At 49.8% G+C, this 60,948-nt stretch overlaps 2 protein-coding genes across 9 annotated transcripts in view; one reads left to right on the top strand and one right to left on the bottom strand.

The window, feature by feature from the left end:
• The first annotated feature begins 9,507 nt into the window (after positions 1-9,507).
• STK25 (serine/threonine kinase 25) lies at positions 9,508-29,690 on the top strand. Of its 3 annotated transcripts, none has more exons than XM_071812339.1 (12): positions 9,508-9,667; positions 10,419-10,545; positions 17,144-17,374; positions 18,508-18,564; positions 19,679-19,787; positions 21,008-21,165; positions 21,422-21,607; positions 21,824-21,969; positions 22,836-22,950; positions 23,240-23,311; positions 26,637-26,773; positions 27,631-29,690. In XM_071812339.1, the coding sequence occupies exons 2-12, from the start codon at positions 10,495-10,497 to the stop codon at positions 27,668-27,670; spliced, it is 1,302 nt and encodes a 433-aa protein (XP_071668440.1). In that variant the 5' UTR covers positions 9,508-9,667; positions 10,419-10,494; the 3' UTR covers positions 27,671-29,690. The 3 variants fall into 3 exon arrangements, with proteins under 3 accessions (XP_071668440.1, XP_065700854.1, XP_065700853.1); XM_065844782.2 differs by having other exon boundaries at positions 9,508-9,671; XM_065844781.2 differs by having other exon boundaries at positions 9,661-9,799.
• Positions 29,691-33,627: 3,937 nt separating this feature from the next.
• The window catches only part of FARP2 (FERM, ARH/RhoGEF and pleckstrin domain protein 2), an 80,266-nt gene continuing 52,945 nt past the window's right edge, over positions 33,628-60,948 (bottom strand). For 2 of the 6 annotated variants that reach the window (XM_071812334.1, XM_065844099.2), the window contains exons 14-27: positions 57,809-57,987; positions 50,494-50,583; positions 49,135-49,268; positions 48,420-48,501; positions 47,002-47,239; positions 45,417-45,547; positions 44,564-44,632; positions 44,077-44,166; positions 43,330-43,412; positions 41,661-41,779; positions 40,831-40,994; positions 37,447-37,554; positions 36,369-36,520; positions 33,628-35,290 (exon numbers count right to left, since the gene is read on the bottom strand). In XM_071812334.1, the coding sequence (XP_071668435.1) occupies positions 35,200-35,290; positions 36,369-36,520; positions 37,447-37,554; positions 40,831-40,994; positions 41,661-41,779; positions 43,330-43,412; positions 44,077-44,166; positions 44,564-44,632; positions 45,417-45,547; positions 47,002-47,239; positions 48,420-48,501; positions 49,135-49,268; positions 50,494-50,583; positions 57,809-57,987 (1,730 nt within the window). In that variant the 3' untranslated portion in view covers positions 33,628-35,199. Of the gene's footprint in view, positions 35,291-36,368; positions 36,521-37,446; positions 37,555-39,093; positions 39,234-40,830; positions 40,995-41,660; positions 41,780-43,329; positions 43,413-44,076; positions 44,167-44,563; positions 44,633-45,416; positions 45,548-47,001; positions 47,240-48,419; positions 48,502-49,134; positions 49,269-50,493; positions 50,584-57,808; positions 57,988-60,948 lie in introns of those variants that run through there. The other 4 variants (XM_071812335.1, XM_071812336.1, XM_071812337.1 and 1 more) reach the window with 4 other exon arrangements.

Here is a 60,948-nt window from a genome sequence, read left to right as displayed (position 1 = left end):
GCTCGGCAGCATTTGCGAGCTCTGACATATCAATCTGCTGCTTCGAGACACGCGCTGAGGCACAGACACGTCCTCCACAGGCAAGCAGATCGCTGGATCTGGCAGCCACACATCAGCAAGCCCTCAGCACGCTCCAGTGGATTTCAACTCCAATTTTGCATGTCCAGAATGCAGCCCTACTTTTAACTAAACCCTTCCTGACTTTCAGTCTCAGCCTCTAGGGCTGGGCAGGGCAGCAGCTGTGCTTTAAAACACAAACAAGCAAGCAAAGGATCTGTTTTTTCAAGCTGACAGACGAGGAGGGCAGGCTGAGGTCTGTAGTCCGCACAGATCAAATTCGGAGCGCGTGGTTCCTTCAAGTGCGGTTGATTATACCATGCAGCGTTTCGGCCATTAGGATGCACGGTTCCACCCCCACTGCCAGCAAAACACTTCTGCATACACAACCCACCCCTGGACTTTGTGGAACTCCATGTTGACAAAAATTTTCTTCAGGACTGCTTTGGTTAACAAGATTTACCCTCTTACTTGGGGCTGTTTTCTTCAGCACAAGGTCAGCTAAAGCAACCTTCACCTCCAGCTGCTCATACCCATTCCCAAATTGTCCTTCCTAATTGCACTGCCATAATGTTGTGTTTGCTGGCACTGCAGACTGGTTCGGGGAGCTGGCTGGTTATTTCTCATCCGGATGCAATAAACCTTCCATCCAAAGCACATCTGCAGGCAGAGTTGTATTAGTACAACCAAGGCAGCTACAAACAGAAGGAAACAATTTCAGCTTTGCCATCGAATGGCCATGAAACTATAGCATTATTTTGGCATATAAAAATGCAGCTGTGGTGATCTGGAGCTTCCTAGCACACTGCAGGAGACGGAAATGCTGACAGAAGGTAATCAACAGGTCTTTCTGCGGGAGCGAGTGCTCAGCACACCTGTGTTTCCCAGCACTGTGAAGATGACCGCTTACTTCCAGGGCTTGTGGTGGGAGAGACCAGCTAAGAGAGGTTCCAGCAGGAGCCAGGAAGCTCTTCACCTCTTGCCCAACCTGCACATCTCCCGCGCGTCAGACGCCAGCACTGCACATCAGCGGGACACCTGCCAACATCTGGCCAGGTGTTAAAAGCCACCCCCAAAGATGCTCAGGGTAGACCCACTTCAAAGTGATTCAAGTCAATTTTAATTGTACGTAAGAATCAGCAAGCTGGAAATCTTGTTTGAGGTCACTGATTTTAATCTGGGTTTATGTTTGCTAAGAGAGGGCGAGTCTCAGACTTGCAGGAATTAAAACCTGTTTTTATTTGCATCTGAACACAGCTCAATGCTACGTTTTCTTTCTCAGCTATAAAGGAGGAACGTGATGTGTATTTAAACAATTCTACAGCTGATACAACTCACAAATCCAGGTCTCTGGATGGCAGCACAGCTTCCAGTGTCAGCTGCTCCTCCCAGTTTGGTGTCACCAGCAAACCTGCTGACAGTCACTCTATTCCCTCATCTAAATCATTGATGAATATATTGAATAATACAGCCCCAGTACTGACCCCTGAGAGACCGCACTGGATCCAGGCCTCAACTGGACTCTGCCCATTGACCACGACTCTGGCTTCTTTCCTAACTCCGCATCCACCCATTTACAAAGGCTTCCGGACAAATATGAGCAAAGAGAAGTCTTTCCTCAATGAAACAGGGATTGCTAGTTTTCCCTTCCACAGGGTGTCTCGGATGCACAGTATGGGAGTTCTTTTCTCTGAAGTACCTACATCCTAGCTACTGGTTTTATTTACTGTTATATTTTAGTTTAATGGCATGAAAAACATGTATTGATAAAAAAAATAAAATCCATCAGCAAGGGAGTAACAGCAGCTCAGAAGGAGGAGCTCGGTGCTCATTTTGAATTGCTGAGCAATTTGGAAACACAACTGTGACCACACTGTGGTTTGAGCAGAATTGTAGCTGAGTACTCCTGTTCCTGGTTTGGACATGGGGGAGAAGGCAGATGTTTGGCCAACCTGCAGAGGCAACAGGCAGATAACTAGAACACACTTCTTTCCTCCAGCAGTTCTAAATAGTGCCTTCTGTTTCTCCTAATTTTCCTGGGTGGATAATTCCAGCTGGATTCAACCACATTTAGTGGTTCCAGCTTAAAAGCAGGTAGGTGACAGAAGCATAACGTCATGCTCTCTGTTCCAGCAGAGCTTTTTGTTCTCTGTTTCAAGGAGCATTTATTCTAATTTCCATAGACACCTCCTGGTTCCAGACAGGACTCTCTCCTGAAGTGTGCAGGGAGTGCCAGGCCCATCCTCAGATCACCTACCCTTTGTCACTCAGTTAAGCAGGAGCCCACGCACCCATCTGCCTACAAGCTCCAGGGCACTCAGAAGACACCAGCAGGAAAGCAAAAATCTCTCCAAGAATGACATTGGGCACATCCATTCCTGCCTCAGCAAAGCACAGAGCCCAGGGCTCAACTTCGTCAACCATCCCCTACCGCTAGAGAAGAAGAACAGGTACTCCATGCTGTTGGCTTGAAAGAACCCTAGGTTAATTTAGGGGTTAGTCACTGTGGGAAGCAAAGGGATGCTGAGACGGGAGAGTCAGCTGCACTCTGAGCTTTGCAGCTGCAAGCATCACTGTTGCTTGTTCCACTTTGCCAGCAGAATTGGGAGATAAAGGCTTTTTCTAAGACAGCCTTAAGAGCCAGCAGAACTGCCCCACGCAATTGATATCGCAAGGTCTGTAGCAATAGTCAGACTGCAGGAACAAGAGCACTTCGGCTTTAACAGGCTGCTGTGGTCTCCAGGGATCTCCTGCTATTGTGGATTTCTACAGTACCAGCTCAGCTGGGTCTATCTTGTGAGGGTGTGGAGTCCTCTTTGAATCCCCTCTTGCATTCCTACAAAGAGCAAGGTTTAAGGCCCAGAGCAGTACATTAATGCCAAAACAAAGCTTATCACTTCATGCTTATCAGTAGCTGTGATGCGCCCAGGTAGAGCAGAACTAAGCAGCCCTAGCCTCTCACCAAAGGGAAGAGCAGATTAGATTTAGAGCACTCTTTGCTACTGCTTTGCTAAATGCAGGTAAGATACTTGATGTTGCAATTCCAAACTTTGACCAAAAAGAAAGGTGAGCAGGGAGAACATCCACATTTTAAACTGTCAGTGTAGGTTGCAAGTTCAAGCAGAGACTGTTTGGCATGAGCTCAAGTAGTATCTGGTATAGAGAAGCTCAGTGGCCAAGTCCAGTCCGGCAAAGAGGAAAACAGCAGGTGAATGCCAACTCTTGCTTCTCTCTGTACAAGTGTGTTCTTTCCATGGGCCTGAAAGCTCCACTTTGCACTGGGCAAAAGCATGTACCTTGGGAAAACCACAAATTCAAAAGGACCTTCTCATCAGGAAGATAACTTGCCTTCTGTTATCCTAGTGTTCATGTTTAACTGCATAGCACAGCAGTAGCACTTTTCCACAAATCTGATCTCCAGAGGTACAATACAGAAAACTACTTCAGCCTCTCGGTGTACTAATGGAGCTAGAAATATCTCCTCTGTGGACAAGCACTGCAGTGTTGAGAGAGTTATTCTGCTGCACTTCTCACAGTAAAGTTTAACCCATGTAACTTCAGGAGAGCACTTACCCCAGCACAGTCTCGGAGGCTCACCGCTGCGCTCAGAGAGCACGGTCACTGCTCAGGGCTCGCCAGACTCAAGGTGCAAATAACATCCCCAAATGACTCCACGGAGCGGTAGAGAAGCAGCTGAGATGCCAGAGCCGATGTCATTCAGCCACCACACAATCCAGTCCATTCGCAGCTGTTTCCATCATTGTCACCCTCTGTGAGACACACTTTACTCTCTGCTGGTTTACCCTCCCTGTGCGTGAATTGCTCTTATTGTACCCGGGGTGGACTGAAACTGAACCAGACTTGGGCCACGCAGCAGGAAACCTGGGCGTCCCTGGGTAGCGATGCGGCCACTGCCCCTGCTCCCCATCTTCCCCTTCGCAAGCGAGTGACGTGTGGTTTAAAGCTGAGCAAACAGCGTGGGGGGACTGGCTTGGAGCGCTGCTTCACGCTCCAGCACGACCCACGCAGGAAAGAGCAGCACCAGAGCAAGGGGGATTTGGCAGGAGTGGGAGCTGCCGTGTGTCGCCTTCTGCGAGGAGCCTGGGGTTGCAATGCACTGTTGCCACCTGCTGACACCAACAAAAGAGCGGCCCAGGTTTGCTTTTAAAACCGCTTAGCAGAAAAGCTCTCAGCATGGTCTGTGCAGAGGATGGAAAGCCCTGAGCTGCTCCAGCCCCAGGACTTGGACAACAGCACCAGGCTCGTGTCCTTGCCCCAAGGTCAGAGCAGCTCCTGCACAGCCCAGGGAGCGCAGCACACCTCACAGCCTAGAAAGGAGATCCTTTGAGGCAAACACATACACACTCAAATCAAAACAACTTTTCTAGATATTTAAGTCCTAGAACAGTTTGCTTCACCTAGAAGACTTAGAAGAGAGAATAAGAAACAAGTTGTTCATCAAACTTGGAGGGTTCCAAATGACATGACTCAGAAGTTCTCAGATCCTGCCTTAACTTCCTAATGGGCTTCTTTTGAATAGCGTGGATAAATAAAGTATAGTCAACTGGCTTCAATTTTTAGACAGTCATGCTATCCAAAAGTTAGAGCCACCAGACTTTTAAAAACGCACACACTGCTCTATTTTCTTACCTCATTCTGTTTATATTTTGGAACAAAAGCAGCAAGATATTGAGCCACAGCACACAAGTGAAACTGAGCTTCAGAGAGGTAGCACTTAGCACAACCATACTTCTCCCTTACACAGACTAATAATTCAAAAGCTATTTCTAGACTAATGAGTAAATATGATCTGTCAAAATTCCTTAAATTCCAACTCATGTAGCTGGATTAACATATAGTTGAGTTGCAGCCTCAATTCGGCTTTACCATAATTTTTAAAACTTCAGTAAGACTAGAACAGATAACAGAACTATGCAAGTAGCAGCATTTATGAGATAAAGCCATGAGAAATTAGGCTGTGTAATCTGAACCCACAAGGAGTTCCCAATATTTCCATTCACACCATGCCGCTCTGTGACAGCGGTCCTGCAGCAAGTTTCTCAGGAGGTACTGAACAGTGTAAATCTGGGTGTGCTGAGTAATTCATAAAGAAAAATCTGAAGCAACCACGAACAGACACTCCCTTGGAAGAGTTCCATAAGCCAGAGCAGGTAAAATGTAGAGCAATAGCTCCTGAGGTCCTCTCCTCACGGTTTGTTTTGGCCATGAACAGCTACAGCCCCTGGCAAGCCTGCAGATCCTGTCTATGGACCAGCATTCTGGGCTCCGGATCACCCTCCTTAAGATCTTTTATCACACTTTTGAACACATATCTCCCAGGTAAGTCCACCACAGGTGGGGATAAAGTAATATAGCTGCAGCACTTTTACCTTCAGGCGAGGAAGTGACTTTGAGCCGTCTCACTGAAGAGTTTCTTGTTCTCAAAAGCAGCGGGAGAGCAGGTGGCACTGGGCTCAACACTGCCTGGCAAAACGTCAAAGCTGTGTCACTTTGGTGGAACATTTAAGAACACAACAGTCAAAGTTTCTTTAACAACTCTTCACCTTCTCCTACGGACTTCGTGGAAATACAGCCAGGTGTCTCGGCTTATTGAGCTGTATATGTCTCTGCTAAGATTTCTCTTCCATGAGAGAATTACATGTGTTATCTCAAGCAGCGTTCGTGCCACACTGCTAGCAGAATATGACAATTCTATGATATAATTACTTTTAGCCCATCTCCGACAAAGGCTCCTGTTGTGCAGAGAAGAACAGAGCAGGTTCCACTGCCAGGCGGTGCTCGACTGGGGAACGGGGACCGCAGCACCACTTCTCTTTAAGCAGCTTTCAGAATCGAGGTGAGGTTCGGAGAGGGCGCACGGTGGAGCTGAGCAGAAGGCTTGTTTAAGTACTACTTCTTTTTTGTCACCAGTTTTAATCTGTTTTTCATTCTTTAGGTTTATACTTCTGCTTTAACAGAAAAAAAAATAAACAAACTAGAAAAGGGAGAAGAAAAAAATCAACTAAATCAGCTTATCCACTTTAAAATAATAATTAATAATTTATTTCTTTTGTGAGGAGAAACCCCAACAACATAGACAGCTGCCTTTGGTTTTTGGCTTTATTTCCCCACAGCCTCCACAGCTGGGCAGCCATACAGCACACACAGCTAACACACACCTACACGGGTACATATGCGACTCTTCCCTGCTCAGTTTTCAGCCAGTTTTAATATGTGTGTGAAAAGGAGCAGGAACTCCCAAAACGTGCAGTTCCTACAATTTTGGGAAGCAAAAGGTAAGAACTTACTAACCCTGCTATGGAGGAAAAGACTAACAGCAGTGTTGGGACGGGCACAGCAGAAGAGGAGGGCGGCGCAATGTGACCAGCTTGCGGCTCAAGCCGCCCTGCGGCACCCAGCGCAGCTGGAGTCAGGAAAGCTTCAACCCTGAACAGCAAGCGACAGACACTTTGTAGGCCTGGGAACTCCAGCGTGTTGTTAATTCTTTGCTGCATTCCTCCAAATGAAATATTTCCTCTTTTGCACTTGCTTCGCTGGCTCTTTTTAAACATAGGTCTGAAGGCAGGGGCTGGGTTTCTTTCTTTGGAAGTGCAGCTGTTAGCACAAGAAGCTTCTGGATGCTGAAGCAACACATAGATATATACATATACACAACTTGTATGATGATAGTTCTGTAACCACAATGGCTAATGTTAAAAGAGAAAGAGGGCTCAACTACTAGAAATACAGCACTAACTGAATATGAGGAGCAGGGAGCATAAGAAGACACTTCCATTTTCTTCTCCTGGATTTTGGGAATCAAATGGAGGTGGTGATGGACACAAATATGCCACGGCAGGCACAGAGAAGCCAGGGAAATCTGCTTCTCCATGGTCAGCAATTTGGTTTTCCACTCTTCTGAGCACACTAGGATTACTAAATCCTCTCCTCACACACGAAAGTCACAGAAATAGCTGCCTTATGCCAGAGCAATCATCCCCAGCCCTATATATATGTATATATATACACATATATACAACTTGTCCAAACCAAATTGACCAGGTACTGACCTGTATGTGGCTTCTTGTAGGTGGTGACCAGAGGACAATTCCCACACAACTGTTCCTGCCCATCCGTGGACCCTGTTGTTATGAGGTAGGTGGCCTACAGGTCCCACATGAGGGGGGGGACACCAGCCTACACTTGAATCCTACCCCCCTCAGTCTCCTGTGCTTCTGGGCCAGCTCTAAAACAGCTGGTCAGCTTTTGCAATTTCTTTTAAGATGGGCCTCCAATGCTAATCCCACATGCTAATCGCCCTTATTAAAGACTTACATAAATTAAGCTGACAAAACAAGTTAATTGCTGCTCCTCCCTGCAGTTGTTAGTAGCTCCATACAATTATCCTGACACTGCACAACCAACCCTAAAATCTATGAGTGAGTTTAGCGAGGCAGCTTTTTGGAGTGTGGTCAGACTTGGCACATTAATTAACATAAATATTTTTTGTGAGACTTTTGCCTTATGCCAAGAATGAAATTACATCATTCAATTAATGAGAGTTGGGCTGTCAGGGTGGAACTATTCCCGGGTAACAAACACAGGGACTCATGACGTCCCCGCTCCGAGGTGGCTTGTATGGTGCCAAGAGGGAAGCGCTCACCCCTCGGCCCCTGCTGGAGCAGAACTCCCTTCTCCTGCCTTTTCCCCTTCACAAGGAAGCTTCGATTCCTCCGTGTGCTCCAGGACCTCCTAAGTCGAGCTGTGGTGTTGGAGTAGGGATGTTTATGAGCCGCATCTGTGGGGCTGGAAGACTGGTCGTGCAGGTATAACCCCAAAACTCAAGCAATCCAGGGATCCAACAGGTAAGACCTTTGTTGAAAACCTTCCAGCCGAGATACAGTTAATTTAAACACTAAGATATTATCTCATTACGGGGGTATTTGATACCAGTCTCTGACTGATGTTTTCACTCAAGTACCAGATGGTTTGGTGGGGGCAGAGAACCAGGGGCTGCTGCTGCGGCCCAGCCCTCTCAGGGCTCTTCCTCTTGGCACAGCCCTTCACAGAAGCAGCACAAATTCATCACCAGAAGCAGCAGCTGATGAAGAACAATTTGTGTTGGGCAGCCACACCGGAGCTGGGTAAAAAGTTGTGTTGGTTTTGTCGGCTGTGGGGAAGAAATGTCAAGCCTAGCGTTAAAGCTGACCGGCAACTGGGCTGCTGAGAATTACTTTTTGTTGTTTAAAATGTGAATTGGTCACTGACATTTAACGCGGAGAACAAAATTAATGTGGAGAACAAACCAACCCTGCAGAGCCCACCCTGGTGAAATGGAGAAATAAACTTAACAGCAGAGCCAATTACACTGTTAAGCATCATTCTTTATTTTATCAGCGCTGGGGATCATCGTCTATAAGTTCTCCAAACATCAGATGCTCTTGCGTTGCTTACGTTCACATAATTATTACATGTGTGTTACAATTTTTGAAAATTTTGATGTATATTGATACTAAGAAACAATTTATTATGTTAGTTATAATTGTTGCATTTCTTACTTACATCTATTATTAGTTAAATATGAACTAAAAACTCTGCTTCAAACTGGAACACAGGAGGTTCCACTTAAAGATGAGAAGAAACTTGTTTGGGGTGAGGGTGGCAGAGCCTGGCCCAGGCTGCCCAGGGAGGTTGTGGAGTCTCCTTCTGTGCAGACATTCAAACCCGCCTGGACACCTTCCTGTGGAACCTCAGCTGGGTGTTCCTGCTCCATGGGGGGATTGCACTGGATGAGCTTTCCAGGTCCCTTCCAGCCTCTGGGATTCTGTGATGCTAAACAACGTGTCACTTAATCTTCTGTCTCCCTCTTGTCGTGTGGAAGGATCTAAAACTTGAGAAATATCCCCTCGTTTTGCAGGTGGTCGGGAAGCATTGATCACGTCGGTTGGTTAATGACGGGTATGTGTTTTGCAACTTTTATCACAGTGCACATTAACTGGGCAGCTTCTCTTCAGTGTGACCGTGCCGCTGAGGGGCTCCCGGCTCCTCACGGGGACAGCGGGCGAGATCGGAGCCACCACCGCGCCGGGCTGAGGCCGGGGCGGCCCGGGCACACTGCGGGCCGGCTGGGGCGGCCCGGGTGAGACGCGGCCTGAGGGGCCCGTGCTGGCGGGCGGGCCCGCAGGACTCGGTGGCCCCGCCCGCGCCGCGGGGGCCGCTGGGACGGGTAGTGCCTGCCGCCCGCGCCGGAGGACTCCTCGTCCCAGCGGCCACCGCGCGGGCGCCGCGCCCTCCCCTCCCGCCGCGTCCTGTCCCGCCGCCTGCTGGGCCCTGTAGTCCGCAGGGGCAGCCCCGCCGCCCGCCGGCATTGCGCGGGAACTACAGCTCCCGGCAGGCAGCGCGGCGCGGCTTCTCCCGGCCCGCGTCCCCCTCCGCGCCGTGTTGTTGCGCCCGGCCCGGCGCGGTCCGGCCCTCCCCACCCCGCTCCCGGCGCTCCCATCCCGAGCTCGGTGTCTCAGGGCAGCCCGGAGCGGCAGCGGGCTCGGCGGCGGCTCCGTGCGCCAGGGCCCGGCATGGCACCGCGCCGCCCTAAGGGCGGGGACCGTTCGCCGTAGGTGCGGCGGCGCTGGGGACCGGGAGGGCCCCAGGGGCCGTGCGGGGCGGGGATCCGCCTGAGGGGCCCTGCGGAGGGAGCTGGCGTGGGGCGCTCCGAGGAGGTCGTGGTGGGGCGAGAATCCCTGAGGTGTGAGCTGGGGTGGCAGAGCGGGGCCGGGGGGCGGCCGTGGGGCACCGTGACGGGGGGACACTGAGTGGGCTGTGGGGAGGTGTGGGAGCCCTGGAAGGGACCTGAGGGTACTGTGCTGGGTCGGGGCTCTTTGTGGCTGCGGAGCCCCGTGGAGAGGAGCCGGGGGCAGAACCGGGGAGCACTGGCGGGTGTACCCGGCGGTGGGGTAGGGTTGGGGTTCCCTGGGGAGCAGGAGGAAGGGTGCTGGGAACTAAGCTCTGCCAGTGGGTGTGCTGGGGAGCATGAGGAGGGAGGGGGAATCGGGATAACGCTGGGGATGGCGATGAGGAGGTGGTGCTGGAGAGACAACTGTAACACTGGGAGCAAGCTGAGGTGATGGTGCCTGAGGCTCTGTCAGTGTACATCGTTAAAGTGGGGTTCCTTGCTACGTTTGGAGGACATGTCTGGAAAGAATTGAGAAATGGGGTCTGCAAGGAGGGGCTGGTGTACTTAGAATGGGCTGAGGTTCAAGGAGAACTGCAAATCGAGGTGGAAAACGATGCAAGTAGCTCTTCTGGGGAATGAGCCAGGCTCCAAGAACCTTGAGTCAGAGCTGTTGTGTTCTTGCTTGTCGCAGTTGACTGGTGGATGAGAAAGTGTTGCTTTCCCGCTGTGTTACGACATCCCAACCCTCCCTGGTTTTGCCAAAGCGGATGTCTGACCATCCCGTAGGCATGGCTCACTTGAGAGAATTTGCCAGCCAGGTAAGTGGCGATTAACATTTTGTTTTAAACTCTTGTATCAAGAACAAACATAACACCCCCAGAAAATCACGTTTTGCCTCTCTTTATCTCTCTTTCACACGTCTCGGCTTAGTCCTGTTAGCCAGTTGATTTGTGTCTTAGTCCGTGGTGGTGTTGGACTGACAGCTTTAGGTTGCCAGCCTAATAGAAAGGGAATTCTTCACCCGGTGTGCTGCCTTTCTCTGAGGTTAACTTTGCTCTTCTTAGGGAGACCAGAATAATCTGTTCTCTGTTTTTGGGAGGGGAAGTCTAGAAATGGGAACAGAAAAGCTGTGTGTGCAGGCTGTGCTAGACATACCTTACTGGAGTGTTCATAGCAGTAGCCTGAGAAAACTGTTGCATAAAAGGTAGTGATATTTGGTACTGAATGTTCAACCGTTCTGAGAGAGATGTAAGCCTCAGTGGATGCGGTTAAATCCTGTTGTGATGACATTTTCATAAGAGGAATGTGGAAGGATGATGTCATGGCTTGGGACTAGAAGCTAAACCACATTAATAGTATTGACTCGAATCTTCTTTCTTCTCAATTTGGTTGTGGAGTGTATTTTATTATTGGCAGATGTCAATTCTGAATGTAGGTCTTGTTAAACTGTGTTTTGTGAGAATTTTTGGCTTTTTTTTCGGTTCTGCTCCTAGATATTGAATTATAATACTAAAAGCCTTAGTGGTTCGAGATGATGCTTTCACCAAGCCTTTTCTGATTTAAAAGTCATTTGCAATGCATCTTAGTTTGCATGCTGTCTTTCACATAAACTGTTTCCCTGAAGCGTGTATGGAATTAAATGCAAATATAGTGCTTGAGTGAGTCATGGTACACGGAGGGAAATGAAAGGAATAGGAAAGGATACTGTCTGGTTAGGGCTGAGAACTCAGTTCTGTAGCTACAACAGAGGTTGCTCTGAAGCTTTTTTGTACCCAACATTGACTAATGAAGCTAATCAGAGTTCTGGTGGTCTCATCTCAGAATTTATTATGCAGACATTCTCAGGTTCTGTCATCCCATGACTCTCAGTCTGAGCCTGGAATAGGAAAGCAGCTTATGTTGTCCTTTCCTCAGGAATCCTTGCTGGGATCTTGTAGCCTATGCAACTGGGGTTTGCTGGAAGAGCAGGAGGAACTGGCCTGCAGTTCTGTTCACCAGAGGCTGGGGAGTGGTGGGAGGCACTGTGAAAATTGAGAGGGGCTGGACTTGGCTTTGGCTCCCAGTTCTGTTGCTAACATGCAGGGTTACCCTGGGCAAATCCCCCGACTGCTTTACCTCTGTGCCTCGGTTTCCCTGCCTCCAGTAGTTGTCTGTCTCTCTCTTTTCTTGTCTGCCCTTTGTACATAGCACACAGTGGGCCTCTGGTCTTTGTTGGGAGCTCTCTCTGCTAGATGATGTATTTGCAGCATTCAAAGCTCTGACCTGAGCCCTATTTCTAGTTTTGTTGTTCCCTATGTGACCTTGAAGGAGGTGTTCAGGTTCTCTGGCTATGTAATGCTTCAGTTGTTTGAAGCAAAAGAATACTATCTGTGAAACCAGTTGGGAGTCTCAGACAAATTGGTGTGCTTCAAAGTGTTGAACAGAAATTTCCCTCTCGTCTATGCTACAGAAGTTGAAAACTGTCTCGGGTTTAGCAGTTGAAAAGAGCTCTGCACAAATTTCCTGTAGACAGGGAAGCTTTCAAATGTTTTCAGGTACAAAGCTGATTTCCCCCAAGAGAACACAGTGCCTGCTACAGGTATCTCTGGTGGTGGCCCAGAGATGAGTGTGTAGCGTGCAATGTGGGTAATACTGGATAGAAAGTTGGGGAGGAGAAGAGCCAATGGAGGAAAGAAGGTCAGTAGCTGAGGTTTTTTAAAACCAACTTCCTCCTTCCACTGTGTTTGGCAGAGGAAAATGGTGTGTGTTTGTTTGTTTGGCTGGTTGGAAAGTGCTCTAGTCGGAAGTAGCACTAAATGCTGCTGTAGTTCCATATAAACCTTTGTTGGCTGCCAAACTCCCAGTCCACTTCAGCTCTTAAAGTATTGAGACCTTGACAGTCTTTTTCTGTTACAAACTTCTGCCGCATAGAACAGTGATTCTGATGCTGACTGCCTCAGACTGAGGAACTCTCGCTTCCAAAAGGGTTTAAGCACCTCTCCATATTTCATGCAGCAGATGCAGGTGTGACTCTTGCTCATGATGCTGAATGTGACTCTTTTCAGAGCGAGTTCCAGCCAGACACAGCCCAGAGAGAAGACCTTGAGCTGGTTCAAAGGGTATTTGCTTCTGTTCCCAATATGCAGCTTATCTTTCCAGTTAACAGCTTTGAAATGAGGGTAGATATTTACCTTCCTTCTCTAGTCTCCTCTCACAGCTGTGGCTATCAGATCTCTAGCTGGAGGTGACACAGCTGCCAAACCCTTTCTTTCCCCGTGGAGCAGCTTGTGTTACTGCCAGACTTGTCTCATAACACACTGCAGTTCTTAATTCCTGATGTCTGTAGCAAGTTGCTCTGTTTTAAAACATGGCATCATTAATTGTGATGACAAATGGCCCCACACCTGGCATGACAGAGCATCTTCCTTTCTTGTGCTGTGAGATTAGATCCTGGGGGGCCAGAAGTGGAGTACATTACTAGTAGATTGTCCTCGTCCCTCCTTTTGCCTCCCCTTTTTGCACATACAACCAAGACAGCACTTTGTGCGCTGTTCATGCCTGACTGAGCCATCTCTGGTGTCTGACTGCTCTCATTGGGGAGAAATGGCACGAGGCTTTTTGCTCCAGAACTGCCGTGTAGCTGACATTCAGTCAAGTAAAATGTGAGGTGACCATCCCTTAAAGGCTTTACGTGTTGTAGTAGGACAAGGAGCAGCAGTTCTGGTCAGGGAGCTCTTCACACTCTGTCCTGGAGCTCCGTTTTGCGCCTCTGGTGGGTTCTGTGAATGTGGAAGAAGATGGAAGGATACCAAGCTGGTGAGCAGTTGCAAAGTTGACAGTTGCTAATAAGCATCATAGAATCCTAGAACCGTTTGGGTTGATGTGACATCCCCAGCTCCCCCAGTGCCACCCCTGCCGTGAGCAGGGACATCTTCACCAGCTCAGGTTGCTCAGAGCCCCGTCCAGCCTGGCCTGGGATGTCTCCAGGGATGGTTCATCCACCACCTCTCTGCCCAACCTGGGCCAGGCTCTCACCACCCTCAGGGGCAACAATTCCTTCCTCATGTTCAGTCTAAATCTCCCTTCTTTAGTTTAAAACCATCGCCCCTTGTCCTATCGCAACAACCCTTCTTCTTGTAGCGTGGAAGGTGCTGACCTCTTCTCCCAAGTAACAAGTGATAGGACAAGAGGAAACGGCCTCAAGTTGCACCAGGGGAGGTTGAGGTTGGATGTGGGGAACAATTTCTTCCCCAAAGGGCTGTGGGGCATTGGAACAGGCTGCCCAGGGCAGTGCTGGAGTCACCATCCCTGGAGGAGTTGGACAGACGGACATGAGGTTCTCAGGGACATGGGGCAGTGCCAGGGGTGGGGGAACGCTTGGACTCAATGACCCTGACGGTCTCTTCCAACCAAAATGATTCTGTGATTCTTTGGGTCGCCTGTGCTGATTTATGCAGGTGTGAAGCATTTCAGCTGGCTGCCATTACTTTGTAGTATTGAAGTTTTTCAGGTGTCTTTGTAGCTGTGCAGTTCCAGGGTCATTCTCTAATGAGTGGCAGTGAGAGCAGTTTGTATTTAGAAAAGGGGCAGATCCTGCGTGTTATGCCCCTCCTTGCAGTGCGCTACGGGTGCCGATTTATTGGGGCAAGGGAGAGTCTGGCTACACAGAATGCATTCTCCTGCCAGAACTGCATTTATTCTGCTGAGGCTTCTATGCCCATGGATTGGAACATCTGCTCATCAGCAGTGAGTTACTATGTGGCAGCTCAGACAGGACTCTTTTAATGGACGAGAGCTTCAGAGTAGATGTCCTGCTGACTGGCGTAATTTTATGTCCTAGTTTGTCATGGGAGTTCAGGATTGCTTCCACGAAGATGCCAGCTTGCAGTGTGTTCTGCGGTGCCCTCAGTGGCAGTTCACAAGGTGTTCCACTGGGCAGGCACCAGCTTGCTTGAATCAAGGACGGGCCTGTTTCCTCCTCCGTGTTTGCAGCAAGAGATTTTTTAGCAGCCTCTGGTCTGTGGCAGGCGTCCAGCAGACTGGAGCCATGGCTGGAATGACTCTCTACCACTTTGTTCCGTACTCGCTCACTAGGTTCTGCCTGTTGCTGGGTATGATTTGTGTGATTTTGGCAACCTGGCAAACATCCTCAGGCCCTCCATGGAGTCAGACTCTTGCCCTTGCACCTGAGAGCTCTGAAGCATTTCCAGATCAGTTTTGAAGGAAAAATCCAGTACCTACAAAAGAAGTTTTGTGTTCCAGCCTAAGGTAGTAGGCCTGTCTCTTCTGCCCAACAGAGTTGTATTGTTTTCCTGAGTCCCTTGGGCAAAGTTTCCAAGTGCTCATCAGGAAGGTTTGTCTCCCTCACTGTCCCTACATGAGCTGCTTTTTTCCACAGAAAATTGGATAACCTGACATCAAGGTATGGAAGCTTGTTCACGAAGCTGTCTGTGATTGTAATCTGATAGGTAAAAAGCTGCCTGCAGTAGCCAGTGCTCTTCTGTTTGATGTCCTGTTCTTGAAGAATCAGTGTTGATTCTTTGATGTGCCATGCCAGGCTGAGGAGGGGAGCAGTAACTTACACCTTGCCATTTCTCGTGAAAAAATTGCTTACATGGAAGGGGAGGAAGCTTTTCTTGCAGGGTTGCTTCCCTGCAGAATTCACGTGGATAGCGTTTTCTTTACCAGCTGAGCCAAGTGCTTCTAGGAGACGATCCTCTTTTTCTCCCTTCCCCTGGTGTGTGGAGTGGCGAGTGGCATTTTTACCGTGCGGTAGGTCACTGTGCAGGGGAACGGCACAGCCAGCTTGCTGCCCCTTCCTGTTAGTCGGTCAAGAGGTGGAAAGTGCTCCTGGACTAGCAAGACCTCCCTGTGCTGCAGGCATCGTTCTCCTTGTCTCGTGGCGCTTCTCAAGCTCAAATCCTCTTCCTTTCCAGTCTACCTGGTATGTATCTTCAGTTCCTTTCATCTCTGCGTATCCCCTCCAGCCTGTTTCCAGTGCATTTGTTGAAGTACAGCCTGTTTGGGTGTTGCCATGGATGCACAAGGATATTTGCTTATCCTTCTGCATCTTGGGCTGTGATTCTGTGACTGTAAAGCTCACTCTGGGCCTGGCTTAACTCCATACAGCGATGCCCTGGGCACAGAGGGCAAACAACCTGTCATGACTGGCTGGCTTAATCATTAAGCAGTGATGACCTGCTGCTAGAACTGGTATTAGATGGAAAAATGCAGCTGCCCTGTTCTCTGATAAAACCTCTGCCAGCTCAAGGCCCCTGCGAGGGAGTGGTCCCTCTGGGTGATGCATTAGAGGTGAGACCGGGTAGTTCTGGGTGTGTGAACCTCACTGTAACAGCTTGGCTGCTTCCTCTAGGTCAGGCCATATTTTCCAGATTTTATTTTTTTTTTAAACTAGACTGATTTTTTTTAAAAGTCAAAGAAACTAAGCACAAAGAGCCTTTTAGTAGCATGAAGCAGAGCAACACCTCCTGGCCTGCAGCTGGGTAGAATGAACTCGATAATTTTCATTTCTCCCTTTTCTTGGCCATTCTCATCTTAATAAAGAGTTGACTCTGAAGACTCAATATTTCTCCGATGATGATCGTGTTAGTATCTTCCCAATTGATGTGCTTATCTAACCATATTTGCTTTTGCGTCTGGGCGTGCCAGCCAGAGGAGAGGCTGTTCCAGGAAAGCAGGTGGGGTGTCCATTCAGCTCTCCTGTCTTCTCTAGTTTGGGCGGGTGCCTGACCTCTGTGCTGCTGACCTTCCAAAAGACACAAGGCTCCTTCTGCAAACATCTAAGAGAGCTGTGCTGGGTTTCCATCAGGCTGCAGCAGAGAAGATGGCTGACGTGAACTGGTGTTTATATTACTGGAGTATTTCACTTTCCAAACAAGTAGGGAAGGGTGAAAATCTTTCAGATCGTTACAGTCTTTGAATGCAGGAAGGCACGAGGGAAACATCCTTGTGAACTTCTGATGGCCTCTTGCTGGTGCCCATTTTCTCATCCAAATCTTCCAAAGAAGGCTGGTTCTGGTACACCATGCCTGCTCTTTTATTCAAGCATGAGCAAGTGCTTGCTCATGGAGCAAGTTTAGTGCCCACAGTTGAGCAGTCCTGTCCCAAAGGAGGTGCCGCATTCTGTCGAGATTCTTGCTGACTTTCTTCTGGATTTCCCTCCTGTTCCTCTCTCACTACTGTCTGCGGGGACAGAAAGCCTGTGTAAAAGACTTCTTCAGGTCTTCCCATCTTGCATATGTTCTGTGTTAAGTTTCTCAGCACATGGAGACCCGTTAGGATATGTGAGTTTTGGGTGAATTACATGCTGCAGTAGATGCACAGGTAGGGGGATGCACTGTACAGGTGAGTATTTTTGGTGCTCTGCAGATGCTGTGAGACTTAGTGGATTTTTCTCATCTCTGCTTCCTGGTGTAGCACTCCAGGGTGGATCCTGAGGAGCTGTTCACCAAGCTGGAGCGGATCGGCAAAGGATCGTTTGGTGAAGTGTATAAAGGGATCGACAACCGCACCAAGGAAGTAGTTGCTATCAAGATCATTGACCTGGAGGAGGCTGAGGATGAGATTGAGGACATTCAGCAGGAGATTACGGTGCTCAGCCAGTGCGATAGTCCCTACATCACCCGGTACTATGGCTCCTACTTGAAGGTAGGACAAAGCCATGGCAATTCTCTTGCCAGCAGTTTGGGAATGGGGTCGGCATCTCTGTGGGTGCTGCAGCTGATGGTGCACACAGCGCTGAAAGGTGCCCGAGTGGCTCTGCTCTCTGCCTTTCTGTGGCCTTAATAGGAAGCTGGGCTTTAAGACACTCACCAAGCACATGGAAATGAGGTACCTGGTACAGTGTGCTCCCAAGAGGAGGGCACTTCACTGGAGAGAAAATTATTTATTGAAGAGGCTGATCTCTCCCCAGTTTGACCATTCTTGAAGTTTGTGGAGTATTTTTCCAAAATGCCACAGTTTTAAGGTAGTACTGCTGAGGGCTTTATGCCTCTGGAAAAAAGAGGAGCTTGAAACTGTACTTTGTGATGTTGTGATCATCATTTTGTCAGAACTGATGAGAACAGGACCCGAGTCTTTGTGGGAGGGCTGATACTGGTGCCATTGAGAAGAAGTTTAGGAATCCCCAGTGGAAGCTACGAGTAGTGGTGACCAGAAGCGGCCTCTGCATGACGGCTGCTGGAGGTGCATGTAACACTGGGTCTGTAGCAAACAGTTCCTGACCTCTTTGGATCCTGATTATTCCTTACGTATTTTTCAAAGGCCATAATGCAAGCTATGGTTTCCTGGATCTGCTTCTGATCTCCTACCAGGACACTATGAACCTCAGTCTGGAAATCTCTTCTTTTGAGGAGTACAAGAGTGTCTTGTTTATCATGCCCTTCAAGCTGGCAGTTGTGTTAATGAGATTAAAGGCTCCAAAGCTCCCCTGTCATTGTCAAGAAGGAGATGTGCTAGATCTGATGGAGTGAAGTTAAATGTCTCCAGCCTGAGAATATGCGTATATCTGCGGGCTGTGTAGTCTGGTGACTATAGGGGCACTAAGCTTGCTCAGATAAAACTGCAGACCAAGAGAGAGAAATGTACTGGCAGCAGGTCTGCCGTTACAAAGCTGTGTCAGCAGGAAAGAGAGAGCTGGGAGCTCCCTCCGTAAGCTTCTGAGAGCTGCGGTGTGCAGCCTCTCTTGGACTGCGCACAGGACTACCCGTGCATCTTGCTGCCTCTAGAGTGTTTCACTTTTCTGCCTGCTTTTACTAGTGTCTTTGTGCTCTTGCTTGCAGGGCACTAAGCTGTGGATAATCATGGAGTATCTAGGAGGAGGTTCAGCCCTGGATTTGGTAAGTACGTGGTGAGCTCTGGACCTTGAAAAATGTTGACTGGAACCTTAGTTTGTGAAATGTCCTTAAGCCAGACACTCACTTGCCACGTACCATCTTTTTGACAGCCGTGCGCTGGAAGGGTAGGCAGTGCAGGACAGACAAGCTGCTGTTGTGTCACCTAGGACAGAGGGAATGTTTGCACGGCGCTCAGCTGTCAAAGCACTCCTCTCTAGCACGCTCTGCTGCTTTACAATGGGAAGAGCCAGTGAACTGAAGCGTGACAGCAACCAGTTGGTTTTGAGCAGTGCAAATCCATATTTCCCCTAATCAAAGCTCTGTGCCTGCAAAGAGTTTGTGATATTATTTAGTGCTTGCATGGCATCAAGCTCAGCAGGGAACCGGTCTACACTCAAGATTCTTGGGTGTTTGATAATACAAATTGCATCTAACAACTTACTCCAGATTTTGAGGGAATACAAATGCAGAATAAACACATGGGCGAAGTTCTGCTGTGCTGTATTCTGTCACAGAATTTTGCTTTTCTCCTTAGGATAATAAAGCCTGTTTTTCCAGAGCAGTAACTAAGGTCATATAATGAAAGCTGCCGAGCCTGCACTGACCTGGAGGAAGCGTGTGTGGGAGGCTGTCAGCACCAGAACTCAGTGTCAGAACCTCAGTTACTGCACTGCGAAGGCTGAGCTTGCTTTGGGAAGGGATTGAAAGGAGAAGAGCTTTGACACAATACTCCGCAGCCACAGGGAGGTAGTCGTCTCCGGGCTGTTGCAGTGCCTGAAATTCAGTTCTTGCGTGGTAGCAGAGACTTGCACAAGAGAATCTGTTCAGATGTTCTGTTTGCCACTGTATTTCCAAACCAAAGCGAGAGATGAGCATCCTGCTGTTTGCTGGGGAAGCCTTTAATAGACTAACAGAAAATCCCCCTAAAGTTTTCCGTTTAGTGTTGCCAGGTGCAAAGTCCAGCGTTCTGCTTGCGGAATGCACATCAGGAGTGTAATAGGCGCTTCCTGCGGAGTATGACCTGTTTGGCCAAGATTCCCAAGTATCAAACTGAGAGACTGGAAAATCCAAGGCATCAGTCACCCTCCTTAAAAATCATCTTTCTGCCCTTTATCAGCTGAAGCCGGGACCCCTTGAGGAGACTTACATAGCTACTATCCTGAGAGAAATCCTAAAGGGTTTGGACTATCTACACTCTGAGAGGAAGATCCACAGGGACATCAAAGGTGAGAGTGGATAGCTGGGCTCTCTTTCTTCTAAGAGAAGTTACTACCATAAGATTCAGAAGTATTATACAGCAATAATATGAGAGGTTTCAAAGGTTGTTTCTTAGTGCTGCTTTTCCTGTTGGCTTGCTTGTTTCTAAATCTGATGCTTATCAGTCTACTGCAACTCATGTTTTTCATGTCTTTAGAGTAACAGTAGGGATCTGTAGCTCTTTTCTGACATTTGTAGTTTGGACAGGCAGGGGGCTAAAGCAAAGGAGTCGGTGAAGGGCACGCTCAGATGTTAGCTGACTCTCAGTTATGTCTGGATATTTACTTTAGTACTGGACCCCAAGGCCCGTGTGTGCTGGTTATCGAGGTTGTAACTTACCATGAAGGTGAGCTGTCCTCACACAGGGTTCACATCCCTAGAAAATCAGGGCAGCTTGTCTCAGCTTATCCCGTGCCTGATTTTTATAGTCATAGGCTGTGCGCAGTGTAGGGAGACCCGGCATCTGCCTCCCGAAGAGCACGGAGCATTGAAGGACAGCAGGAGGGTGAGGGGACGGTGCTGCGGAGACGTGGCCAACTGCTCTGACCCTCTGCGGGAAGGGGGAACAAGCAGAGCAGAGAAACCTCATGCAGGGAGATGGGTAGAAAAGATTCTGTTGCATATGTGAGACACCAGGTTTCTAGTGCTGCAGGCCGTGCAGGACTGTTGGCCACCAGCGGAGTAGGGAAGTGCTGAAAGTTTGTAGGTAGGGTCTCTCTTGGAATGAAAAGTCCTGCCAAACAAACCCAAGCAAAAAAGCAAGCATCCCAAAAACTAAACAGTGCCACTGTATTAACCTGAGTGAATGGGAATCGGTACAAGACCAGGACTTGTGAGCTATTTAGAAAGGTCTTCTATTTAACCTGTGCTGAATGCTGCTCTGAAAAAAAATTGAGACCATTTGAGGTGTCTTGGGCCACGTTACCCTCTCTTCTTTGTGCGGCCATGAATCACATGTAGTGGACTGTGTAGCCCTTCACATCTTCTCCTTGCTCCTACCCTAGAACTTGCTCTGTGTTACACAGCAGAGGTCAGAGCACAAGAACGAGTCTGAGGCTGGAAATCCCAGCTGAGGGTTTTCTCTGGGGCAAAGGCGGATGCCACAGGAGGTCTGTTCTCAGTATTCGGTTTTGTGTGGGCTAGAGATGATTCAGAAACCAGTGACCTTAATGCTTATTTGCATGAACAGCTGCCAACGTGCTACTTTCGGAACAAGGAGATGTGAAACTGGCTGACTTTGGGGTGGCTGGACAGTTGACGGACACACAAATCAAGAGAAACACCTTTGTTGGGACTCCATTCTGGATGGCACCAGAGGTCATCAAACAGTCTGCTTATGACTTCAAGGTGAGCTGGGAGCAGGATTGCTGCTGTGTATGAGATGGTGCTAGGGTTCATACAGGGATTGGAAGTGCTGTTTGTTGCAAGAATGATGTTTTCCTGTTACAGTTCAGGGTCTGTTGGAGAAGTTTGCCTATGAGACGTGAAACACCGTATCTGATTTTATGTGATCAGCCCTTCAGCTGTGCTAAAGTTGCATGCTTCCATGTTGCAGATTGCTCCTTGCTGCTCTATGCTGTCACTGTTCTTGCTCTTCTTTCAGGCAGACATCTGGTCCCTCGGAATTACAGCCATTGAACTAGCAAAGGGAGAGCCTCCAAATTCTGACTTGCATCCTATGAGGGTTCTCTTCCTGATCCCCAAAAATAACCCTCCAACACTTGAGGGCCACCACAGCAAGCCCTTCAAGGAGTTTGTGGAAGCCTGCCTCAATAAGGATCCTAGATTTGTGAGTATTGCTGTCCCCCTGTCAATCTGGGTAGAGTATTGCAGAGGCCAAAGATTCATTTAGCAGGAAGAGCTTTTGGTGCACGGCTCCTGGAGAGAAAAAAGTACTGAGCTTGTGGAAAGGACGCACAAGTCTGGCAAGAATTGAAGTCAGTACGCTTGCATGGTTCATGTACAGAGATGGTTACATATTGCATGCTTTCCTTATTTGCTCCAGAGGCCGACAGCTAAAGAGTTGCTAAAGCACAAGTTCATCACACGCTACACCAAGAAAACCTCATTCCTAATGGAGCTGATAGATCGATTCAAGCGCTGGAAGTCAGAGGGCCATGGAGAAGATTCCAGCTCTGGCGATTCTGATATGTACGTACGTGTGCTGCGCGTGGGGGTCCCTGCTGTACGCTGCACGCCCTGGGACAGCCCACCGCAAGCAGCTCCGGTCCTTTTGTGCTTTTCCCTGCCTGCGCTGGGGATCTTGCGGAAACTCAGGGAGCCCTGTGAGTGTCTGTCTGTGGGAGCAAATGACTGAAGAGCGTGTCTGTGACCTCCTGTGCGCTGGGACCCGGTACTCTGTTCTACCCTTAACCAGCGCAGCCTCTTTGCTGAGTGTCAGGAATCAGAAGTACTAACAAGAAACGTCTGGACTGTGCATAACTAGTAAAACAAGGCTCTTGGTGCACATTTAGTTAAACACATCAACTTTCCAAAGAGCTACAGGCATTAGTAGCTGTGGCAACAGCTGTATTTGTGTATTTGTAGTTTATGCAGCTTTGCTGCTCGTGGGGGATATGTTCCTTGGGTGAGGAAAGGGCACTTTGTTGCCTGGCTGGTGTCACAGAGCTTCACTTCACCTGTAGTGGCAGTGACTCAAGTGACCAAGGGCTCTGGGAAGCTGGCTTGCAACATCTAAGCCTTGGTCCCTCAAATTGTGAGCTTGGAATGTCTTGAAGTTCTCCTAAATTTAACTACCGCTCGAAACTGTCCTTAGGCTGGCTAGAGCAGAAAGGTAGCTGTGGTGATTTGGAAATATGCTGTAGTGCTTGGCTCAGATCTGTGTGGTGCTGTAGTGGTTTCTCTTTAGGATTTTTTTTCTGGGATAGGGAAACGCCCAGAGCCCTGCGGTGATACGGCAGTTGGGAGGGAGAGCTTGTGGCTGTGGGAATGCGTGGGTAAAACACCCGGTGTATGGAGCTGAGGCTTTGTCTTGACCATCGCCTTTTCATTTGCAGTGATGTAGACACAGAAGATGGAGACCAAGGTCCAATCTGGACATTCCCACCAACGATTCGCCCCAACTCCTTAAGCAAGCTGCACAAAGGAATGGCTCTTCATGGTTCCCAGAAGGTCTGTTTGCCATCGGTGCCTTTGGAAGTGGACTGAACTAACACAAGCTTTTGAGGGTCTCAAGGAAGCTACCAGCCGCTTGTGCTCTAAAATTTACTTTAGTCTGGTATCAAGGGCTAGTGGCCCAGGGTTGCCTCTTCCACATTGTCAGGGTACTGCGGTCTTTGCCTTTCCTGAGGCGTGCTGGGGGACTGCCACGGAGGTGCTGCGGATTTACTGAAGGCTTGGCCGTCTGTGTGCCCTGGGAGCCTTGGCCTGTGCTTGTAACATTTTTCATGTTGCTTTCTAGCCTACTGAGCCCATCAAGAGGCAACCACGGTCACAGTGTCTCTCCACGCTTGTTCACCCGGTTTTTGGGGAGGTGAGTAGAATGTTCTTGGTGTCTGTGGTGGTTGGAGATGAGGAGATACCTGATATGGGTAAGCAACTGGGAAGGATTTGGAGAAGGGAGGTGGGGTAAGGTATGTAGTGGGGCTAAGGGGTTGTGCATCTGTTCAGAGGTCTATATGCTGTGTTAGCAAAGTGAATGTGTCCCTGAGTGTCCTCTCCAATACATGTGTGTTCCTAGCAGCATTGCATTACTGCGGTGTCTACTGGCGAGAACAAGGCCCGAGAGGACCTGTTTCTTATCAGCGGCAGCTCTGGCCTCTCATGTCCCTGGTTGACGTGCAGCTCATGTCAGGGCGGGCAGGAATTGGAGTTTGCTATGGCTGTGCCTGTTCCTGTCCTCACGCTGGGTGCTGCTGCCCACAGCAGAGTTGCTATGGGGGACGTGGGTGGATTTAAACAGGAGCTGGCTTTGCCTGTTGTTAGGCCACCTTCTTAATTTGTGCATGCCTGCTATTGCTGGCATGCCAAGGAGTGACCTACCGCATGGCCTGTGGAAGAGGGACACAGAGAATGGTTTGGAAAATCCACCCCCTTTCCCTGCCTTGTGTTCTGGGTGGGGATGTGGAGTTGCCGTAGAAGCTGCCATTAGTGATGGGGTAGTGTCTGTATCAGCAGAGAGCTGAATTATTTTTCCAGATGGGTGATGTTTTAAAAGGGAGGAGAAGAGGATGATAATCATAAGGGGATGACTGGCAACGCAGTTCAGTTGCTGTTTCCAGGAGTGTAGGAAAGGAGGTTCTGCTTCAGAAGAAATAGCTAACCCAGGCACTACGTGTCAGCGGCCCTTTTACTGCTCCTGACAAGTTGCTCTTTTCTCAATTCCGATGCTGTTCCAGGGATGGTCCAGCAGAGAGTTGTGCTTTTCCAGGCATAGTCTCTGGACTTTTTCCTCAGGTTTAGTGCTATGTAGAAAGAGAGTTTGTTGCAGGGCAGGAAGCAGAGCTCGTCCTGAAAAGTAGGCATGCAATACTCCTGAGACAGCACCGCTTTGGAAATTGAGTTTAGCGAACTGGCCTCTTTTCTACTCCACTGGGCTTGACTTCCAGAGGTCAGAGCGTGGGGCAGATGGTCTGGGTCTTGTAGACCAAGACCTATGAGATAAAAACGGATAAACATATTGTTGGTTCCTGATGCAGGCAGTTTGTCCGTGCAGCGTAATCACCGACATCTGGTTCTCAGTCCTTTCTCTGTAGGAGCCTTCTAGGGGAGGGGATTCTCAGAGCTGTGAGTTCTCAAACCAATGAGCACATCTTCGTGCTTCTCCTTTCCAACTCACTGTGCCAGTTCCAGGCGGGAAGTGGCTTCCTGGGCCTTTCATTTCCGCTAGTTTGATTCCCTTGCCCCAGATTTGCTGGTCTTCCTTTCCTTTGATTGGACTTCTCTGCTGATCCCACACAGTAAAATCAGGTGCAGGGAAGGTTCTGGGCAGTCTGAAATAACCTGGCCTCTGTGTGCAGTAGCAGGGGGCTGGAAGGAAATCTGCTCCACTGCTGGTCGCACTTGTTCTTTTCAGTTTGAGTTTCATACCAACAGCAAACTTTCTCCTTCTCACCATGGCATTAGTGCCCCGTAGGCTTTTTGAGTTGAAATCCTACAGAGATGCTGTTCGTAATCTTTTATATGCCTTGCCTGTGTATTATTGGATCTTAATACTGAAAATGACCCATGGTGGGTCATTAACAGAGATGTGGGCAACTGTGAAGCTGGAAATGTGTCTGCCCTCTGAGGGGCAGGGAGGAGCGGGCCGGGCAGTGGACAGAAGCCGCGCTGCAGGCCGTGTGCAGTGCTGCTCTCGGCCCCTGCTGGTCCCCAGCAAGTTATTCTGCCGTGGAAAGCAGCAGATCACGCAGGCTGCTCACACCACAGGCTGCTGGGCCAACTAAATGTCAGGGCTCGGCATCAAAGGCTGATCAGAAACCGGCAGCTTAGCTGCCCGACGGACCCTGTGTCACATTCTGCTCTGGGGCAGGCAGCCCTTGATCAGGTAGACATCAAATAAAATCCTTGGCTTTAGCATCACAACTATTTTTGGCCTAAGAAATCTGTGTCCTTGATATGTAACTGAGTTGCCCTCCATGCCCCCGGCCCCTTCTGGCTGAGCAGAGGTGTGTGCGAGCTGCTCCCACAGCTTTGCCTTAGTCAGCAATTACCCCACTGAAGAGGCAGCAGCTCTTTGTTTCCAGCGGAGGACATGGAGCACAAGGACGGCTCCAGCTGGGGACCGGCACTCTCATTGTCCTACTCTTTGCACAACGGAGAAAAGGTGAGCTCCAGCAACAGGAAAGGCTGATCCAGAACTGCAGGCAGACAACTCTGAGGCTTATGTAAAACCCTTTAATCAGCACAGCCTAACAGGAGCTTAATTGAACTGGACAGTGGTTAGCTGGCAGACACTGTTCAACAAAAAGGTTCGATTTGTGTTCAGCTGGCTGTGTAATGAGGCATGGTCAGGAAGGGGCTGGCACACGAGCTGATGGTGTGAAGGAGTTGGGGAAATGCTGCAGAGGATGGAACTGGGTGTTTCCAATGAGAGATCATTCAGGCTCAGCATCCGTGACCTGTCAGGAGCTCCTTAATGCCAGAGGTTTAGATAGTTCCAATTGGAACCGCGTGCAAGTCGACTCGGGGTGTGCTGACCATGACAGATGCGAGTGGAGACTTTTCATCCGGGTCAGATGCTGCCCAAAAGGGTCCTGGAGCACGGTTCCATTCCCTGGTCCCCCGGGAAAAGCTCTTTCTCGGGAGGAGCGTTTGAGGCCGAGTGGCTCCAGATCTGTAGCGTGGCTGTTGTTTCCCTTGGCCTTCCAGCCACTGGAAGCAACTCAGACTTTTTTGTGGTTATTAAAAGTGGTGGTAACTAACTCCTGGTGTTACGGTGTTTTCTGCCCTGCCTGTCAGCAAGCCTTTGTGTGTGCCTGGCTGCTGCTGTTAGCAGCAAAGGTGACAACACTGGTTCAGATATAACTGGAGTTCTTTGTTCTCTTACTACTTTTGGGCTTTCGGGGCTGCTGATCCATTTCTAATATAATTTATGCTGTTTAAGAGTACACCAGGACTTGTTTGTTCAGGACTTGAATCGCTAGTAGCACCTGGAGGAAATTCTGAACTCCAGACATTGGAATTCTGCCTTCCTGACCTACAAAAAGATCTCTTCTTTTATTCATGTATTTTTAAAGAAGAACGTGGGTGTTGTCCTGCACCTTGTGCAGTCCCACTGAAAGGGACTCCACGTCTGTCCTGCACTGCTTGTCTTTCTGCAAGGAGGAGGGACCTAACGCCCTGTTTCTGGGTTGCAGCTGAAAGACAAGCACAAGCAGACCGGGGGCAACGTGGGAGCCATGGAGGAGCTGGAGAACGCGTTCAGCCTGGCCGAGGAGTCCTGCCCAGGCATCTCGGACAAGCTGATCGCACACATGGTGGAGCGGGTACAAAGGTGAGTGTCCTCTGGGGCGGAGCTGGGGGGGAACTGCACCATGCTCCTGCCCTGTGGATACCTAAGGTTGGCACTGAGCACTGAAGACACCCAAAAAGTGAATAGTGATGACCTGACAGTCCCTAAATCACTGCTGTGAACTGCTTGTCATGTAACAGAAGCGGTTCTTCCTGCCTCAGAAGTCCCTTCTCACACCGAACAGGTATAGCTGTATATGACATTCTGCTGGTCCCATGGCCCAGGTAGCAAGGACTATGCAAAATGTCATGGGGATCACTTCTGGAATAGCATTTCATGGCAAGAAATGTGATGTACAGCACGGCGTGCAGCCAGTCACTCTGCTTGCTCAGCCTCGGGGAGCAGGAAACTCTTTCCTGAAGTGAATTACTTACTAAACCAGTGAAGGAGTGGTTAGACCCCTCACCAAATAATCACCTAAAGCTGGAAGGAGAACGCTCTTGTCTCTTCTGGCTGAGGCACGGAGGTCACAGAAAGTGTCCTGGTGGTGCCTGCAGCCTCTGAGCAGGAGGGACTCACAGACGTGTGCTGGGTGCAGCTGTTTCAGCATCGTTCACTTCGGTCAGCCTGGAAACAGCGCTGCTGGACGGCGCATCAGGGCAAGAGGCTGGTGTTTGGAGGCTTGCAGCACCTCAGAGACCATGGGTGATTTGTTACTGCAAAGCACTGCACTCAAAATTTCTTATTAGCCTAAAATTGAATCTTAACGACGTGAGAAAAGTGCTGCCTTGGCTTTTTGCTAAAGTACTGCTTTATCTGGAAAGTTTGGTAGTGGGAGCGGGACTGACAGGTCCAGCTGTACCAGTGTGACCGGTTCCCCCCGTTGTTCCTCCCTGCAGGTTTTCGCACAGTCGGAACCACCTCAGCTCTGCCCGCTGACACCCGCTCCCTGCCGCTCTTTCCTGAGAACGACATCTCTAATCCCGACCACCGTCTGCTGTTGGATGTAACGTTGTGTTACGGACTCCAGAACATTTCAGAGCCTTCATATTATACGTGTTTCCATGATAACCCAGGGTGGGGTTTGCAACGCAAGTACAATTTAGACCTTTTGCAGAACCCGAGATGGGTGGTCTAATTGTTTTTACCATGTAATCAATGCAGTTTTTAATTGTTACCCTATGGATGTATCCATTTTGGCTTGGTTTGATTCACAGCTTGTTATTGGTCAATGCCTGGCTGCTGGAAAAGAGGGAGACTCTTCCACAGGGAGATGTTTCAAAGGCGAGTCTGATGGGTCTGGCCTCCCGCCCTTCCTAAAGAAGCGTCCGTGAGCAGTTGTGTGCGAGCGCAGGTGCGGTTGAGCTCTCCGCACGTTAGAGCAGCTCTCCCGTTGTTCTGGAGGACTGATCCAACCCCTTCACACACTAGCAACAAGAAGCTTTCGAGTGGAGCAGCCACTGAGCTAATACGCTGCTGCTCTCTCCCAGCTTGTGGTTTCACAGGACGGGTTTGGGGTTTGCTGACTGTTCTTTTTGTGGCTCTGGGACATCATTCTCTATTAGGCCTTGGTTCATCTAATTCAGGCCACAGCAGAACTTGCCTTGTGTCTCCGGGGACTGGAAGGCAAAGGGGTTGCGGCTGCTTTGGGAGCTGGTGGAGTTCCTTTATGTGCTGCTTTCTGCAGCTGAAGCAACTGGATACGCGGGTTTGGCAGTCGGGGTCTCTACGCTGAGTGCGTGCCCCACAGCGCCTGCCCAAATGTCCAAATGTTGCAGAAGCGTTAAAAAAACACACCAGGCAAAGGTGCTGACGGGGCTTCAGTTCCACGGGCAGATCAGCGCTGTGCAGCGGTTCTTGAGGCAAGAGCCCTCTGCGGAAAGGTCTGAATGGGTGGCTGTGACGGTGTCCCTGTGCTGTGGGTGCTGGGTCGCAAAAGCCGACCCAGGTTCCTTCCCCTTCTTCTCTGCTGTCTCTTTCCAGCTCTTCTTTCAGTCTGGGGTCAGCTCGTGGAAGCCGGGGCTCTGCTCGGCTTGACAAGCTGGTGTTTGCTGGCAGAGGTGAAAGCACCTGCTGCCGTGTTGGCTGCTCAAGGAATTCCAGCAGAGCCATCCCAACCAGCTTTGCTTTCTGTACAGTACTAGTTGATAAAGCAAATCTTTAACCCAGGTAAATGCACAGAGCTTAAACCTGTACTTTAAAGGTGTAGAAAAATAGACTTATGAAAATAACTTATGGTGGTTGGTTGCTCAGAGATCTGCTCTCTAACTGTAAAGATATTCCCGTTGAGTCAGCAAGACCTTAGAGAGCCAGATCTTTGTGCCTGGGTGTTTGTGTGGATGCTGGGGCTCGCCCCAAAGCCACCCCGAACAAAAGCTGTGGCTGTCCAGCAGGTTTTAGAAGACAGGCCACGCGGTTGGTTACAAGGCTTGGTTTTTGGTACGTTGATTCAGACCTGCAGGTTGTAAGTGCTGGGCTAAAAGCTCCTCCCAGCGTGCGGTGTTCGCTGCAGCTTGCGGCCTCCCCTGCTCTTCCTCTCCCATGGATAAATCCAGGCTCGGCCGCTCCGTGGACGTCTCCAGCAGAGAGGAGGAGCTGCTGCTGGATCTGCTGCGAGAGCCGCCCGGAGCCTGCGGTCCTGGGGAGCAGAGCAAACCCCTTGCTTCTCGTCAGGAGAAGGGTTGAGGTGCAGACAGGAACGTCCAGGGGAGGGCGGAGGCTGCAGCCGGCACAGGCGGCTGAGGGGCTCCTGCTGCTTTTGAAGTTGCTGTTCGTGACGGTAGCAAATCGTGTCAATAAGGTACCTTGTATTACTACTCACATGCACTGCAGTGTAATGAGTCAACTTTTTAAAGGAAACAATTCCCACAAACTTTGTCCAGTATTCAAAGCAACAATGGTTTTAGTTTTCAAAACCGTTGCGAGGGATCTGCCACTTTCAATAAAGTAACAAAACGAATGCGGTTGGTGTAACTTGGTATTAGTAGGGAAAAAGGTTTCGTTCAAGCTGCACTTTGTTTGGATTCTTCTTGGTCTTTCCATGCGCCTTCTGCCTGGTGTTTGTCTGACAGGGACCTGTGAGCCAGACCCCTTAAATCCTGTGTGTGGAAAGGCATTTTAAGCCTGTGTTTAAAGCCTCGCCTGTGCCAGAAACACAAGGTGAAGGCTCTGGTACTGCCTCAGCCGCTTCCTCCCCAGCGCCAGAAAGAGAGACTGGCAAACATACTTGTGTGCATTTTTTGGCAAATTTAGTGAAATGTCACCTCTGCTCAACAGCCCATTGGGGGGGTGGCAATAACTTTCCCCCAGCTCTCTAAACCCTCCTCCCAGCGTGTTTAACTGCGCTGCACACGAGCACCGATCCACTTGCACCTGTGCGGGGGGAGTGTCCGTGGAGATAAAGCCGCTTTGAAAGAGGGACGTGCATTAATCTGCTGTAACAGGGGTGGCTCTTGTAAGCGAGAGGCCGGGAAAACTGGTGGCGTTCACCAGAAACGATGGCTTTTTGACGTGAGACCAGGGATGTGAAGCCCTGAGGCACCGAGAGTGTGGGTTCATCTCTCCCTAATGCACGTCCTGCTAGCAAGAAACTAATGATTAGGACCAAGTGTCTGTTCTTTCCTTGTGCTCTTGTTAAGGGAACTGCTTGTGATTGTAGCAAAGACAAAAACAATACTCCTGCAGATTCTGGTAAAGTGAAAATCCTGCAGGGTCTGTCACAGCACTGGTGTGCGGCACCAGAATCCTCAGCAGGTGGAAAGCTGGCCAAGGGGAGAGACCGGCAGCTTTTGCCAGGAATAGTGATGTTTCTGGCTTTTATAGCCTGTGCTCCTGAAATCTAAAGGCAGAGATATTTGAGCTTGCTGTTCTCCGTGTGAGAATTGAGTCCAGCTTGTGTCCCTGCACAGGACACCCCACAGGTCACCCCGTGTGTCTGAGGACGTTGTCCAGTCTCTTCTTGAGCGCTGTCAGGTTGGGCCGTGACCCCTCCCTGGGAGCCTGTTCAGTGTCCAGCGCCTCTGGGGAAGAACCTTTTCCTCATGTCCCGCTGACCCCCCCTGGCACATCTCCTGCCATTCCCTGGGCTCTGTCACTGTCACAGAGCAGAGCTCACCCTGCCCCTCCTGCTCCTGCTGAGGAACCTGCAGCCCATGAGCTCTGCCCTCAGTCTGCTCTGCTCCAGCTGAGCAAACCCAGGGATTCCAGCCGCTCCTCACACGGCTTCACTCCAAACCTTCAATGACTTTGTGGCCTCCTCTGGACGCTCCCCAGTAGGTTAATATCTTTTTTCTCCTGTGTCCCCAGCCCTGCACACAGTGAATGCTGCAGGTGAGGCCGCCCCAGGCAGAGCAGAGCAGGACGATCCCCCCCGCCCGGCTGGCCGTGCTGTGCTGGGTGCACCAGGACACGGCGCCCTCTTGGCTCCAGGGACACTGGTGGCTGCTCTCCAGCGTCTTGTCCCCAGGCTTGTACAGCCAGGGTTGCAGTGTCCCAGGTCTCCAGTTTGCCCAGATCCCTCTGCAGGGCCTCTCTGCCTTCCTATTAACAGCTCCACCTGATCTTGTGTCAGCAAACTTACTAAGCAATCCCTCATGGTCTGTGTTCATTTATAAAGACATGGAAGAGTGCTGGCCCTAAGATGGGTCCCTGTGGAATCTGCAAGGGACTGGTCCCCAGCCCAACGTGACCCCATTTTCTGCACCCCTTTGAGCCCGGCCCGTCAGCCAGTTGCTCACCCACTGCACTGCGTGTTTATCCAGCTGTGCTGGACACCTCGTCCAGAGGATACCATGAGAGACAGTATCAAAGCGTTACTGAAATCCAAAAGGATCACACTGACAGGCTTCCCTTGGTTATTTAGGTGTGTGACCTTGTCATAGAACAAAATTGAGTTTGTTAGGAAACCTCATGAACCCATGCTGGCTGGGACCAATGACTCTGTTGTCATTTGGATGTTTTTCAGTAACTCCCAGAATCTCCTCCCTGATTATTTTGCCTGGAGCAGCAGTGATGCTGACAGGCCTGGAGCTGCCGGGGTCATCCCTCTTACCCTTCTTTGTAGATTGGGACAACATTTGCCAGCCTCCAGTCATTGGGACCTCTCCAGATTCCCAGCAGTGCTGACAAAGCACAGAGAGGTCCCAGTAGGACACCAGCCGGCTCTTCAAGCACCCCTGATGAAGCATCGGCCCCCACCGCCCTGCAGGGCTCATGCTGGAGCAGCAAATACACAAATTCTGGCTTGACTGGGAGTGCATTGTTCTCGCAGCCGTGGTTGTCTAACCCAGGGTATGGGGGCCCTCAAGCTCATCTTTGGTGTTGAAGACCGAGGTGAAGAAAGCATTAAATGCCTCAGCTTTGTCTCTGTAACCATGGTCATCGAGTAATGGGCCAATGTTATTTCTGGTTTGCCTTTTGCCATCAATGTATTTTTAAAAAGCCTTTTTTATTGTCCCTCACAGTCCTGGCAGCTTCAATTCTAACTGAGCTTTGGCCGCACGAGTTTCCTCCCTCCCGCGGTGAGCAGCGTCGCCACAGCCCTCCCGCGCGGCCTGACCTCGCTTCCACCGACCGGCTGGCTCACGTCGAGAGCAAGAGCCCTGCTTAACCAAGCTGGCTTTAGGCTTGCCTGCCAGGTGTTCGCCTTTCTGGAACTGCCTGGTCCTGTGCTTCAGTAGGGAAGACACGGGAAAGGGCCTTTCCTCAGGGCCACGGCAGCCGCTGCCACGAGCACACGCGTGTTCCAGAGCGAAACACGGAGCTGCAGGCTGAGCTGGCGCCAGCTCGAGGATCCTCCGCTCCTCCACTGCCAAGAACCCCGGAGGCCGGAGTTAACAGCGCTGTCCTGCGCGGAGCTGGCGGGAGGATAAACAGCGCAGGCGCTCACACAGGATGGGTCAGCCCTGGACTGACACCGTCGGGTGTGTCCTTCCACCGGGCTCTCTGATCGTGTGGCTAAATGTGAGCGGCATTACAGGCTGAAGCGGAGTTCCTGTCACAGGAGATGGGGAGGAGCCCTCACTGAAACCTGCAGGGGAAAAAACACCAGCCCGGCCTCTGCGCGCTGTTTGTCCCTTCCTTCCGCAGCACCTGCAGCGCCTCCCTCTGATCTCTAGCGCGGCTGAATTATGGAGGCAATTGAGACAAGCCTAGCTGATGTTAAGAGAACAAGCTATGCGGTCAGCTAGCGAAGGACAAATAATTAAAATACAAGGCTCCTGCACCCCAGGCAGAACACGCCGCGCTCACAGAAGCACACGTTGCTCCTCGGGCCATTGCCCGGTCTGGCGTTCGGAACACGGGTGCCAGAGCTGGCGCGCAGTCCTTCCACCAACACCACGGCCCTGTGGGGCCCAGCGCCTCCGCCCAGCCGGCACCACAGGGAACGTGCTTCCGCTCGCACGGCGTTGCACTGATCCGTGTGGAACTCCCAGCGGTGTTGTCAGCCCCGTCCCCGTCTCCTGCCCCGGAGCTGCCCCCAGCTCCACTCACAGGCTCCACCAGTGGCTCTGCCACCTCCTCCCCGGCGTTCTGACCCGGTGCTGTCTCTGCTGGGCATGGAGCTGAAAGCCACAGCCTTGGAAAACTGCTGAGTATCCCGAACACATTAAAGTGTTCCGAGCCCCGCGACAGGAGGGGAGCGCAGGGCACAGCTGGGGCTGAGTGCCGGGACCCCGGGTGCTGCTCCCGCTCAGCTGGGACCTGTGGAGAGCCCAGGGAGAGCCCTCCTCAAAGAGCCCAGTCCTGGAGAGGAGCCGCCACGTATCCAGGAAAACATGGGACACAAAGACCCATTAAGCAACCTCTCAGCTCTGAGGAAAAGCGATGCTTCCGTGCAGACACCATCCACCTTCTGCGGATGGGACAGTGGGCTCAGGAATAAGAGGCTGAGATAGTTTTATACCAAGACGCTGTTTACTTTCAACAGTCACATGCAGCTGTGTTATAACATGATGTAGTCAATCTACATGTGTGTGCCTACAACAATTAAAAAAAAAATGACATCACTAATAAATTAAGTACATGTAACTTGGCCGGGACACCGGTCATTGTGACAGTGGTAGTGAAGGCTGGATCTGCAGTCACTCATCATCTTCTCCATGGCGCAAACGCCAAGCGAGCGGTCTGGACGATCTCCCTGGACGTCCCTCCGTCCTCATCCTGCGCGTGCTCTGGACCAGCGCCCGAACCGGCCCGGGGATGCACACGCTGGTCTCAGCACCTCCCGCGTTCCCGGCATCTCCACACTGCCCGTCCTCACTGCATGCAGCACTTGCCTTTGTCGTTCGCTACACCACTCCATTGTTCCCTCTCCTAGGACACAAACACTTTCCTATCTAATACGAAAGCAGAGTCCCTAGAGCCCATCCGAGCCACGTCCACTAGCCTGTGCGGTGCTCAGCTTACGGCAGTCCTTCCGCAGAGACAGCCCAAGGTGCCAGCTTGAGAAAAACAACGAACTGCAGTGATTTGGATTTAATACAGAGGTTTAATAGAGTCCACAGACAGTAATGCTCCATCTGGAATCCAGTGACTTTTACACCTTCATGAGAAACAGAAGATGGATCCCACCCCAAATTTAAAGAATAGGGATTTTCAGAAGTCTTTGCGTGATACAAGCACAAGGAACAGTGACTTTCAGAGAAGTTTGTGCTCCTGTATTGCCTAAATGCCTTGAGAACATCATCCACGTAGGGGTGGAGAACGCGTTTGCCATCCCATGCCTTAAGTAACACCTACTACAGGATACAGAAACTCTGGAGCTGTGATACGAGAATAGCGACCGACCCTCTCGCACGTGCTGTAGCTGAGTTCTGAGGGAAAACCACACACCCTACCTGTACCAACCCACGTACACCGAAACCTCCACAGCTTAGCAGAGCGTCCCACGGCAGTTCTGAAGAGCGGTTGTTCTAGGAGAGCTGCAGTTTCAGTTCAAAATGAATGGTGGTTAAGCCAGTACGTCTGTGGGTCCCGCTGGTCGAGGCCGATGGCGCCAGCAGGACGTTAACGGCAGCGGCACAGTGGCCGTGCTGAGCACAGGGGGAGAGCGGCTGGGCGGCAGCGAGCCCTGGCACGGCAGCTGGGAGCCCGTCACAACAGACAGCTGCTATTTTTCTCCCGTATATGCTGACCATCCAGTAAAATGTAAAACCGAGGTGGCGTTTGCCTTCAGGGCAAGCAAAAGGGTGTTACTGTACAGGTACAACTGGAACATAAACCTTCCGCGATGTGTGCACACCGGAGCTCTGCGGTTGTTAGGTTCTCTCTAAGTAGGTTCAGCTGGAACAGACCTGACCCTCTTCCGTAGCGCTGCGAATGGATGTGATCCCCGGCTGCAACTCCCTCGCTCCCATCTCCATCCCAGGTGGAAAGGAGCTTCCTGGTTCTTTGCTTTATCAACTCCAGAGACTCCTGGTTCCACCTGCCTCTTCCGCGGATGTCGACAGAGACCCAGCTCTGCCGTTTCAGTCGCTGTGGCTGTCCTTGTCATCCTTTGGCAGCTGCAGGCTGGACCTGGCTGGAGAGCTGGTGGCTCTTTTGATCACCTCCATCCACCTGGCAACAACAGACGGAGAAACACGTGACCCCTCACCCACAGACGCAGCGTCTTGTCCTTCGGTTATGAGCTGCACTCCCCCCACCAAACCTCCCGACACAGCCGTCTTCTACCTTTCTTTTAGGAACCTAATTCTCCAAATGAGCAGCTTGAGATGTGGTACCTACACCGCGGGACACGGCTGCCTGTCCGAGTAACAGCTGCACTGTTCTGTACGTGTACAGAAAGCGTTCACCAAGGAGGACAGGCTGACAAAAATTTTCCTTAGTGCATGGATTGCTTTTCTTACAATAAATTATGTAATAAACTTGATCATATGGAAGAAAGCAAAGGAAGAAGGAAAAAAGCAAGACAAACATCCATTGAGGATTAGACACCTTTTTCCTTGAGGTCACCCAGGGGATCAAAGAGCACAACTACTCCCCAGTAGCTGGTACGTGCGCTGCTCCCAGGTCTGCAGTCACCGCCGAGGACACGGGGAGCACGGGCACCTCAATAAAACCGCACTCCAAAACAAGCAACACTACCCTGCACAGCAGAGCACAGCGCGGGGGCTTTAGGATGTGATCCATTTTAAACATGATTCACCTTGGACCACGTGTTGAAGCCCCTGGCAGCGCTGCTAAACATAACTATAGGGAAAGCAGAAAAGTGAGAAACAGCACTGCACTTGTTGCTCTCAGCCTTGTGTTACAGCTCCTGTTCCCGGAGATCGAGAGGGGAACACAAAACCAAACCGTATTCTCACCAGAATTCTAACTTAGAAACGTGAGTCCCAGGACCTGGTGGGGCTGAGTGTCTCCCAGCCCCACGGCGCTGCCCCCAGCTCCGGGAACACCCCCGGCTCCCGGAACCTCCAGCTCGCGGTGCAGCCACCGGCTCTGCCCCAGCAGGATGGTTCTGGAGAGGACGGATCTCCAGACACGGCCATTAGGAAGAGGAAGGAACGTCGCTGCTGAGAATGTGCTGCAAGGTCACTCAGACTAGGAGGTAGTCCAAAGGGAAGGCTCTGGGTGATCAACCAGTGAGTTAACAGCGTGTTATATACCAAGACACACAGAGAAAACAGAAGATTACCTCTCAAAGGTGTATTTGCTCTCAGCCCTGAAGAAATACACATGGGACTTGAACTGCAGCTTGAAGACGTAATCCTTCTGGATGCCGTCGGCCTCGGCAGGGGAGCTGACCGCGTAGCCCAGCAGCGGGAGACTGGCCAGGGGAAAATCGTCCTGGAAGAGCCGCAGAGCCCAGCGCTGAGCGAGGCCGCCCGGCCCCAGCGCGCACCCAACACGCGCTCGCTCCTTTGTACCGCACAGCTCAGGGCTGGGTGGGTTTGTTTAGGAGAGAATGGGAGGAGGAGCAGCCTTTATGTTTTGTGAAGCCTCCAATAGCTGACAACAAAACCTTTCCCCAGCTCCTTTCAGTGTTTTTATAGCTATTTGCTTCGGTTCCCTTGCCTGTCACTGCCTCCTCGGGCTCCCCTCTTCCCCCTCCACATCCTCTCTCTGTAATTCCAAGCACAGATCCAACACGAAAGTTAAAATACCCCTCCCAAAAGAAACATGCACTCAAGGCAAGAAGCCTGAAGAAATAAACACAGTTTATTGGGTTAAAAAGATTAAAAGTCACGGGTTGCACTGCAGCAGAGTTCATTACCCAGCAGGCACCGAATGCACCATGGGCAGAAAAATCCCTGTTGCCTGTGCCCAGCAGGGAGAGAACTGAGCAGAGATGGAGCAGAGATAAGCAGGGACTGAGCAGAGATGGGCAGGGACTGAGTGGGGACTGAGCAGAGATTGAGCAGAGACAAGCAGGGACTGAGTGGGGACTGAGCAGAGATTGAGCAGGGACAAGCAGGGACTGAGCAGAGATGAGCAGGGACCGAGCGGGGACGGAGCACAGACTGCGCGGGGACCGAGCAGAGGCTGCCGATTGCCTCCCCTCCAGCAGTCACTGACCGAGGAGACATTTTCCCCCTCACCACAAGGTCAGCATCATTAACAGAACTGAAAACACTGATTAAATTCTGCAAGAAGGCCCCACAGCCTTAGAGAGACCAGCTTCAAATGACCTCCTGCCCCACTCTCCTCCACGCAACACCGAGCCGCAGAAACCCAGGGCTCCAGGCACCCTGACCCCCAGCTCATTCGCCCACCTGGTGTGTTTTGTAGAAGAACAAGCAGAAGTTGGTGAAGACGACCCACAGTTTCTGCCAGCCGTTGCTGTTCTTGAACTTCCTCAGCAGGTATCCGGAGAGCTGGTTCTAGCACAGAATCAAAAGAAGACTCCCGTGAGACCCCCGGTCGCTGCTGCAGACTAAACCTGCCCTGGCTCCCCTGTTGCAAAAGACCTTCCAGATATTTCATGTGGTGACTGAGTGACCTTGGATCTTCAGTTCACTAACTCAGAACTATCTTCTTATGAACAAATCAGTGATTTCTCTCCACTAAGGGCAGGTTTCCTTCACGGTTCAGCGCTGGCTGCAGGGCAGGGCAGCGTCAGGCAGCGCACAGGAGGGTGCTGCACCGACCCATCCCTGCAGCAACCGCTCTCCTCTCGCAGCCCCTGGTCAGGGGCACAGTGACAGCCCCCAGGGCATCCAACCCTTTAGTCACATTTTTTTACATGCAGAAAACCCAGGTAGAACACACTGTGCGAGATGGAAAATAAAGTAGAAGAGGAAACCAAGGGTGCCAGCGTTGTGCCAAGCTCCACATAGCAGCTACGCTAAGCCAAGCCCGGTGCGGCAAGCAGGCTGCGGGGGAGCTGAACATCGCTGCCTCGGGGCCAGAGTCGCTGAGAGCTTGTGCAGCGGGATAACGACACCTACGGCACGGAGCGACAGTAAACGAGTTTTGTAATGAGAGGAAAAAGCAGGATACACAGCAGAATTACAGAGAGAACCATTTGGGGAAGCAGAAATAGGCGGGTATCCTGTCTCAACGCATCTCTGTGCCAGCGCATGTGGGGCAGTGGCGCAGTGAGCAGCACTGTGCTATCACAAAATCCCAGAGTGTCAGGGGCTGGAAGGAACCTGGAAAGCTCATCCAGTGCAATCCCCCCATGGAGCAGGAACACCCAGCTGAGGTTCCACAGGAAGGTGTCCAGGCGGGTTTGAATGTCTGCACAGAAGGAGACTCCACAACCCCCCTGGGCAGCCTGGGCCAGGCTCTGACACCCTCACCATGAACAAGTTTCTTCTCAAATTTAAGTGGAACCTCCTGTGTTCCAGTTTGCACCCATTGCCCCTTGTCCTGTCACTGGTTGTCACCCAGAAGAGCCTGGCTCCATCCTCCTGACACTGCCCCTTTCCATATTGATCCCCAGGAATGAGTCCCCCCCCAGTCTCCTCTTCTCCAGCTCCAGAGCCCCAGCTCCCTCAGCCTTTCCTCACACGGGAGATGCTCCACTCCCTTCAGCATCTTGGTGGCTGCGCTGGACTCTCTCCAGCAGTTCCCTGTCCTTCTGGAGCTGAGGGGCCACAACTGGACACAATATTCCAGGTGTGGTCTCCCCAGGGCAGAGCAGAGGGGCAGGAGAACCTCTCTGACCTACTGACCACCCCCTTCTAACCCACCCCAGGTACCATTGGCCTTCCTGGCCACAAGGGCCCAGTGCTGGCTCATGCTCACCCTGCTGTCCCCAGGACCCCCAGGTCCCTTTCCCCTACACTGCTCTCTAATAGGTCATTCCCCAACTTACACTGGAACCTGGGGTTGCTCCTGCCCAGATGTCAGACTCTACACTTTCCTGGGCATCCCATGGCTCCTCCCCACCAGCACAACTCAAGAGGCATTTTTACCTGGATCATGCACAGGTAATCAGACAGGGACAGGCTCTGGTTCCGGTACCAACAAACATGGGTGATTGTGTTGGGCCGTTGGGCCTGGCCCAGCAAATAGCGAGGAGGAAGCTCTGGAGAAACAGCAAGAGAGCAGAAAACTGAGCAGAGAAAAGGGGGAGAGAAAGAGAACAATGGAATATTAGGATAAGAGAAGTCATGCAAGAAAGGCGTCTGTTAAAGGAAAATGGATTGTGAAAAAAAAATACGGTATTAGAACATGGAACAGACCAAAGTGAGAGAGAGCTGCAAGAACTCAGATGTTCAGTCCCAGACCGTGGCGCAGGGTGGCCTCATTATCCGCGTACAGAAGATGGTGCCTTTCACACGGTTACCAGCAGGGAAAGGGAGACTTATCCCCTCTGACATAAACCACTTTCTTTGCCAGCTAAAGTGCCCAACATCTGGACTCTAAGCCAGGGTGTCATCTGTAGGGCGCCCTTTACTGAGATGATCGATATGGGCTTTACATCAGGGAAGCCCAGGAGCTTCAGTGCCCAACTTTTAACTCCCTCCATTAAACAAAAAGCGCCTTAAGAGCAAGGGAGGGAAGGCAGGGGGTACAAACACAGAGGTGCAGCACTCTACCCCATTGCTGTTTGTCTAGTTAGTGACCTCATTGTTTTCCTCTCAGTATTTACGGTCCTCCCCACTCCTGAAGTCTTCGAAGCATCCCAGCCTCCAAGGTGTCCTACCCAACTGACCTTGCCAAGCTGCCGCTTGAAGTCAAACCATAGTGCTGCTGCAAGCAGCGCTGTGTGCAAGGAGCGCTCAACAGACAGCTGTCTCGAAATCTGCAGGATTCAGTACCCAATGTGCCACCAGGGCTGCATCAAGCCATGCCGAGCGGTGAGATCCAAGGTAGGAGCAGCTCAGGGGACACCTAATAAGCCCCTCAGTGCCCCAGAACGGCACTTCCTAATGTCTGCTGCTTGCCCTGCCAGCGAGGGAAGGGCACAGAAGAGTCATGTTCCTGCTGAGCTTAACATGCTCTTGGTAATTCTAGGTGCAGTAGAGTAGCTAGCCAGACTGCAGCACTGCAGAGTTATTCTCTGAAGGAAAACATCACGCATATGTAATTTATTCTCCAGTGAGGCTGCTGAAACCCAGAGGAATCCCAGAATGTGAGGGGCTGGAAGGGCCCTGGAAAGCTCATCCAGTGCAATCCCCCCATGGAGCAGGAACACCCAGCTGAGGTTCCACAGGAAGGTGTCCAGGCGGGTTTGAATGTCTGCAGAGAAGGAGACTCCACAGCCTCCCTGGGCAGCCTGGGCCAGGCTCTGACACCCTCACCACGAACAAGTTTCTTCTCATATTCAAGTGGAACCTCCTGTGTTCCAGTTCGCACCCATTGCCCCTTGTCCTGTCACTGGTTGTCACCCAGAAGAGCCTGGCTCCATCCTCCTGACACTGCCCCTTTCCACATTGATCCCCATGAATGAGTCCCCCCTCAGTGTCCTCCAAGCTAAAGAGACCCAGGAATAACTCAGTCTGAGGATATCACGGGCTTCCTTTAAAGTCTCCCTCCTCCAGCGCCTCTGCCCAAGCCAAGCCCTGCTGCCAGGACGTGTACGCGGACACACAGACATGCACAGGCAGACATGCAGCGGCCCGTGCTCTCCCAGGGGAGATGGAGGCCGAGGGGCGGCCGAGCGAGCCGGGAGGGACAGAGCGAGAGGCGAGAGCTGCGCCCGGTACCTCGACAGCCACACTGTGGTCAGTCATGGAGACGCTGGTGTTGCGGTACCAGCACACGTGCATGGTGGTGTTGGCACGGTGGTGGCTCTGCCTGTCCAGGGAGCTACGAGAAGAGTGTATGTCATCTTCGGACTCCTGTTCTAGAGAGACCTCATCAGAGGATCCTGGGGGAGGAGAATTCGGCAGCGGTTTAAGAAAAGCGTGCAACGCAAAGAGCAAGAGAAGCAGGGATTCCTGAGAAAAACTGTCGTCTCTTGCAATGGTCCCGTTTTAAAACACGTCAACTTGGATTTGTTACACAGCTCCCAAAGGCCGCTGGGAGCAGACTGCTGTGCCTGTCAGCGCTCTGCTCTGCTCGGGGCAGCTGGCCCAGTACCGTGTCAAACAAACCAAAATCCCCACACTTCAGCTTCAGTCGATTCTTGGTGAGGAACAGGAAGAAGTGCTCCAAGGAGGGATACTGCACGTTTCACACATCCATAACACCACCGAAGACAGGCACGAGAATGCTGGGCTATAAAAGAACTTGCAGATCTCCAAAGACACCAAATTTCTGGACAAGAAAATACACTGCATGGTGAAATTGAGAAAAATCTATGTAGGAAATGAATAAGGACTTCATAAGAGTAACAGTTCTGCAACTGGAACATCTCTGCTGCATCTAAAGCAACTGGGAACACCAGTCTAGGAAAACAAACCAAAAGCACAATAACTTTCCATTACCATATGAATTATAAAAATACTCCATTTATGTCGGTAAATTCACACAAGGAAAAATGAAAAGGACAGGAGAACCGATGCTCTTCAGGAAGGCAGGGAACATCACTTACTGTTGGAGCGGTTGCACACCGAGTTTTCCAGCAGCATGTCAGATTTCTCAGTAGATTTCTTGGCCATTTCAATTGCCACATTGAGGTCCTCCATCCACTTGCCCATCTCCAGGCGGGTACTGCAAGACAAGCGGTGCAAACAGAGACTAAAATGACCCCTAAAAACTTGGAATTGACAGCAAAGAGAAGGGCACGTGGCATCGCCCTCGGGAGCTGTCGGGCTCAGCAGAGGAATTACGCGGTCTAGGCCATCGCTGTTCTTCATCCAGAAAGCTTCACAGCTGATGGGGAATTCAAACATCAAATCACATTTTCCCTCATAAAAGCATTTTGGAGATGGGTGGTGTGACCGTACTGGAAACGATTTTTTCAAAGGTGAAAGGCCACCTGAAAGACAGCGCATCCGGAAAGGGGATCTGGGATTCGCCTCTGTGCTGGTTTGACAGAAAATGAGTTAATTTGCTTTGTGCAGTTAGAAACCTTTCTTTTCATAGCTAGCACGGTCATTATTCGGACTTAGTGTGAGAACAAGAGATAATACCCCAGCACAGAATTAATGTTTGTAATTGCTCTGGTCTGAGAGCCGAGGCCACTCTGAGCTCTGCCCGCAGGTGTGAGGAAGGGGATGGATGGACAGAGCTGGACTGACACACAGACTGATCAGTACGAGTATTCCAGCCCATTAGCCTCATGCCAATTATTTACGGAGGTGGGGGGATCTCCCTCTCTCCCTCTCTCTCTCGGGTGTTCTCGCTCTTGCTCGGGTTCCTGGGCACTTTCTCTTGTGCGTGTTGTTTTTTCTCTTCGCTCTTTCTCTTGTTGCCGGAGCCGGGGGAGTTTTGGTGCAGGACGTTTAGTTCGGCTTTCTGCCATTTTCCAGAGGCCTCTGAGCCCTTCTGCCTTTTTCCTTTTTTCCTCTCTTTGGGATCAGGACCAGGCGCTGCTTCCTGGGACTGGCTGCTCGCGGATGAAGTTCATGGGGGGTTGCCTTGAGCACCTTTTATTTCTATTTTATATACATATTTACTAGCACTGTATTAGTATTTTGTAATTTTATTAAACTGTGTTTATCTCAATCCAAGTTTCTCCCTTCCCACAAAAAAACCAACCACAAACAAACAAAACAAGCAAAAACCCAACCCAACCCCAACCCAACCAACCATACAAAGCCCCCACAAAACCGACCAACCAAACCCCCACAACAACAAACGCCCAACTCGCTGCACAGGGACACGTTACACAGAAAAGAAATCAGTTTTCTCTCCAAGCTGGCCTTTAATTTTTCTCCTCCCATGAGATCCACGCAGGAACTCTCCCCTTCTGACACACATTTGCATGTTCTGGATTTTAATGCTTTTACATCTCAAAGATCTGGATGCTTACATTTTGTTTTGTCTCCTGCTTCACAGCGGTGACATTGGCAGCTCAGAAAACAATACAATGGCCACACTATTGCTGCTGCTGTGTGCTTAACAACACAGGCCTCAGCGAGATATACTGCTGCTTCCCAAAATACAGCCCTGATAAGGGAGCTGCGAAGTGTCTAGTGTTTGTTTTGAGGTTTTCCAGAGGGCCCATGAAACACTGGCTCTGCAACCACACAATCCAACAGGAACTCTTTGGGGAGAACCTGTTACACCTACCAGCAATTGAGGAAAACTAATATTACCTTGCTGCCACCACGATGGTTTTTTGTGCTGAATAGATGGTGAAGCAGTGTGGGACAGCCCATTCGTTCTCACTCTCCTCCACCTGCGGAAAGAGGTTTTTCTCATCACTACAGCGACTGAAAACCACTAAATCTGTGCTCCTCGGCCAGCTGGGAATTTGAGTCACGATACGATTACAACATGGTGGCAGTTAAGTGCAAAACAGCTACTCTTTTAGGAGTACCACCTACTTCAAGTCTATGCTTGCTCTATACAATAATCTATATTGTGCGTTTCTATCGCCGCACGTCTAGCAGCACAGCACCACAGCCAGCAGGGCAGGAAAAGGAGGGTTCTGAGCAGGATTCAGCTGGTTACTTACCGGTGGGTCAAGTACTATCAGCTGCAAACCAAAGACAGAAAGAACAGTCCTGTTAGAACAGGGGTGGGGAGGCAGCAGGACTGATCCTCTGCGGGGAAAGAACGCCGCCACCAACCCCAGTTTCCAGAGCAGCCTCGCACAGCAGCAGGGCAAGGAACGGAGCAAAGGGCGAGCTCTGGCTGGTTTGCTAATGCCACGGAAGGAATGAGCTTATCACTCGAGTCTGTGTGTGACAGGTGAAGGTCCGGGTGCGTGGGCAGCAGCACCGCAGGCTGTCACTGTCCCAGAGTGGCCCCGCGGTCCTTGTGCCCTGAAGGAATTGCCTCAACCTGCCTTCAGGCAAAGCCATTTCCTTTACGCTGGGATGCAACTGGGAAGCACTTACCAACATGCCGTGCAGAGGAAGATGTCCATGAATTTTGAATTGATTCGTCCCTGTAACCCCTTTGCTTGTGTACAGCAACATATCTGAGAACTGCGGAAGGCAGGCAGGAAGAATACAATCAACATCCCCAAGATAGCAGGTAGACCCAAGTGTTTTCTGACATGGTTTCTAAAATCTGTTGTTTAAAGGCCACTGTAGATGCAGGGGAAAAAATGCCATTTCTCAGCCAAATTGACCTATTTTCCTTAAAACCACTCTTTCACTTACTTAAAAAAGAGGCAAATATTTTTTAATATCCTGTTAAAACTACATGTCATTAAGGAACAAACTGAAGAGAGTGTATTGTCACAGTCACCCTCTATCTAAAAATCCCTCAGAGTGAGTTTTCACTTATAATTGCTGATTTTCATCACAAGTAGAAAACACACTTCCACAACAACTTCATCTTGAAGACTTTGGGTTTATGAAAAGCAGAAGGAACACCCACCAGGAAGAACATCCGCTGCTGTAAACCCTTCTTAGTGAGCTTGTACAAGCAGCCTTCCCGGATGAACTCCTGCAGCAGAAAACAAAGTCAGGCAAAGCTTGGTCTTTTCCAATCACAGAGAATTTTAATGGTTCCTTTTTTTCATCCCAGAGTATACAGATGTTGATTGGTGCCCAGCAATGATTGCTACAGATTTGTTGAACCGCAGATGACAACTTTCCTCCTGTTTTGTCACCTGAATCAGCTCCTTGCTGCAGCCAGCATTTAAATCAGTGAAGGAAGAGAAGGAAAAGGAGCAGAGCTCCTGTTGGACACCAGCAGTTCACCTATTGCACTTACATCCCACCGCAGTGATGCCATAGCATCCCACGAGCATATGCGATGCTCCTGCACTTATGCTCAGTATATCTATCGAAAACAAAGAAACAAAAAACCAAGCAGGAACTAAACAACCTCCCAGAAAAGCAGTCATCTCTACCAGTTTCGCCCAGTGGCGCAGCTCTCGCCGTTGCTCTGTTCCCCGTGCAGCCCCAGTCCACAGACAGAGGTTGCACCGGAGATGTGAGCAGAGCTGGCCGTGGATTTCCTCCACGACAAACCGCCTTCCACGTGAACACAGCACCGTGCCCCAGCATACCGCCCTCTGCGGTACTCGAAACATCAGACTGTAGCCAGAGTCTAAGCAGAAGCATTTTTGATCTGTTCTGTAGGACATCACCAAGACATCCATGAAGACAATTCTACAAAGCCTTTACAGTTGTTCCATAAAACACAGAGGCAAATATTATGCATGGCTGAAAGGCACCTCCTTGGCAATCAAAACAAGAAATGCTCTAAAAGCAAAGGTACTCACCCTGCCGGGTGCCGTGAGGTTGTCTATCCCGATGAGGTCGTGCTGCAGCTCGCTCAGCTTCTGGAAGTTCTCCAGGCGGATGAGACTGTGCTGCAGCTGAGCCGTCATTTCGGTGACCTCCCTGAGCGCATCTGCGGGGAAACGGCACCGCGGGTGAGGGCACAGAGCGAACCCACCGCTAACGTCCCTGCAGAACCGCAGCGGGGAGGCACAGCCAGAGTGCGGGACACAGCTGGGAGGGACCTACAAACAGCACCCAACGCCAGCTTGGTAAAGGATGTGCTGTAGCTACCCAAGGGCAAAATGGAGACCACCAACCAACTTCATAGCACTGCCTGTGCTCCGGGACATTATTGCTTATCCCAGCTTTTGTGCATGTAAGTATTTTACTACATAGCCAAAAAGTAAATAAAAAAATTAAAGCCAACTATTTCTACCAAAGATTACTTTATAAATGAATGGAATTTACTATGCAAGCTTTTGATGCTACAAAGCAATTACTTTTTTGCCACATACTGTAAATAATGAAGAGTTCCTAAAAGACTTACTTTTTTCCCCACTGAAAAAGAGGAGAAGAAAAGGACTAATTTTCCAGCTTTGGCTGAAGCGTTAAGATCCATCAGGATTACCATGAGAAAAACACTTTCTGGAGTGCCACAAAAAGTATTCAATCAATGCAGAGAACAGTCTACACTTAAGTTATCTTCTGCATTTTCCAAACGAGCTGTAAAGACAATTTCTAGCTATTGCAGAAAGTCTACGAGCCCTACACCAGAGCACAGCGGGACAGTAATGAAACCTGGTACCAAAAACCTTAAACAAAAACAAGGTTAATTTTAGAACGTAAGCAGCCTCCCCTGCCTGGTTTCTGCTGTTCTACTCCACAGAATCACAGGATGTCAGGGGTTGGAAGGGACCTGGAAAGCCCATCCAGTGCAATCCCCCCATGGAGCAGGAACACCCAGCTGAGGTTCCACAGGAAGGTGTCCAGGCGGGTTTGAATGTCTGCACAGAAGGAGACTCCACAGCCTCCCTGGGCAGCCTGTTCTGTCACCCTTAGTGAGAAGAAGTTTCTTCTCAAATTGAAGTGGAACCTCCTGTGTTCCAGTTTGCACCCATTGCCCCTTGTCCTGTCACTGGTTGTCACCCAGAAGAGCCTGGCTCCATCCTCCTGACACTGCCCCTTTCCATATTGATCCCCAGGAATGAGTCCCCCCTCAGTCTCCTCTTCTCCAGCTCCAGAGCCCCAGCTCCCTCAGCCTTTCCTCACACGGGAGATGCTCCACTCCCTTCAGCATCTTGGTGGCTGCGCTGGACTCTCTCCAGCAGTTCCCTGTCCTTCTGGAGCTGAGGGGTCACAAATGGACACAATATTCCAGGTGTGGTCTCCCCAGGGCAGAGCAGAGGGGCAGGAGAACCTCTCTCGACGCACTTGCTGCATCCTGTGGGCTTTTTCCCAGATATTTAAATTACACTGAATGTGTATCTGTAACACTTGTCGTCCCCCAAAAGCTACAGGCAAAATGTGGTCTGTATTGGGGGGAACAGGTTTGCGCCCCGCGTGTATCCATGTGCGCTCACTCACTGCGGCAGTCGGCGAAGTCGCGGTGCTCAGCCGTGTAGTGCTTGCAGAGCCGCCCCAGCACCAGCTTGTAGTGCATCAGCCTCTGGATGGGTTTGAGCAGGAACGTGTTGAGGGGCAGGTAGCAAACCTTCTGCAGCTCAAACTCCTTATAAACCACCTCCAGCTTCTTCAGGCGCTTAGTTGCTTTCTCCAGTTCTGTCAGGACCTCGTCATGTTTCTGCAGGTAATTGGTGAACTCCTGTTGAACCATACAAACGATAATGGTCTTTAATTGATTTCACAGTGAATAAGAAGAAAATCATCCTCTCTGTGGAAAGTCTTGCAGATGGTTACCTTGAGTCACTGGAATGACCTTGACTAAAACAGAATAAGAAACCAGAATGTTTTAGTACAAAAAGAGATAGAACTAAAATAGAATGAGAAATCACAATGTTTTTAGTTTAAGAAAAGATACCTAGGATGTGTTAGCCATACTGCTGGAGCACGTGAAAGATCAAGTAGACCAATCGTAAGATAATTTTGAGCACGTGAACAGCTGGCATAAGCCAATTAAAACAGAAAGTTAAACACGTGTACAGCAGCTGCTAACTATAAAGGTAAGTGTCTTGCCAAAATAAAAGGTCTCTTGGTTCACCGGCACTGAGAGTCTGTGCCCTTAATCCCTCACCTCTCCTCACTCTGCTTTTGTCTCCAACCATGATTATATAAGCCAAAACTGCATATATTGTCATAAATGATGATGAAAAAAATAGCATTAACATTATATGTTTCAATGGCTTCCTTTTTAAAAAGGTATTAAAAATAAAGATATTTGCTTGGTTGTGCTGTGTTCATTCACATTTACCGCAGGCACGGCTCCCTGTGCCTCTGCTGAGAGCGGCGGCACCACCCGCCAGTCCTGGCCCCCCAAGCCAGCGCCTGTGACCGGGGCGGGACAGCCAGGCTCAGGGGGCTTCTCCACCAGGTTTACACGCTCAAGACACCGTCGGGCTGTTCCAGGAGGGACTTCACTCCCAGTAAAGGTGCCGCCAGCTCAGAAGAACCTGCTCTGCAGTTAACAAATATTCCTCTTTTGGAATTAAACCCACTTCTGAAACAGTGTCTCCATAGGGGAGAGTTGTGCACATAGAGGAAAGACGGTGGAGCTAATTAAATAATTTTTCTTCATCTTCTGCTCAATAACCAATAAGCAAACAACCTTTACTCAAGGTAAATGTAGGTGGTTAAATAAGCAACAGTGGTATAAAGCCTTGCTGTGAGTATTCTGTTATGTTTTCTTTTAAATTTGTTTATCAACAACGATTATTTGCAAGTCACTTCAAGTTCAGTGGAAATACTAAACCTTGGCCTCCAATCCTTGACAAAAGGCAAAAATGACTCTATAATCTGAGATTCCATTATTTAACTCCTTTATCTACCTTTAGAGTGCGCATATTCCTGAGCATGACATCTCCAATGCGTTGATAATCTCCTTTCACGTGAGCGTTGGTTTTCCCTTCCCTGAAACACACACGAGCAGGTGAAGACAGACGGTGCAGTACATGGGAGACCAAGAGATTTCAATGTCCTCCCTCCACCTTCCCCTGCACCTCAAGAAATAATCATTAAGAAATGCTACCCAGGTATCTGTATTTTAAGGACTGCTTTAGTAAAATTAAGGGACTAAAACCAAGCTCTTTGAAATAAGTTGTGCTGCAAGAACTGAACTATAATCTTAACTACAAGAAAGTGTGTGTTTCCTAGATTTTCACCTGCAGATTCATTAAGTGGAACTTGTTGAAAAACACACAGGTTATCTTTCTGACCTTGTGTTCTTTCTCTTTTCCAAGGCTGGAGAGACGATGCCAGGCTACATTAACGGTTCGCCTCAATGATCTTAAGGGTCTTTTCCAACCTAAATGATTCTGTGATTACACAAACCTCAGTGCAGTGTGCAACTCATTTGACTACAGGATATTATGTTCAAGGCAGCGCTTGAAAAATAGGCTTTGCAACATGTATTGAGCACGTTTTTAAAACCTGAATTTATTAAAGACTTTTTCCTTGACTCTGTTTATGCAGAAATACCAGTTCTAATATAGATTAAGTATGGTTTTGACACGAGGATGTAGGAAAAGGTCTATTAACACTTACCAGAGCGCTAGCCTTTGCTCAATCTCTTTCAGAAAGCCTCGATGAAACTCATAGATTGGGTCTATGTTAGAGAAGAGTAACGTCATCAGCCCCTCTGGCATAGCGTTCTCCTTGATGACTGCGCTGCGGAACCACTGCCGGGAAAATCATAAACCATGACAAACTTCTCTACTTCAGAAATTAATCCCTAGCGTAACAACTTCTGCTCCTGCAGTGATGGAGGAGGAGGGAGTGTGTGCGCAGGGAAATGGGACGAAGGGGAAATCTTTAGGGAAGACGTAATCTGGGAAAGATGAAAAGATGTGATTTTTTTCCTTGCCAAACATTACAAATATGAGGCTTATTATTGGTTGTGGGCACAAGCACGTTTCTTAATGCAATGATGAGATGGTTGGTAACGGCTCTAAATTACAGACAATTACCGAGCGGCTGCCGCAGCTGATGTTACACCGCTGCTTTCCCTTCAACGCAGACACAACTGCTCGCTCTTAACACTTGAAGCCCTGTGCAAGTTATTCAGTAGCTGGAGGCATCTTGTTGCATGTCACATACTGCACTTTTTTATCGCTTTCGGTTCCCCGCTCTCTGGCAGGGAGGCGAATAGCACAAAAATCCTCCGGGTACCAGGTGTTCCCCCATCTTTTAGGAGAAGTGCTGGGAGGCCTGTAGGAGGAATTGGAATGAGATGGAGCTCGCTGAGCTCGCAGAGAACAGCTCAGCTGGAGATGTACGGCGTTAAAGGACCCAAACTTCCCTTTGATCAAAGGAAAATAAGGGCTTACAGGAACCTAACGGTGACTGTGGTCAAACCTGGAGTAAATCAACAAGAAACTCCTAAGGAAAAAGACTTGGAAACTCAAGCTGCCTTCCAAACAATGACTCCCACGTCTACTTTGGGTGAAAGGAGGGGAAAGGAAAAGAAACGACAAAAAAAGACTGGACTCCTTAAACCCCTATGGATCCTTAATACTCTCTGCAATTGCCAGCTGCTCTCCCAGGCTGAAGGCACAGAGACCAGAGCCTCCCAGAGCGGCAGCAGAGCGGGGAGCACAAACTGTTCTGGCAGCTCAAGGCAAAACATTTTCAGGCTGTTCCTGATCACAGTTCTTAGAGCAAAGGTTTGCCTAAAACATCCAGATAACACGTGATGTAGCTGTTGGAGTTAACACCAGAAGCGTAGGGAAGATATCTGCCTTCCCACGCAAGGACCTATGCACCAGAGAAGGAAACCGCGTCACGGCCCACAGATTATGCTTTATCATAGGACTTCCTTCTTCTGTTACATGGGAGAAATCCCAGGTTTTTCCAAATTAACAATTACAAATCTTTAAGAAAAGGAAAAGCATTAAAACCCCTTACCACTGTAATAACTTCCAAGTCCTTTAAATACGTCCTCTCTGTAGCAAGGATCTCCTTTGCTATGAAGTACGCCTTGTCAGTTGGATAGCGCTGAAAGAACACACAGTAATTGAAAAGCATTCAAATATAAATGTTCTATTGATTACTAAGGACAAGCTCAAACCTTACACACATCTCCCTTTGCTGTGTGCAAATGGAGCAATCGATCACTAACAGGGCATCTCTGTATTCAGTATGGTCTTCTCAAATATTGACTTTATCGCAAAATACGACTTGTATTTCAAGATTTTTTTTAAAAATAACGTCAATTATATGTCAGTTTTATGAACTTCCATTTCAGAATCAAGAAAGCACTTCACAAAAATATGGAAACAGTTATTTCAAGTTTCCTAGGTTTTAAACACATCCCTAATCAAACGGAGCACAGCAGATTTGCAATACAGTCCTTTTCCAAAAGATTGTATTTCCACTTACAGCTTTTACCCAAATCCTTTGAAGATCATATTAATCAGTTAAGAAAACACAAAAATGTAACTACATCAATTGCTGGCTGCATGGCTGCTCCAGGGCTGCTGTTTAACGAAAACAGTGGGCAGAATGGATGTGGAAGCACAAAGGAATGAAATGGTCAAGAGAGATATTCTGCAGCTGCAATGAACCAAAATCAGAGACAGCCTGAGAGCATACATTATTAAAGAAATCACGTAAGTACTATTAAGGAACTAACCACTTTAAAGCTAAGATGCTGCTTTGTCTGCCTAGTTCACTATGCCATGCCACGGTTTTGCGCCAAATCCCTGCCTGGTGAAAAGAAATTACAGCAAACCTGTTTGATTTACGTCAAAACTTGGCCTCCATCTGTGCCCCTGCTGAGGGTCACACGGCTTTGAAAATTATTTCTCCCTTGTCCTTGTATGTACCAAGTTAATATGAAATTATCTTCTGGGAGACGCTTTGAGATGCCCTCCGGTGCCATCGGCACAACTTGGGGAGGAGACACGTTCCTGCGTGCTCGGCAACGCACCTACAGAGCCCCTGCAGATGTGCATCTCCAGATAATGAGTTCTGAGAAGCTGTCCAGCCTCCTTTCACGTTGTTCTACACCGGTTACTGTAGTCCCACACACCAACACCCTCTCTAGAGGAACCACAGGACATCCTTGGACATATTTCTGTTCATTCCATAGTCATCCTCCAAACTTCAACGTACCTGTCAGGAGAAGTGCTACCTAATCTTGGCTTCGGGTATTTTGTAGTTTATCTTGGGCTATTTATCTGTCTGCAGCCTCACAAACCCTCAAAATGCTGTTGCACCTCAGTGGGCGCCCTGGTCCCGGAGAGCGAGGTGACGCAGTTCTCGTGTCGCACTGACCAGCTTCCTCCTGCACTCACCTGTCCTGAAACACCCTGGTTACAAACCGATGGGACAACGCACGCTGGCTTGACTGTAACTTCAGCAGCCGCTTCTGTGAGACGAGAATTGCTGCTAACAGGGATGTTGTTGGTGTACAACAGCTTTACACACACCTCTTGGGCTCTGCATAGGACGCTAGAGCACACAACACCCTTCTAGGGAAAAACAACAGCTTTCCAAGGCAAAGCAAAGCTGAGCTGTGGAATCAACCACAGGCTGTGGCGAGAAGAGATTGCAGGGATAACCGTGCTGCGAGCATCACCGCACACATGCGCCCACCGACCTCGTCCGTCCCAGCCCCCCTGAACCTGCCACCACCTCAGACCCACTGCAGCAGCCGCTTACAGAGTTCCCCCCAGTGACTCCCAGTACATTCCTGAGCACGCTGGGAAGGACCCTGCCAGTCCCCAATCACACCTGCTGCTTTCGTCTTCACTTGGGTGCCTTTTCCCCACTCTCAAAAATATTCTTCTGGATTGTTTCTTCCTTAAAACCTTACAGAGCATGAAGGCACAAGAAAAACCACTGTGCCACAGCCTTGCGATGACCTTTTCCACCACCTTTAAGCATTTCTGCAGGTTCCCACTCCATTCTGACTGCATGTTAGCTGGAGGCACACAGCACACTTTTCACTCCCCAGGCATCTTTCTGCCTCCTCACTGCATCACCACTTTCTGTTTGCTCTCTGAAGTTCCTGCCGCTTTCCAAATTGCTCCCCGATGAAATTTATTGCCCTTAATTTCGGGGTTTTTTTTGTCTTACACTGGTCTTAACTGAGTCCCCGTGTGCTGAGTCCTGGCAGCAGCTGCTGGGCAGACCCAGCAGCACTGAAAAGCTCTGCCAAAAGCCTTCGCTACTGTTCAGGCACTGCAAGAGGGAAGGAGACAAATTAATGCCTGACAAAAATAAACAGAAGAGCTTTCTGAGGAAGCAGACTGCTTTCAGAGCCCAAAGAAAGCGTTCCTGCACCCACAGCAGGCATCAAGGCAAATATCCCCACTCGGAAAAACTAGCGTTTCACTGTATTACATACACACGATCCCACCTGGAAACCTTCAGACACTCACTAGATGCAGTAACGCCAGCTCATGCCAAGTGAAGAGCTTTACCCTGAACTTAGGACCACGAGATTCAGAAAGACTTCCCTGTCTGCCTTGTTTGTAGATCACAAGGTCACAAAACTATCAAGTCTGGAAATAAACCAAACAATGATTCCATGCACACAAAAATGAGTAACTTTTCACTTCAAAGACCAGTCTTCAGTAGCGTTAAGAATAACTCTGGACTGGGGGGAACTCACCAAAAGACTCACACCAAAAAAGTCCGCCTTCTACGCTCTTTCAAAGGGGGCTCCTACAACCAACGAACCTCCATTGGAAAGGAACAGGGAGAAATCTGCCAGTAAGGTGACAGGAAACCACGGTGAGTCAAAAAAATCAAATCACAAGAAAACTCACCGTTCTCAAGGTCTGGGTGCAGCAACAGCAGCGTGGAGCAGACAGCACGCGCCCCGAGACTTGAAGAGTTTACATACGAGTGCCCTGATCAACCGGGCACAAACACAGCAGCATCGGTACCCTTAAAATCAGAGCTCCATCAACAGTAATATTGTGAGGTTACGTTTTTCTTGTACAATGAAGCTGTAAAACTTTGTACAATACAAAAGCTCTTGTATAATAAAGCTGTGAAATTCTACTTGGTTAAATGTCACCAATTTAACATTGGTTTCTGCCTGGGTTTGCTTCACTTTCAATACTGTCTTCAAATGGACACTGAAGCCTTGGAAGTCTCAGAAGTTGACCCAACTTAAGACCAATTACAAAGTTCACTTCCAGGATTCTCACTTTTATGGATCAGTTTCTGCCTGAAAGAGAATTCAAGCTGCTGAATTTCAGAATTGGCAGCTGAGGCAGAAAGGATTGGGCTTCAGCATTTAAGACAGACAACTCAGTCACTGCTTGTTATTTCCAGGCCACGCCATGCCTATTACAAGCACAGATAAGAGAAACTATTTAAAAAAACCCCAGCTGTTCAGAACTACCAGTGGAGTGACCTGTCAAAGCTATAAACTCTCTACGCCAGTCCACAAAATTACAGAGACATCAAGCTCAGCCTTCTCTGTTCCAGAGTAACAGGTTTGTACCTGCCATCCTTTGCGACGCCCTGCCCATTACAGACTGTGCTGTGTCCATACACACAAGTCGCAGAAGCTTTTTCAAATCTTCACGGCACCAGCCGGCCTTGCCTATGCCCTGGCCCACAACCCCAAAACGGCCCCGTTTTATGGTCCTTGGTGTCTTGTCTACTCCTGAAAGTCTGAATGAGATAGCGAGGGTGAAAGCTGGGAGAAGGTGGGTGGAAACAACCCACATTATTTCAGTTCCCAGTTATTGGTTAAACATTCCTCTCTCCTGCAAGCATATATTCATACCATGTCCGCCCTACGGGTGAGTCTTACGGTGCACAACCTGGCTCAGTTATTCAGGGTGTCCAGGAGAAGCCAACCTGGAGGGCTGCGCTGCCAAGAGCTGTTCGTGTCCCCTGCGCTGTGGCACTCGGCTCCAGGGCAGGTCTCAGGTCACAGAATCCCAGAATGTCAGAGGCTGGAAGGGACCTGGAAAGCTCATCCAGTGCAATCCCCCCATGGAGCAGGAACACCCAGCTGAGGTTCCACAGGAAGGTGTCCAGGCGGGTTTGAATGTCTGCACAGAAGGAGACTCCACAGCCTCCCTGGGCAGCCTGGGCCAGGCTCTGACACCCTCACCAGGAACAAGTTTCTTCTCATCTTTCAGTGGAACCTCCTGTGTTCCAGTTTGCACCCATTGCCCCTTGTCCTGTCACTGGTTGTCACCCAGAAGAGCCTGGCTCCATCCTCCTGACACTGCCCCTTTCCATATCGATCCCCAGGAATGAGTCCCCCCTCAGTCTCCTCTTCTCCAGCTCCAGAGCCCCAGCTCCCTCAGCCTTTCCTCACACGGGAGATGCTCCACTCCCTTCAGCATCTTGGTGGCTGCGCTGGACTCTCTGCAGCAGTTCCCTGTCCTTCTGGAACTGAGGGGCCACAACTGGACACAATATTCCAGGTGTGGTCTCCTCAGGGCAGAGAAGAGGGGGTCCCTTTGTGTTCAGGAGCAATCACAAGAGAAGTGAGCTTTGGAAGCACCAAATCCAGAGCGGCACCTCTGCTCATGGTGAGATTTCTGTGCGTTCCCTGAGCAGTTGAGAGTTGGGATGAGATCAGCCGAGATGAAACCAAGAGTGAGCAAGCTGGCAACAAGAGGGACCCAAAGACATGGTGAAGACAGCGAACAGCATGGGTCTGTGACCTTCTTGCCTGAGGATCCTGACAGAGGTAAGACAACCAGAACATTGGATGGGGCGAGCAGAAGATCAGACAGGTACACAAGGCAATTTATTCTTTGAGGCCGCACAAAAAACTATAAATTACGGTGTGGACACTGACTCCATAAGGAACTGAGTTTGGGTGATGGAGCCTCCCTTGCACTGTAATGGAAGGTCCTGCATCCTTCTCAAGTACCGAAGAGTCAGCAAACCTGGCTGCTCTCATTCCCATTCTGCAAACAGGCAAGACAAAGCAGCTTGCAGAAAAACGGTCACACGAGGCTGTTGTTAGGTGGACTTCTCTACCTTACCGGGAGCAACGCAGCATTCTGTGAGTGCACTTTGTCAGCTACCGTATACCATGCCCTGCCAAGGCAAAGTCTGTAATTTGTTATCCACATCTGAAAAGTAGACAAAGAATGCGTGTGTCAGTGTATGTAGACACACACAGTCATTTCTCCTGAGTGCAACTAAATGTTTGGAGTCATTGTTGAAGAAAGAGGAGCTGGCTGGACTAGAAGATTTTAAAAGGTCCCTTCCAACCTCAGTGATTCTGTGGTCGCAGGCTGTTATTGCTAGAAGCCATGGTGGAAGCCGGATAACACGGTGCAGCAGGGATACAAAAGAACATCTGAATCTCACCATGACATCTGGCTGTCTCTGTCATTTGAAAACCATGGGGGCACACAAAGCCACTAACCTACCAGAGCACATGATGGCATGTCAATACGAAGCGGGAGGTCAGCTCTGCCACGCAGACCAAAGGAGCCTTGGTGCGCAGAAGGTAGAAGACTCTGGAGAAGGTCCTGGGAGATGCGGGTCAGAATTTGTGGATTACCACCACTTACTTCACCTTTCAGAAAGGCTCTGCAGCATCTCAGTGCACCAGAGGACAGATGAAGCCCTGGGGCAGAGAAGCCTTGCTGAGTGGTGCTGAAGCTCCTGTCTCAAGGACTAAAGGTGAAATCACCTCCAGAACAAAAACATTTTATAAGCAGTATTACCCGAGAAATGAAGGGTGAATCCTGAGCTCTGCAGGTGAGGAAAGGTCATAAAACATGCACCTCCAACTCTGCAGCTTTTTGTGGTGATGTTGGGGAGTTCCCAGTAAAGAAAGGGAAGAGAAAGGAAAGCAGCCTAGGCTAAGGGTCAGGACCTGGACATAAGCACACCTTGAAGACCCAAAGTCTTTGCTGCTTTGAGACTTGTCACACCCAAACTCAGCGGCATTTTCGTGTCCCGTGTTTCAGAAAACAAGCTCAATCCTCCGCCAGGCCAGAGCACTGCCCAGCTCCCACGGACAGAAGAGCCGGCAGCCCCAGCGATCCGGCTCTGCCGAACCACCCGTGACTGACTGGGCATCAGAGGAGTCACCGTGACGGCTGCTGCTGAGAAAGCTGGAGTCCAGGTCAGGTCTTCTACTGCGTGAGAGGACTACTCTAAAGGTCCTGTTGTGATCAGAAAGAATGGCCTGGAGGACCAGCGTGTGGTGGTTCGGACCAACGCAACCATGGTGCGACTGCGTCGGAAGAAAGGGACCTAAGAAGAATGCACCTTCTATATTAACAAATGTTAGCTCTGCACTATATTCTCTATGCTGGTAAATGAAATTATTTTAGAACATAATGACACACAGTACTTTGCACAGACAGCACAGCCCAGTGAGATGACGTGGGTTAAACATGACAGCATTCAGCAAAGACAAGGCCAGGTTCAAGGTCAACACGTGACACAATTTTTCATCACTGAATGGGCCCAAGGCAACTGATTTCCAGAACCAAGAGCCACCCCCCAGCAGCCTTTCAGCGTACCACCCTGGAGAGATCCACCTTCAACAACTCGCCCGCTCTGCAGTGTCTTCCACAGTCTCGGCACAAAGACAATGGGGTCTTTTACATTCTAATAGAACAGTTACAGCCCAAAAGGCACCGAGTGCACTGCCACTGTTTTACTTCACATAGGTATCCACCGTCTCCCCCTCAGCGCTCATCTCGGGAGGCCACATCTCTTAGAATATCTCCTGTTGGCAGGGACCCATCAGGATCATCGAGACCAACTCCCCACTCCTCGCAGGACTGCCCAGCACTGAACCACAGGACTATGAGCACCGGCCAGATGCCCCTGGAATTCTGAGAGACCTGATGCCACGACCACTTCCCTGGGGAGCCTGTTCAGCGATCAACCAGCCCCTTGGTGAAAAAGCTTTTCTTGATGTCCAGTCTGAACTCCCGTGTCTGTTCTGGGGTATAAAGAGCAGACTTCAAGCACAGCCCCTGCTGTGCTGGGACCTTTGGTTCCTGCACATAGAGCGGGAGGTGGTCCCAGCAGCTGAGGCTGAGAAGAGCCCTATGGCAAGGGGGCAGCAGGGGCTCTGGCCACAGCAACAAGAGAAACAGACCTGACCAAACCTTCCGCAGCAGAGATTTTAATGCTAACCACCAAACACATCTGTTCTACCACAAAACATAATGCAATCAACATTCAGCGACCAGCAAGCACAACTGCTCACCTGAAACCACCCCTGTTTGCGGTACATACATTCCCACCCACATTTCCTTACCTTACGTTTCATTTCCTCATCCTCTTCCATCCTGGCACCGCCAGCATCACTGAGGACAGGACTGAGAAGAGGAGATGAACCCTGGCCAGCTGCGTTCAAGTTCACCTGGAACGCCGGGGTCAGGCCCAGGGGACTCTTGAGCACGAGGGCAGCGAGCGGAGCACGTTCCTCTGGGAGCCCTGGGCAGGAGAGAACGAGAAGATGGAGCGGAAAAGGAGAGAAAATGGTTTCGAAGACAGCACATCTAAGACTTTATTAACATTACCCACTATGGTGTAAACCATAATTGCCATCTCGCATTATTTAAGAAAAAAAAAAAAGGCAAAAGAAAAGAGAAAAGAAATAAAAAGGGCGTACATACATCCAAAGACTAAGTGCGTATCTCAAACCAAAACGGAACGTTCCCCGCGACCCATCTGCTGCGTGGCAGCGCGATGAGGACAGACACCGGTACAAGTGCACGTAAGGAAAAGATAAATCGGTTAGCGTCTCAGAAAAAGTGCTCAAATCCCATTGGATTTTGTTGAGTAGCAGAAGGGTTTACAACATAGGATTATACTGCACTAACAAGAATACAGCTTTTCATTTCTTCTTTTCAAAATAAGAATTGGTTTATACCTATGACAAATCATTCCACTATTCTCCACTCCAGAAAAAAATCCAGAAGACAAAGCTCATTAAAAATACATTCAGAAATCAGGGAAGTTTATGAATCCCCTACTGATCTCGAAGGAGAACAATTCTGCAACAGTGAGTATTTACTGGATGGACACAATCTCCTTGCACAACAAAACCTGGGTGAAGCAGGAGTAACATGCGCTGCTTTGCTTTAGATTATTAACTGGCAATCTTTTTATCCATCTTATTTAATTTGTAGGCCTTTTCTGACATACAAGGCACCATCCCAGCCACCTGAAGCGTGTGAGAAGCAGCTGCTCTCCTGTGTCCTGCAGATTCTGCGGGGTTCAGTGAGCAGCTCTGCTTTTTGGGACCAAACGAAGGCAACAGACACTCCAATTTCACTGTGCCCACAAAACTCCTACCTAACCTCATCTATATATATTTTTCTGCTCTTCCCTGTGTTGGACAGTCAAACTCGGGCAGCTCAGGGAGCTGAGCGGGTACCAAGCACTTCAGAACTGCCGCTTTGACCCGGCTGCTCGAACCCTCGGCCGCGCTCCCAGCGCCATCCCTTGTGTGCTATGAGCAGAAAGCAAGGGCTGCATCACACCCACACCAACAGCAAAGCCCAAAGCGCCAACTCATCCATTCCCAGGCTACTTAAAATCATCCCCAAAGGCTTTAAAAAACATAATAGCGACTGGTCCCCATGGACAGGCGTTATGCGGGCAGCGCCGTGGGGTGCAGGGTGCGAGCTGCCATGTCCCCAGGCCCGAGCGGTCGCTCTGGGGCTCGAAAAACCCGCAAAGCCCCGTCAGGGCCGAGCCGAGCGAGCCCGAGCGCAGGATCGCACACGGACAAATGCAGGAAGCAAAACAGTGCTGCGCTCGGTCACCTGGAAGAGATTCAGAGCCTCCGGGCTGCCGGGTTAACTATTAATACACTAGGCACTCTGGAGCGGGTTTTGGTTTCTGTCTGAGCATTCTCTTCATTCCAGCTGCTTTTAATATCAGCACAGGAAAGCAACGTCTGGCATTAGCTTCACCTACAGGGGACAGGAGTTGATTGGAAGTTTGCTTTTACATGTCAGGGATGTTGAAACAACAGCTTAAAAACAAAAAAGCTACAGGCTCACAGGGGTGAGGAGCTTCTTTAAATTCTTGGCGTTTAACACGATGTAGCAACGCATTCCAGAATTTGTCACTTGAATTGCTTCTGGACAGACTGAATGCTCAGATAAAAGGGGAGCAAAAGGTGTATAACTTGCTACAAACTCCACTGCCTGCCTACTTCAACGGAGTTGCTCTGTTTGGGTGGTTCTGTTTTCCCCGGCAGATGACGGTACAAGCGTGTGCTGAAATTCGCCTTGGCATAATCCAACAGTATTTCCTCACTAGAGCAGCGAGACGGGAGCTCCCAGGCTCAGGTCAGACGTACAGCGATTCTCTGTTCTCTGGCAAAGGGAGATCCATGCAACAGAAAACTCCTAATGAGGTAGAAATATTGGTGCAAAGGTGAAGAATGATTTCCTCCGACATCAACCCGCGGTGTGCCAGCCCGGGCAGCCGCATCCTCGCTGCTCTTGGGGAGGAACGTTTCCGTGTCTCAGCATTCTGCGGAAATTTGTTCTCCACAAACATCCCGAATTGGGAAGCGTGGCTGTGAGCAGCGGGCAGGGCTTCCGTGCAACGACATGGCCGTTCGGCGATGGAAACCAGACACGCGGCCTTCTCTACACAGCAAACTCCTGCTCTCACAGCACATGCGAGTGCACTGAAGTCAGTGCAACATCCAAAAGTGTGACAGCTGGGTGGAATATTCCACATACTTAAAGATCTTTAAGAACATCCATACTTCTTAGTTAATTACGCTATGTAGTTATAACCAGCTATCCTTAAGCAAACAAAGCCACGGGTTCAGAAAAGATCAGCATGCATATAATTGGGAAAAACCCAATCAATTCCAAGCGTAGAACCTTGCAAAAGGACGGCAGCTCGCATGAGCACGGCCATGGGCTCAGTGAGGATGCTCACCTTCTCTTCCACAGCGGAATACTGACAAACTGGTTTATTACTGTTTATGCTGCTGCTTCTTTTGTCCAGGTATAAAAATGCAAAAGCCTCTGTCTTGCATATAAAAGTATGAGTTAATACAAGTGTTTGTTCACTCTGGATTTTACTGAAAGGATCTTCACCGTATACAAGTGTGAAGATTCATACTCAAGTTTGAAAATGAAATGCGTTTAAAATATTATAGAAAACCAGCCACAAGTTCGCTATGGGATTACAAAACAACCTTAAGCCAGATGCTGTAGCCATGACCTTACCTTTTATTTTCTTCAAGAGTACTTGATTCCCATCCCTCTCACTGCCATTATTACCGTTAACATGCAAGTGTTTTCTTTCTTTCCTTTTTTATTTCTCAGTACATCTGTTTAGTGACCAATATCCCAGAATCACCTGCCTTGCTAACAGAAATGCAGCACAGCTCTTCTCTACCCTGTGGGGCGTTGTGCAGGG

The sequence above is a fragment of the Patagioenas fasciata genome, chromosome 9 (genome assembly GCF_037038585.1).
Source record: "Patagioenas fasciata isolate bPatFas1 chromosome 9, bPatFas1.hap1, whole genome shotgun sequence".
NCBI classification, from domain to species: domain Eukaryota; kingdom Metazoa; phylum Chordata; class Aves; order Columbiformes; family Columbidae; genus Patagioenas; species Patagioenas fasciata.
The sequence above is the reverse complement of the archived record's forward strand: the minus strand, read 5'-3'. Positions and strand labels throughout refer to the sequence as shown.

Excerpts from the sequence above, each read along its gene's own strand:
- STK25 (XM_071812339.1), top strand. The coding sequence starts at position 10,495 with ATGTCTGACCATCCCGTAGGCATGGCTCACTTGAGAGAATTTGCCAGC. Across the intron at positions 18,565-19,678 it reads GAGGTTCAGCCCTGGATTTG|CTGAAGCCGGGACCCCTTGA; the intron begins GTAAGTACGTGG and ends GCCCTTTATCAG. Across the intron at positions 22,951-23,239 it reads CTCTTCATGGTTCCCAGAAG|CCTACTGAGCCCATCAAGAG; the intron begins GTCTGTTTGCCA and ends GTTGCTTTCTAG.